Source organism: Musca domestica, unplaced genomic scaffold (assembly GCF_030504385.1).
Source record: "Musca domestica strain aabys unplaced genomic scaffold, Musca_domestica.polishedcontigs.V.1.1 110, whole genome shotgun sequence".
Classification (NCBI taxonomy): domain Eukaryota; kingdom Metazoa; phylum Arthropoda; class Insecta; order Diptera; family Muscidae; genus Musca; species Musca domestica.
In genome coordinates, this window is record NW_026712134.1 from 517,235 (window position 1) to 589,323 (window position 72,089).

A 72,089-nucleotide genomic window follows, 5' to 3' on the forward strand; every position below is an offset into this window, starting at 1 on the left:
TCCTTGAACAAATATTTTTAAAGAATCCACGTTATATGTTAGTCCTTGAAGAATTATTTTTAAAAAAATCTACTTTTATTGATAGTACCTGAAAATTAATTTGAAAAAATTCACTTTGTTTGGTAGTCCTTGAAAATTATTTTTGAAAAATACACGTTGGTTAATATTCTTGAAAAATAATTTTTAAAAAAACCCAGGTCGGTTAATATCCTTTAAACATAATTTTTAAAAAATCCTCGTAGATTAATATCCTTGAAAAAATATTTTTTAAAAAATCAATGTGCTTCTATATCCTTGAAAAAATATTTTTTAAAAAATCAATGTGCTTCTATATCCTTGAAAAATAGTTTTTAAAAATTCAACGTCCGTTAATATCCTTGAAAACTAATTTTTAAAAAATCCACGTCGGTTAATATCCTTGACTTTAATTTTTAAAAAATCCACGTTTATTGATAGTCCTTGAAAAAATATTTTTGAAAAATCCACGTTTATGGATAGTCCTTGAGAAAATATTAAAAAAAAAACACGTTTATTGATAGTCCTTGAGAAAATATTTTTAAACAATCCACGTTTATTGATAGTCCTTGAAAAAATCCACGTTTATTGATAATCCATGAACAAATATTTATAAAAAAAACACGTCGTTTGGTTGTCTTTAAAAAATATTTTTAAAAAATCCACGTTGTTTTATAGTCCTTGAAAAAATATTTTTAAAAAATCCACGTTGTTTTATAGTCCTTGAAAAAATATTTTTAAAAAATCCACGTTGTTTTATAGTCCTTGAAAAAATATTTTTAAAAAATCCACGTTGTTTTATAGTCCTTGAAAAAATATTTTTAAAAAATCCACGTTGTTTTATAGTCCTTGAAAAAATATTTTTAAAAAATCCACGTTGTTTTATAGTCCTTGAAAAAATATTTTTAAAAAATCCACGTTGTTTTATAGTCCTTGAAAAAATATTTTTAAAAAATCCACGTTGTTTTATAGTCCTTGAAAAAATATTTTTAAAAAATCCACGTTGTTTTATAGTCCTTGAAAAAATATTTTTAAAAAAAAACCACGTCGTTTGGTTGTCTTTAAAAAATATTTTTGAAAAAATCCACGTTTACTGACAGTCCTTGAAAATATTTTTTAAAAAATCCACGTTTACTGACAGTCCTTGAAAATATTTTTTAAAAAATCCACGTTGTTTGGTAGTCCTTGAAAAATTATTTTTAAAAAATCCGCCTGCTTGTATATCCTATATATAAAATATTTTTAAAAAATATACGTTTTTGGTAATCAAAGAAAAATTATTTTTAAAAAATCCGCTTGCTTGTATATCCTTGAAAAAATATTTTTAAAAAATCCACGTTTTTGGTAATCCTAGAAAAATTATTTTTAAAAAATCCACGTCGGTTAATATCCTTAATTTTTTTTTAATTTGCCTCTTTAGATATTCTTGAAAAATAATTTATAAAAAATCCACGTCAGTTAATAGCCTTGAAAAATAATTTTTAAAAAAATCCACGACATTCTATATCCTTGAAAAAATATTTAAAAAAAATCCACGTCAGTTAATAGCCTTGAAAAATGATTTTTAAAAAATCCACGACATTCTATATCCTTGAAAAAATATTTAAAAAAATCCACCTCAGTCAATATCCTTAAAAAATAATTTTTAAAACATGCACGTCGGTTGATATCATTAAAATCCTTAATCCTTAAAAAAAGCCACGTTCATGTATATCCATAAAAAAATATTTTTAAAACATCCACGTCGGTTAATATCTTTGAAAAATTAATTTCTAGAAAATCTACGTCCTTAGGTATATTTGAAAAATATTTTTTAAAAAATCCACGCCGGTTAATATCCTTGAAAATTAATTTTTAAAAAATCCATGTCGGTTAATATCCTTGAAAAATAATTTTTAAAAAATCCACGTCCTTGGATATCCTTCAAAAATAATTTTTAAAAAACCCATGTCCTTGGATATCCTTTGAAAATAATTTGTAAAAAATCCCCTATCCTTGAAAAAATATTTTTAAAAAAATCGCGTTCTCAGGTATCCTTGAAAATTACTTTTTGAAGCAAACTTCGTCCTTGAAAAATATTTTTAAAAATCCCCTAAAAAATATTTTTCGACCATCATTTTTTTGCGAACCTCTTAAAATCTTCTTGTTAAAGTAATTATGATTTTTTGTGTGTTGTTGTTATATTCGAAGTTTGTTTGCGATTTTATCGCATACCGAGCGTATTACAATCATTATCATCCGCATTATCATTATCACCATCCGCAACATTATTTTAATTTCCCTCTGAAAAAAATCTACCAGATAAATGATTTGTATAAGGACATACCTACACTTAACACACAGACGCACCCATACAGATGAACAAAAATTATCACACATTTGTATGGTGTTGCCATCTACCATATGGCAAGTGTATGCGGGCTGTTGTTGTGTGGTCAAAATAATATTAATACAAATTTTCACATCCGACATGACCGGGTTAAAGGATATCCACACACAGACACAATTATGTGTCCGAGTGTGTGTTTGAGAGAGTCTATAACACAGTTTTGAATAAATATTTGCCTAATTTAAATAAATTGGACTTTAAGTGAAAGTCTGTTAAAAGTTCTTAAGTGATTTTGGTCTTAAACGTTAATCTGAAGAGGGAAAAAAAATGAGGGGGAGAGAGAATGTCTCTCTCTCTCTCGTAATTAAAAATTTATATTTAAATTAAAATAAAAAATTAATTTCAATTCACTTACCATTATTTGCCAAATTCGCTGCTGATGAGCCGGCCGAACCGCCCGCCACCACGGCCGGCATTTGCCGGGCAATTATCGCCATCACACTGATGACAATGAAGATGTGATACATCAGCCACACATTGGCCATGGAATTGGGGGTATTTCGCAAGCCGCAATACATTTTCAGGGGAATTTTTGAGTCCATATAACCGGAAGCCAATCGATTTTGTTATATACACCTGAATAAGTTATTTTTTATTAACACTAATTGCCACACAATTAATTAACAAAATTTCGTTGCGTATTTTTTTTTTTGCCCGGAGTAAGGGTTATTAATTATTTACAGTTTTAATAATTTATTTTTTAGTAATTAATTTGAATATTAATTTCTTTCTGGTCGCATTCTGAAAAAAAAGAAAAAAGGTGAAAAAATGTTAATAAATTTATTTTTATTTAATGCAATAATACCCCACACAATAACAAGGCGAAAAAGGTCTATATGAAAGGTCTATTTTTTAGAGAATGTTTTTCCAAGGTTTCTTTGACGCGTGGATTTTTAAAAACATATTTTTTTTAAGGACCACCAAAAGCGTTGATTTTTAAAAAATATTTTTTAAAGATCACCAAAGGCGTGGATTTTTAAAAAATATTTTTTAAGGACCACCAAAGGCGTGGATTTTTAAAAATATTTTTTTTAAAGACCATCAAAGGCGTGGATTTTTAAAAAAATATTTTTTAAGGACCACCAAAGGTGTGGATTTTTAAAAAATATTTTTTTTAAGGACCACCAAAGGCGTGGATTTTTAAAAATATTTTTTTAAAGACCATCAAAGGCGTGGATTTTTAAAAAAATATTTTTTTATTGACCACCAAAGGCGTGGATTTTTTAAAAATATTTTTTTTTTTTTTTGAAGACCATCAAAGGCGTGGATTTTTAAAAAAAATATTTGTTTTATGGACCACGAAAGGCGTGGATTTTTTAAAATTTTTTTTTAAGGCCTGGATTTATAAAAAATATTTTTTTAAGGACCACCAAAGGCCAAATATAAAAAATATTTTTTTAAGGACCAACAAAGGCGTGGATCTTTAAAAAATATTTTTTTAAGGCCTGGATTTATAAAAAATATTTTTTTAAGGACCACCAAAGGCCAAATATAAAAAATATTTTTCTAAGGACCACCAAAAGGCGTGGATTTTTAAAAAAATATTTGTTTAAGGACCACCAAAGGCGTGGATTTTTAAGAAATATTTTTTCAAGGACTACCAAAGGCGTGGATTTTTTAAAGAATATTTTTTCAAGGACTACCAAAGGCGTGGATTTTTTAAAGAATATTTTTTCAAGGACCTCCCAATAAGGCGTGGGTTTTTTAAAGAATATTTTTTCAAGGACCTCCCAATAAGGCGTGGATTTTTTAAAGAATATTTTTTCAAGGACCTCCCAATAAGGCGTGGATTTTTTAAAGAAAAATTTTTCAAGGACCTCCCAATAAGGCGTGGATTTTTTAAAGAATATTTTTTCAAGGACCTCCCAATAAGGCGTGGATTTTTTAAAGAATATTTTTTCAAGGACCTCCCAATAAGGCGTGGATTTTTTAAAGAATATTTTTTCAAGGACCTCCCAATAAGGCGTGGATTTTTTAAAGAATATTTTTTCAAGGACCTCCCAATAAGGCGTGGATTTTTTAAAGAATATTTTTCAAGGACCTCCCAATAAGGCGTGGATTTTTCAATATTTTTCAAGGACCTCCCAATAAGGCGTGGATTTTTTAAAGAATATTTTTTCAAGGACCTCCCAATAAGGCGTGGATTTTTTAAAGAATATTTTTTCAAGGACCTCCCAATAAGGCGTGGATTTTTTAAAGAATATTTTTTCAAGGACCTCCCAATAAGGCGTGGATTTTTTAAAGAAGATTTTTTCAAGGCCTAAATGAGGCGTGGATTTTTTAAGGAATATTTTTTCAAGGCCTATATGAGGCGTGGAATTTTTAAAGAATATTTTTTCAAGGCCTAAATGAGGCGTGGATTTTTTAAGGAATATTTTTTCAAGTCATATATGAGGCGTGGATTTTTTAAAGAATATTTTTTCAAGGCCTATATGAGGCGTGGATTTTTTAAAGAATATTTTTTCAAGGCCTATATGAGGCGTGGATTGTTTAAAGAATATTTTTTCAAGGCCTATATGAGGCGTGGATTTTTTAAAGAATATTTTTTCAAGGCCTATATGAGGCGTGGATTTTTAAAGAATATTTTTTCAAGGCCTATATGAGGCGTGGATTTTTTAAAGAATATTTTTTCAAGGCCTATATGAGGCGTGGATTTTTTAAAGAATATTTTTTCAAGGCCTATATGAGGCGTGGATTTTTTAAAGAATATTTTTCAAGGCCTATATGAGGCGTGGATTTTTTAAAGAATATTTTTTCAAGGCCTATATGAGGCGTGGATTTTTTAAAGAATATTTTTTCAAGGCCTATATGAGGCGTGGATTTTTTAAAGAATATTTTTTCAAGGCCTATATGAGGCGTGGATTTTTAAAGAATATTTTTCAAGGCCTATATGAGGCGTGGATTTTTAAAGAATATTTTTTCAAGGCCTATATGAGGCGTGGATTTTTTAAAGAATATTTTTCAAGGCCTATATGAGGCGTGGATTTTTTAAAGAATATTTTTTCAAGGCCTATATGAGGCGTGGATTTTTTAAAGAATATTTTTTCAAGGCCTATATGAGGCGTGGATTTTTTAAAGAATATTTTTTCAAGGCCTATATGAGGCGTGGATTTTTTAAAGAATATTTTTTCAAGGCCTATATGAGGCGTGGATTTTTTAAAGAATATTTTTTCAAGGCCTATATGAGGCGTGGATTTTTTAAAGAATATTTTTCAAGGCCTATATGAGGCGTGGATTTTTTAAAGAATATTTTTTCAAGGCCTATATGAGGCGTGGATTTTTTAAAGAATATTTTTTCAAGGACCAACAAAGGCGTGGATTTTTTAAAGAATATTTTTTCAAGGACCAAACACAGGCGTGGATTTTTTTAAAGAATATTTTTTCAAGGACCAAACACAGGCGTGGATTTTTCAATATTTTTTCAAGGACCAAACACAGGTGTCGTTTTTTAAAGGATATTTTTTCAAGGACCAACCACAGGTGTCGTTTTTTAAAGGATATTTTTTCAAACTCCATATGAGGTGTGGATTTCTTTAAGAATATTTTTTCAAGCTCCATATGAGGCGTGGATTTTTTAAAGAATATTTTTTTAAGGCCTATAAGAGGCGTGGATTTTTTAAAGAATATTTTTTCAAGGTCTATATGGGGCGTGGATTTTTTAAAGAATATTTTTTCAAGGTCTATATGGGGCGTGGATTTTTTAAAGAATATTTTTTCAAGGCCTATATGAGGCGTGGATTTTTTAAAGAATATTTTTTCAAGGTCTATATGGGGCGTGGATTTTTTAAAGAATATTTATTCAAGGCCTATATGAGGCGTGGATTTTTTAAAGAATATTTTTTCAAGGCCTATATGAGGCGTGGATTTTTTAAAGAATATTTTTTCAAGGCCTATATGAGGCGTGGATTTTTTAAAGAATATTTTTTCAAGGCCTATATGAGGCGTGGATTTTTTTAAGAATATTTATTCAAGGCCTATATGAGGCGTGGATTTTTTAAAGAATATTTTTTCAAGGCCTATATGAGGCGTGGATTTTTTAAAGAATATTTTTTCAAGGCCTATATTAGGCGTGGATTTTTTAAAGAATATTTTTTCAAGGCCTATATGAGGCGTGGATTTTTTAAAGAATATTTTTTCAAGGCCTATATGAGGCGTGGATTTTTTAAAGAATATTTTTTCAAGGCCTATATTAGGCGTGGATTTTTTAAAGAATATTTTTTCAAGGCCTATATGAGGCGTGGATTTTTTAAAGAATATTTTTTCAAGGCCTATATGAGGCGTGGATTTTTAAAGAATATTTTTTCAAGGCCTATATTAGGCGTGGATTTTTTAAAGAATATTTTTTCAAGGCCTATATGAGGCGTGGATTTTTTAAAGAATATTTTTTCAAGGCCTATATGAGGCGTGGATTTTTAAAGAATATTTTTTCAAGGCCTATATGAGGAGTGGATTTTTTAAAGAATATTTTTTCAAGGCCTATATGAGGCGTGGATTTTTTAAAGAATATTTTTTCAAGGCCTATATGAGGCATGGATTTTTTAAAGAATATTTTTTCAAGGCCTATATGAGGCGTGGATTTTTTAAAGAATATTTTTTCAAGGCCTATATGAGGCGTGGATTTTTTAAAGAATATTTTTTCAAGGCCTATATGAGGCGTGGATTTTTTAAAGAATATTTTTTCAAGGCCTATATGAGGCGTGGATTTTTTAAAGAATATTTTTTCAAGGCCTATATGAGGCGTGGATTTTTTAAAGAATATTTTTCAAGGCCTATATGAGGCGTGGATTTTTTAAAGAATATTTTTTCAAGGCCTATATGAGGCGTGGATTTTTTAAAGAATATTTTTTCAAGGCCTATATGAGGCGTGGATTTTTTAAAGAATATTTTTCAAGGCCTATATGAGGCGTGGATTTTTTAAAGAATATTTTTTCAAGGCCTATATGAGGCGTGGATTTTTAAAGAATATTTTTTCAAAGCCTATATGAGGCGTGGATTTTTTAAAGAATATTTTTTCAAGGCCTATATGAGGCGTGGATTTTTTAAAGAATATTTTTTCAAGGCCTATATGAGGCGTGGATTTTTTAAAGAATATTTTTTCAAGGCCTATATGAGGCGTGGATTTTTAAAGAATATTTTTTCAAGGCCTATATGAGGCGTGGATTTTTTAAAGAATATTTTTTCAAGGCCTATATGAGGCGTGGATTTTTTAAAGAATATTTTTTCAAGGCCTATATGAGGCGTGGATTTTTTAAAGAATATTTTTTCAAGGCCTATATGAGGCGTGGATTTTTTAAAGAATATTTTTTCAAGGCCTATATGAGGCGTGGATTTTTTAAAGAATATTTTTTCAAGGCCTATATGAGGCGTGGATTTTTTAAAGAATATTTTTTCAAGGCCTATATGAGGCGTGGATTTTTAAAGAATATTTTTTCAAGGCCTATATGAGGCGTGGATTTTTTAAAGAATATTTTTTCAAGGCCTATATGAGGCGTGGATTTTTTAAAGAATATTTTTTCAAGGCCTATATGAGGCGTGGATTTTTTAAAGAATATTTTTTCAAGGCCTATATGAGGCGTGGATTTTTTAAAGAATATTTTTTCAAGGCCTATATGAGGCGTGGATTTTTTAAAGAATATTTTTTCAAGGCCTATATGAGGCGTGGATTTTTTAAAGAATATTTTTTCAAGGCCTATATGAGGCGTGGATTTTTTAAAGAATATTTTTTCAAGGCCTATATGAGGCGTGGATTTTTTAAAGAATATTTTTTCAAGGCCTATATGAGGCGTGGATTTTTTAAAGAATATTTTTTCAAGGCCTATATGAGGCGTGGATTTTTTAAAGAATATTTTTTCAAGGCCTATATGAGGCGTGGATTTTTTAAAGAATATTTTTTCAAGGCCTATATGAGGCGTGGATTTTTTAAAGAATATTTTTTCAAGGCCTATATGAGGCGTGGATTTTTTAAAGAATATTTTTCAAGGCCTATATGAGGCGTGGATTTTTTAAAGAATATTTTTTCAAGGCATATATGAGGCGTGGATTTTTTAAAGAATATTTTTTCAAGGCCTATATGAGGCGTGGATTTTTTAAAGAATATTTTTTCAAGGCCTATATGAGGCGTGGATTTTTTAAAGAATATTTTTTCAAGGCCTATATGAGGCGTGGATTTTTTAAAGAATATTTTTTCAAGGCCTATATGAGGCGTGGATTTTTTAAAGAATATTTTTTCAAGCTCTATATGAGGCGTGGATTTTTTAAAGAATATTTTTTCAAGCTCCATATGAGGCATGGATTTTTTAAAGAATATTTTTTCAAGGTCTACAAGAGGCGTGGATTTTTTAAAGAGCCCATATGAGGCGTGGATTTTTTAAAGAATATTTTTTCAAGGTCTATATGAGGCGTGGATTTTTAAAGAATATTTTTTCAAGGCCTATATGAGGCGTGGATTTTTTAAAGAATATTTTTTCAAGGCCTATATGAGGCGTGGATTTTTTAAAGAATATTTTTTCAAGGCCTATATGAGGCGTGGATTGTTTAAAGAATATTTTTTCAAGGACCAACAAAGGCGTGGATTTTTTAAAGAATATTTTTTCAAGGCCTATATGAGGCGTGGATTTTTTAAAGAATATTTTTTCAACGACTACCAAAGGCGTGGATTTTTTAAAGAATATTTTTTCAACGACTACCAAAGGCGTGGATTTTTTAAAGAATATTTTTTCAACGACTACCAAAGGCGTGGATTTTTTAAAGAATATTTTTTCAACGACTACCAAAGGCGTGGATTTTTTAAAGAATATTTTTTCAACGACTACCAAAGTCGTGGATTTTTTAAAGAATATTTTTTCAACGACTACCAAAGTCGTGGATTTTTTAAAGAATATTTTTTCAACGACCTCCCTATAAGGCGTGGGTTTTTTTAAGAATATTTTTTCAAGGACCTCCCTATAAGGCGTGGGTTTTTTAAAGAATATTTTTTCAAGGACCTCCCTATAAGGCGTGGGTTTTTTTAAGAATATTTTTTCAAGGACCTCCCTATAAGGCGTGGGTTTTTTAAAGAATATTTTTTCAAGACCTATATGAGGCGTAGATTTTATAAAGAAAATTTTCTCAAGGCCTATATGAGGCGTAGATTTTTTAAAGAATATTTTTTCAAGGCCTATATGAGGCGTAGATTTTTTAAAGAATATATTTTCAAGGCCTTTATGAGGTGTAGATTTTTTAAAGAATATTTTTTCAAGGCCTTTATGAGGCGTAGATTTTTTAAAGAATATTTTTTCAAGGCCTATATGAGGCGTGGATTTTTTAAAGAATATTTTTTCAAGGTCTATATGAGGCGTGGATTTTTTAAAGAATATTTTTTTAAGGATTTATTGGATTTTTGAAAGAATATTTTATCAAGCACCAAACACATTAGTGGATTTTTTAAAGAATATTGTCCCCTCCTTTTAAATCCTTGAAAAATTATTATAAAAAAACACGTTAATTTGTAGCACTTGCAAAATTATTTTTAAAAAATCCACGTCGGTTAATATCCTTGAAAAATATTTTTTAAAAATCCACGTCGGTTAATATCCTTGAAAAATAATTTTTAAAAAATCCACGTCGGTTAATATCCTTGAAAAATAATTTTTAAAAAATCCACGTCGGTTAATATCCTTGAAAAATAATTTTTAAAAAATCCACGTCGGTTAATATCCTTGAAAAATAATTTTTAAAAAATCCACGTCGGTTAATATCCTTGAAAAATAATTTTTAAAAAATCCACGTCGGTTAATATCCTTGAAAAATAATTTTTAAAAAATCCACGTCGGTTAATATCCTTGAAAAATAATTTTTAAAAATCCACGTCGGTTAATATCCTTGAAAAATATTTTTTTAAAAAATCCACGTCGGTTAATATCCTTGAAAAATATTTTTTAAAAAATCCACGTCGGTTAATATCCTTGAAAAATAATTTTTAAAAATCCACGTCGGTTAATATCCTTGAAAAATAATTTTTAAAAAATCCACGTCGGTTAATATCCTTGAAAAATAATTTTTAAAAAATCCACGTCGGTTAATATCCTTGAAAATAATTTTTAAAAAATCCACGTCGGTTAATATCCTTGAAAAATAATTTTTAAAAAATCCACGTCGTTTAATATCCTTGAAAAATAATTTTTAAAAAATCCACGTCCTTCCATATCCTTGAAAAATAATTTAAAAAAAATCCATGACTTTTAATATCCTTGAAAAATAATTTTTAAAAATCCACGTCGGTTAATATCCTTGAAAAATAAGTTATAAAAAATCCACAGCGGCTGATATCCTTGAAAAATAATTTTTAAAAAATCCACGTCCTTCCATATCTTTGAAAAATAATTTTTAAAAAATCCACGTCGGTTGATATCCTTGAAAAATAAATTGAAAAAACCTCGTCGATTAATATTTACGTTAGTTGATATCACGTTAGTTGATATCCTTCAAAAATAAATTTTAAAAAATCCACATCAGCTGATATCCTTGAAAAATAAATTTTAAAAAATCCACATCAGCTGATATCCTAGAAAAATAAATTTTAAAAAATCCACATCAGCTGATATCCTTGAAAAATAATTTTTAAAAAATCCACGTCGGTTGATATCCTTGAAAAATATTTTTTAAAAAATCCACGTCGGTTGATATCCTTGAAAAATAATTTTTAAAAAATCCACGACGGTTGATATCCTTGAAAAATATTTTTTAAAAAATCCACGTCGGTTGATATCCTTGAAAAATAATTTTTAAAAAATCCACGTCGGTTGATATCCTTGAAAAATAATTTTTAAAAAATCCACCTCGGCTGATATCCTTTAAAACTAATGTTTAAAAAGTCCTTGTTGGTTAATATCCTTGAAAAATAATTTTTAAAAAATCCACGTCGGTTAATATCCTTGAAAAATAAGTTTTAAAAAATCCACGTCGGTAATATCCTTGAAAAATAATTTTTAAAAAATCCACTTCGGTTAATATCCTTGAAAAATAATTTTTAAAAAATCCACGTCGGTTAATATCCTTGAAAAATAATTTTTAAAAAATCCACGTCGGTTAATATCCTTGAAAAATAATTTTTAAAAAATCCATGTCGGTTAATATCCTTGAAAAATAATTTTTATAAAATCCACCTCGGCTGATATCCTTTAAAACTAATGTTTAAAAAGTCCTTGTTGGTTAATATCCTTGAAAAATAATTTTTAGAAAATCCACGTCGGTTAATATCCTTGAAAAATATTTCTTAATAAATCCACGTCGGTTAATATCCTTGAAAAATAATTTTCAAAAAATCCACGTCGGCTAATATCCTTGAAAAATAATTTTTAAAAAATCCACGTCGGTTAATATCCCAGAATAATAATTTTAAAAAAATCCACGTCTGTTAATATCCTTGAATAATAATTTTTAAAAAATCCACGTCTGTTAATATCCTTGAAAAATAATTTTTAAAAAATCCACGTCGGTTAATATCCTTGAAAAATAAGTTTTAAAAAATCCACGTCGGTTAATATCCTTGAAAAATGATATTTAAAAAATCCACGTCAGTTAATATCCTTGAAAAATGATATTTAAAAAATCCACGTCGATTAATATCCTTGAAAAATAATTTTTATAAAATCCACCTCGGCTGATATCCTTTAAAACTAATTCTAAAAAAATCCTTGTTGGTTAATATCCTTGAAAAATAATTTTTAAAAATCCACGTCCTTCCATATCCTTGAAAAATAATTTTTAAAAAATCCACGTCGGCTAATATCCTTAAAAAATAATTTTTAAAAAATCCACGTCGGTTAATATCCTTGAAAAATAATTTTTAAAAAATCCACGTCGGTTAATATCCTTGAAAAATAATTTTTAAAAAATCCACGTCGGCTAATATCCTTGAAAAATAATTTTTAAAAAATCCACGTCGGCTAATATCCTTGAAAAATAATTTTTAAAAAATCCACGTCGGTTAATATCCTTGAAAATTAATTTTTAAAAAATCCACGTCGGTTATATCCTTGAAAAATAATTTTTAAAAAATTCACGTCCTTCCATATCCTTGAAAAATAATTTTTAAAAAATCCACGTCGGTTAATATCCTAGAAAAATATTTTTTAAAAAATCCACGTCGGTTAATATCCTTGAAAAATAATTGTTTAAAAAATCCACGTCGGTTAGTATTCTTGAAAAATAATTTTTAAAAAATCCAAGTCGGTTAATATCCTTGAAAAATAATATTTAAGAAATCCACCTCGTTTAATATTCCTGGAAAGTAATTTTTAAAAAATCCATATCCTTAGATATTTTTGAAAATTTATTTTTAAAAAACCCCATGTCCTTCGATACACTTGAAAAATATATTTAAAAATCCTAAAAAATATATTTTTTGGAGATATGTTTTTTTAGAAATTATTTTTCTGAAGACCTAAATTTTTAAAATAATATTTTTTTAAGAAGACCACAATTTTTAAAAGACTTTTTCTTCGAGGACCCTCTCCTCTCCTACTTTAAGCTCTACTTTCAAAACCTGCTGGATTTTCCCCGAATTTGTTAAAAAAAATATTTAAAAAATATCCTGTCTTCATGAAGCCATTTCCCCACCTTGTCTTCATTGGGCAGGGTATCCATTGCTTATTTAAATGTTTTTTGTTTTTAATAAAATAAAAAAAATAACAACACATGTCTCCTTACCATTAACGGATGTTGTGTTTGTACGTTTGTGTGTGTGTGTATGTCACACAGCACCATTTATGGTTTTTATTAACAAAAAGTAAATAATTTCTGGAGCGCACACAGAATTCTCCATCTACAAAATGTGATTTTAATTAATTTGATATTTTTGTTGTTGTTGTTGGTTTTACTTTCATTGACCATCATTTGATTAAAGTTAACCACATTTAATATTATTATTTTTTTATTTTTTTTTTTTTTTTTTTTTTTTTTTTTTTTTGTTATTATTTTAATTTCAATTTTTTTTTTTTTTTTTGCGAACAACAATTAAATGTATTTTTTCCGTTTGATGTGGTCCGGTTGTGGCCTGTGACACTGCATTGGAAAAATGCCGTTATGTGACAGATTTTTGTTGTTGTTGGTGGTGGTGTTGGACGACCATCATCATCATCATCGCTGAGCGTGACATTGACAAGGCACACCAGGTTTATTTACAGACCTGGTTGCGAGGGCGTTTACAGATTGACTGGCAATGGTAGCTGCAAATGACTGAGGCCCCTTTCTCTCTCCTTCTCTCCCGGTCACTCTCTTTTTTGCAATTAAAATCTTGCATTACAAAACTGTAATTTTATATTTATGCGTTTTTAAATATTTTAACAATTAATTAACACTTGTGGTGTTCCTGTTGTTGTTTTTTCTTTTTTATTCTTTGAATAGGTCTGTCGTCACTTGGATGAGGAGTAGATTTTTTCGAGGGGTTTTTTAGTGGTGGAGAGAAAAAAAAATGTATGGGTAGGATGACCTTCTCTTTTCCTTTAGAGAATCATAATTTTCCAGGGAGAGATTACTAGTTTTCCATTGGATTTTTTCCTTGAATTTTCCTTCACAGTTTCCATTCAATTTTTGGAGAACAAGAAATTTGGTATTAATCTGCAAAAAAAAAATATTAAAAAATATAATTTTATTATGGTCAACTATAAAAATTTGTAGAAAAATATATAATTTTATTATTGTTAAGGATAAAACATTTCTAAATATTTTTTTTCTTTTTATTAATTTTATTAAATTTTTTTATTTTTTTATTTGTTTTTTTTTATGGATGGTCCTTAAAAAAATTATTTTAAAAAATCCACGTTTATGGATGGTCCTTAAAAAAATTATTTTAAAAAATCCACGTTTATGGATGGTCCTTAAAAAAATAATTTTAAAAAATCCACGTTTATGGATGGTCCTTAAAAAAATAATTTTAAAAAATCCACGTTTATTGATAGTCCTTGAAAAAATATTTTTAAAAAATCCACGTTTATTGATAGTCCTTGAAAAAATATTTTTAAAAAATCCACGTTTATTGATAGTCCTTGAAAAAATATTTTTAAAAAATCCACGTTTATTGATAGTCCTTGAAAAAATATTTTTAAAAAATCCACGTTTATTGATAGTCCTTGAAAAAATATTTTTAAAAAATCCACGTTTATTGATAGTCCTTGAAAAAATATTTTTAAAAAATCCACGTTTATTGATAGTCCTTGAAAAAATATTTTTAAAAAATCCACGTTTATTGATAGTCCTTGAAAAAATATTTTTAAAAAATCCACGTTTATTGATAGTCCTTGAAAAAATATTTTTAAAAAATCCACGTTTATTGATAGTCCTTGAAAAAATATTTTTAAAAAATCCACGTTTATTGATAGTCCTTGAAAAAATATTTTTAAAAAATCCACGTTTATTGATAGTCCTTGAAAAATATTTTAAAAAATCCACGTTTATTGATAGTCCTTGAAAAAATATTTTTAAAAAATCCACGTTTATTGATAGTCCTTGAAAAAATATTTTTAAAAAATCCACGTTTATTGATAGTCCTTGAAAAAATATTTTATTTTAAAAAATCCACGTTTATTGATAGTCCTTGAAAAATATTTTTAAAAAATCCACGTTTATTGATAGTCCTTGAAAAAATATTTTTAAAAAATCCACGTTTATTGATAGTCCTTGAAAAAATATTTTTAAAAAAATCCACGTTTATTGATAGTCCTTGAAAAAATATTTTTAAAAAATCCACGTTTATTGATAGTCCTTGAAAAAATATTTTTAAAAAATCCACGTTTATTGATAGTCCTTGAAAAAATATTTTTAAAAAATCCACGTTTATTGATAGTCCTTGAAAAAATATTTTTAAAAAATCCACGTTTATTGATAGTCCTTGAAAAAATATTTTTAAAAAATCCACGTTTATTGATAGTCCTTGAAAAAATATTTTTAAAAAATCCACGTTTATTGATAGTCCTTGAAAAAATATTTTTAAAAAATCCACGTTTATTGATAGTCCTTGAAAAAATATTTTAAAAAATCCACGTTTATTGATAGTCCTTGAAAAAATATTTTTAAAAAATCCACGTTTATTGATAGTCCTTGAAAAAATATTTTTAAAAAATCCACGTTTATTGATAGTCCTTGAAAAAATATTTTTAAAAAATCCACGTTTATTGATAGTCCTTGAAAAAATATTTTTAAAAAATCCACGTTTATTGATAGTCCTTGAAAAAATATTTTTAAAAAATCCACGTTTATTGATAGTCCTTGAAAAAATATTTTTAAAAAATCCACGTTTATTGATAGTCCTTAAAAAAATATTTTTAAAAAATTAACGTTTATTGTTAGTCCTTAAAAAAATATTTTTTATAAATCCACGTTTATGGATGGTCCTTAAAAAAATTATTTTTAAAAAATCCACGTTTATGGATGGTCCTTAAAAAAATATTTTTAAAAAATTCACGTTTATGGATAGTCCTTAAAAAAATATTTTTAAAAAATCCAAGTTTATGGATGGTCCTTAAAAAAATATTTTTAAAAAATCCACGTTTATGGATGGTCCTTAAAAAAATATTTTTAAAAAATCCACGTTTATTGTAAGTCCTTAAAAAATTTTTTTAAAAAATCCACGTTTATTGTAAGTCCTTAAAAAATATTTTTAAAAAATCCATATTTATTGTAAGTCCTTAAAAAAATATTTTTAAAAAATCCACGTTTATGGATGGTCCCTAAAAAATATTTTTAAAAAATCCACGTTTATGAATGGTCCTTAAAAAAAATATTTTTAAAAAATCCACGTTTATGGATGGTCCTTAACAAAATATTTTTAAAAAATCCACGTTTATGGATGGTCCTTAAAAAACTATTTTTAAAAAATCCACGTTTATGGATGGTCGTTAAAAAAATATTTTTAAAAAATCCACGTTTATGGATGGTCGTTAAAAAAATATTTTTAAAAAATCCACGTTTATTGTTAGGCCTTCAAAAAATATATTTAAAAAATCCACGTTTATGGATGGTCCTTAAAAAAATATTTTTAAAAAATCCACGTTTATGGATGGTCCTTGAAAAAATATTTTTAAAAAATCCACGTTTATGGATGGTTCTTAAAAAAATATTTTTAAAAAATCCACGTTTATGGATGGTCCTTAAAAAAATATTTTTAAAAAATCCACGTTTATGGATGGTCCTTAAAAAAATATTTTTAAAAAATCCACGTTTATGGATGGTCCTTAAAAAAATATTTTTAAAAAATCCACGTTTATGGATGGTCCTTAAAAAAATATTTTTAAAAAATCCACGTTTATGGATGGTCCTTAAAAAAATATTTTTAAAAAATCCATGTTTATGGATGAGCCTTTAAAAAATATTTTTAAAAAATCCACGTTTATGGATGAGCCTTGAAAAAATACTTTTTAAAAAATCCAGGTTTATGGATGAGCCATGAAAAAATATTTTTAAAAAATCCACGTTTATGGATGGTCCTTAAAAAAATATTTTTAAAAAATCCACGTTTATGGAAAAAATATTTTTTTATAAATCCACGTTTATGAATGGTCCTTAAAAAAATATTTTTAAAAAATCCACGTTTATGCATGGTCCTTAAAAAAATATTTTTAAAAAAATCCACGTTTTTTGATAGTCCTTGAGAAAAATTTTTTAAAAAATCCACATTTATGGATGGTCCTTAAAAAATATTTTTAAAAAAATCCACGTTTTTTGATAGTCCTTGAGAAAATTTTTTTAAAAAATCCACATTTATGGATGGTCCTTAAAAAATATTTTTAAAAAATCCACGTTTATTGGTAGTCCTTAAAAAAATATTTTTAAAAAATCCACGTTTATGTATGGTCCTTAAAAAAATATTTTTAAAAAATCCACGTTTATGGATGGTCCTTAAAAAAATATTTTTAAAAAATCCACGTTTATGTATGGTCCTTAAAAAAATATTTTTAAAAAATCCACGTTTATTGATAGTCCTTGAGAAAACCTTTTTAAGCAGTACCCACTGTCTGATCCAGATTTTTTCCCCAATTGCCATGCAAATTGGCAAAACATAAAAAAACTATATATTTGATGTCAATAATAATATTTCCCATCAATCCGTTCAATATTCGCAACATAACGGACTTTTTGATGGTTCAACGAATAAAATTTCCAGTCAAGCGTGAATTGATGGCAGATTGATGCACTTCTGGTGAAATTAAATTTAACAGCATGCAGGTCAGGTCGTAAATGTCTGTTACGCCAATAAAAAAAAAATGTTAAAAAATAATTTTCAAAGCTAATAATTGGAAAAGGACATTCTAATTTTTTTTAACCATTTGAAAAATATTTTAAAAAAATCCACGTTTATTGGTAACCCTGTGAAAAAATATTTTTAAAAAATCCACGTTTATTGGTAAGCCTTTGAAAAATATTTAAAAAAAATCCACGTTTAAAAAAAAATTAAACCCTTAATGTTCGTGCATGCATTAAAAAAAAAATAATTTTTTAAACAAATATTTTTCAAAAGATTTTTTAAAGATCCTCAATGTCTATAAAATTTTTAAAGCAATTATTTTCTTAAAAATTGTTTAAAAAATATATATTTTTTTAAACCCTTAATGTCTGTGACATTGTTTAAAAAAAATAATTTTTAAAGCAAATATTTTTCAAAGGATTTTTTAAAGACCCTCACGGTCTATGATATGTATTTAAAAAATTAAGGCAAATATTTTTCAAAGAATTTAAAAAAAAAATATATATATATATTTTTTTTTAAACGTCAATGTATGTGACGTTGATTATAAAATTAAAGCAAACAATTTTTTATGAATTTTTTTAAAATATATATTTGACTAAAAAATTAAAGCAATTATTTTTTAAAAGAATTTAAAAAAATATATATTTTTAATGACCATCGATGTGTTTAAAAAAATAAAGCAAATATTTTTTAAAGGATTTTTAAACAAACATATTTTAAAGATGTCATAACGTCTGTGATGTCGATTTAAAAAAAAATAATTTTAAAGGCAAATATTTTTCAATTGATTTTTTTAATATTTTTTAAAGGTCCTCAATGCCTGGGACGTGGATTAAAAAAGAAGGATTTTTTAAGGAAATATTTTTCAAAGGATTTTTAACAAATATTTAAAAAGCCCGCAATGTTTGTGATGTGAATTAAAACAAAAAATATTTGTAAAAGTAAATATTTTTCAAAGGACTTAATTTTTTAACCTGAATTTCAGAAAAAAATAAAGCAAATATTTTTTTAAAAAATATTTTTCATTCAGGTATCTTATAAGTCAATAAAATGGATTTTGAAAAAACAAAAACAATTTTTTAAGAAGTTTCCGACAGTGAGATTTAAAAAATCGAAGAGCTTCTGCCAACTGTGGGTTTAAAAAATTGTTTTAATCTCTCTCTCTCTAAAGTGAATTTTTACACAAAAATATTTTTCAGCAAAGTCGCTTTTTATTTTTAAGTATCCCAAGGGCAATCACATAATTTGTCCCTAATTTTTTTTTTTTTTTTTTCAAAATCCACGTTGTTTCTTTACTTATAAATAAACCTGGTTATTATAAAAAAAAAAACAACAATTATTGTATTAAGCCTAACTATTTTGCAACACAAAATATCATTATTTTTAATACCTATACTATTTCTGTTGGGCGCCATTTTTTTATTTTATTTTATTTATTTTTTTTTTTTTTTGTTCTATAACTTTCCTAATTTTCCGTCGCACTTCGATTATCTTGATTTGCCAATACAAAATTACCAATAAATATTTTTCCCTCTCGTAGTTGTTGCTTTTTTCATTGGTTTCCAGGTGATATTTTACGTGGCCTTATATTTTAATTTCCCCTGTTAATTTGTAGATTTATGACACATTTTACGTGACAAAACTAAAAGAAAGAAGAAGAAGAGAACCTAAAACAAAAAACAAAATCACAACCTGAAACCACAAACCTTGTTAGAGCAAATTTTGTTTGGCCCATTTTTTCACGCTATGGTCCCAGGGGCATAATAGAGAGAGAGAGAGGATTGTTCTTTTTTTGGAAGTTCGTTTTGTGTGAAAAAGAAAGAATTATTTATTTAATTTTTACACTTTCATAAACTTTTTAAATACTTGGGCATGCACATGCATGCTTGCCACAACAACACAAACAAAACAAAATGTATATTTTTAAAACAATTTTTTTTGTTGTTGGCATTGCTGCTCCAAAAGAAATGGCACTAACTAAAACCGAGGATTTGTTAAAGCGGCAAGAGAGAGAGAGAGAGAGAGAGGAAGAAATAGTAAGGGGAGAAAATCTGTCCAAGGGCCATTCAAAAAATTCACACAGATAAACACTTGTGTAAGGGGATATTCAAAGGCCAGCATGTGTGTGTGAAGTCGTGTGCGTGTTCATGTGTGTTGGTAATAAAACCACAAAGTCGCATAATTCATGACTTTAACTGGGTTCTTGCATTTTTTCTCTCTCTCCCTCTCTCACACTTGTAAAACGAGACCCAGCATGCAAACCACACTACAACACACTCTCAAAAAGCCCACTCTGTCTCTGGGAAATAAAAAACCAAAACATTTCTACACAGAGGCTTACATTTACTCTTAGGCAACGAGTCACCAAGGCAGGAGGGCAGGCCGGCAGTCAGACAGCCTTCCATGAAGTGCTCTTTAAGCACCAAAAAAACCGGAGGAAGAAAAAAAAAACAGAGGAAAACACAAAGTTATGATGACAAATGTCTTTTGACACCCCGTAAAGGAAACCTTTAGATTTATACAACTCATATGCCAAGGCATTAACACGCACACATCCACACGTACCTACATCTTCACTTAGTCACTCACTTGCTGAAGAGGAGGGGAATGTCAGACAGCATCACCTCAGCAGAGTTGGAAAAGTTAATGCAGTTTTGTTTTGGAATGAAAAGTCTTTTGTGGTTCCCTAGTTTTTTTTTTTTTTTTGTCTTTTTGTCCTTTGGAGGAAATTTCCCAAGGAAAAAAATGAGGAACATTACTAGAGGCTTCTTTTATATAGGAATAAAGAAAGAAGGGGAGAAGAAAAGGTGGTTGTATTAGAGTTACAAACAAAGATGTGTATTTTTGCCACAATTAAAAAATCCAAACATTTTTTTAAGTCCTCGATTTGAAATTAAAAAAATAAAAAAAAGACAATATTTTTAAAAAATCAAATTTAAAGAGGTATTTTAAAAATCATTTTTTGAATACTTTTTTTTTTTTTGAAAAATATGTTTAAAAAGTTCACATTCCTAAAGTACAAAAATATAAAAATAGCCACCTTGTATAAATATTTAAAAAATTATTTTTTATTTAATTTTTCGTAAATTTTTTAATTATAATTTTTAATAAATAAATAGTTCTTTTTAATTTAAATTGGTTAAATAATACCAAAAAAAAATGTTTTTAAAACCCCTCATCAACGGATTTAAAAGCATTTTATGGTGTTGTTTTATAAAAATAATTTTAAAAATTACAAAAAAAAAATATATTTTTTTAAACATCTCAACAAGGTGAATATTCATATATTTCTCGTAATTTAAGAATGTGAAATTGAAAAAAAAAATACAAAAAAACATATTTAAAGAAATTACTTTTAAAATACCAATAAAGAATAATTTCTGAAAAAAAATCCTAAAAAATTATTTTTTTTTAAAAAAAAATATATATATTTTTTTAATTTCCTTATTAAATTTTTTAATAAATAAATATCTTTTTTAATTTAAATTGGTTAAATAATTCAAAAAAATGTTTTTAAAACCCCTCCTCAACGGGTATAAAAACATTTTAATGTTATTGTTTTATAAAATAAAATTAAAAATTAAAAGAAATATATATTTTTTTAAACATCTCAACAAGGTGAATATTCATATATTTCCTGTAATTTAAAAATGTGAAATTGAAAAAAAAAATACAAAAAAACATATTTAAAGAAATTACTTTTAAAATACCAATAAAGAATAATTTCTGAAAAAAAATCCTAAAAAATTATTTTTTTTTAAAAAAAAATATATATTTTTTTTTAATTTCCTTATTAAATTTTTTAATAAATAAATATCTTTTTTAATTTAAATTGGTTAAATAATCCAAAAAAAAATGTTTTTAAAACCCCTCCTCAACGGGTATAAAAACATTTTAACGTTATTGTTTTATAAAATAAAATTAAAAATTAAAAAAAATATATATTTTTTAAACATCTCAACAAGGTGAATATTCATATATATTTTGTAATTTAAGGATGTGAAATTGAAAAAAAAAAAAATACAAAAAAACATTTTTAAAGAAATTACTTTTAAAATGCCATTAAATAATAATTTCTGGAAAAAAATCCTAAAAAAATATTTAAAAAAAAAATATTTTTTTTATTTTTTTTTTTTAAATTTCCTAATTAAATTTTTTAATAAATGAATATTTTTTTAATTTATATTGGTTAAATAATTAAAAAAAGTTTTAAAACCCCTCCTCAACGGGTAAAAAAACATTTTTATGTTATTGTTTTATAAAAAAAATTAAAAATTAGAAAAAAAATATTTTTTAAACATCTCAACAAGGCAAATATTCATATATTTCCTGTAATTTAAAAATGTGAAATTGAAAAAAAAAAATACAAAAAAACATATTTAAAGAAATTACTTTTAAAATGCCATTAAATAATAATTTCTGAAAAAATCCTAAAAAGTTTTTTTTAATTCAAAATTATTCTTATAAAACATCATTATAGAAATAATGTTTAAAAAACAAATTAAAACAATATTTATTTTTTAAAAAAATCAAAAAAAAAATCAATTTTCTAAAAAATATATCCTTAAATTTTCAAACATTATTTCTTAAAAAATCCAAAATATTTCATTTATTTTTTTTTTTTTTTTTTTTTGGAAATCACACTGACTTTATATATTTAAAAAAAAATGTAATCCTTAAATATTATTATAAAAATTGCTCGCAACAAATCATTGTTTTAAGAAATTATCTTTAAAGTGTAATTAAAAAGTATTTGTTTAAAAATCCTTATTTTTAAATCTAAGATATTTGAAAGATTATTTAAAAAAAAAAATCACATTCATCAGGTAGAAAAAAATATAAATATTGATATTGAGGATATACTTTAAAAAATATCTTCAACATTATGTTTTTGATCCAAAATAAAAATATTATGTAATAATTTTGTTGTTTGCAAAATAGTTAGTCTTTATTCCATAATTGTTGTTTTTATAAAAACAGCTTAATTTATTAGTGGATGTATACCTAAATTCGCGCTGACCTAATGTTGTTTTATTTTTTAATTTCAAATTCCTAAAAAAATATTTTCTCAAATATTCAAAAGTTTTTTTTTTAATAAAAATCCACTTTAAAAAATATTTGAAAAAAATACTATCAAAAAGCGATTAAAAAATATTAAAAAAAATAATAATAATAATTCTTACAATATATATATTAAAAAATATCTGTTTTGAATTAAAAATTATTTTTAAATGACATATTGACAATAGAAATGTTAAAAAAAGTTTAGGAAATCTTTGTTGAAAAATGAGTGCCGATCTAATGTTTTTCAAAAATTCCAAAGTTTAGTTATTAAATATTTAACGTTACAAAATATTAAAAAAGTTACAAAATATTTAAAAAAAAATCAAATATTATTTAAAAAAAAATATTTGTAAAAAATAAAGGTTTCTTTTAAATTAAAACATTTTTATATATAAAAAACATCATGGTAAAAAAAATGTTTAGGAAAAGAAAGTTTAGGAAATGTTTTGCAAAAATTCCAAATTCTCTAAAAAAATTTTTCTTAAATATTCAAAAAAAGTCTTTTTAATCCGCGTTTACTAATTCAAAAATATTTAAGGTAATAAAAATATTAAAAAATATTTTGTTAAATTCCTAATTTTTTTTTTTTTTTTTTTCAAAAGTTCCTAAAGAGTAATTAAAAAAATCACGAATCTTTTAAGTTTTTAAAAATTTTAAAAATACTCTTCAAAAAATGATAATAAATGGGTTTTAAAAATACATATCAAAGCCGCAGTTAAAAAACGTTAAAAAAATATTTTTAAAATCCTAAAAAAAAAATTTTTGAAACAAAAATTATTTAAAAAAAAACGTTATTAATTGAAAAAAATGTGTTTTTGATGTTGTAAAAAATGTCTTTGTTATAAATATCCTTGCCATTATCCTTTGTCCACCTTTATTCACAATTTTGGCACAATAATCTCGTTCTTTTGGCTCTCCGATACCATTGGTGTGAATGTGTGTGTGTGTGTAAGACTGTTTCATGGTTTTTTGTTGTTTGAAAATTTTGCAAAGTGCATTACATTTATGGCAGCATGTAATATGCATGTTTGTTCATGTTTGCAATGAAGTTTTCTAAAATATGTTTTGTGGTTTGCCAGCCAGAGGCTGGTTATTATATTTTTGTTTTTTGGCAAAGCTTTGTGTTGTTTTGACTTTTTTGAAAAAAAAAAAAAATATTAAAGTCAAGGTTAGTCATCTTTTTTGTTGGGGTATTTTTATTTTTTTCGCGTATCTTTAGTATTATAGTTTTGCAATTATGAAAATGGAAAATGGAGTTTGTATTTTAAAATAAAGTAAAAATAATTTGAAAAAATCAACGTTTACCAATTCATAGAAAAATTATTTTTTTTTTTAAAAAACACGTTAATTATTTTAAAGAAAAAATATTTTTTTTAAAAATCCACATTTACTAATTTATTTCATTTATTTATGTATATGTTGCGATGAAAAAGCCATTAGGCCAATAAGTATCACAACTATCAAAAAATTATTAAAAAAAAAAACACGTTAATTATTTTAAAGAAAAAATATTTTTTTAAAAATCCACGTTTAATAATTCATAGAAAAAATAATTTGTAAAAAATCCACGTTTATTAATTCACAGCAAAAAATATTTTTTTAAAAAATCCACGTTTATTAATTCACAGCAAAAAATAATTTTTAAAAAATCCACGTTTACTAATTTATAGAAAAATTATTTTTTTAAAAAAACCTCGTTAATTATTTTAAAGAAAAAATATTTTTTTAAAAATCCACGTTTACTAATTTATAGAAAAATTATTTTTTTTTTTTTTTTTAAAAACCACGTTTAATAATTCATAGAAAAAATATTTTTTTAAAAATCCACGTTTAATAATTCATAGAAAAAACATATATATTTTTTAAAGTCCACTTTTATTAATTCATAAAAAAATCCTTTTTTTAAAAATCCACGTTTATTGAAGGACCTCAAAAAATATTTTTTAAAAAATCCACGTTTATTGAAGGACCTCAAAAGATTTTTTTTTTAAAAATCCACGTTTATTGAAGGACCTCAAAAAATATTTTTTTAAAAATCCACGTTTATTGAAGGACCTCAAAAGATTTTTTTTTAAAAATCCACGTTTATTGAAGAACCTCAAAAAATATTTTTTTTTAAAATCCACGTTTATTGAAGGACCTCAAAAAATATTTTTTAAAAAATCCACGTTTATTGAAGGACCTCAAAAAATATTTTTTAAAAAATCCACGTTTATTGAAGGACCTCAAAAGATATTTTTTTTTTAAAAATCCACGTTTATTGAAGGACCTCAAAAATATTATTTTAATAATCCACGTTTATTGAAGGACCTCAAAAAATATTTTTTAAAAAATCCACGTTTATTGAAGGACCTCAAAAGATATTTTTTTTAAAAATCCACGTTTATTGAAGGACCTCAAAAATATTATTTTAATAATCTACGTTTATTGAAGGACCTCAAAAAATATTTTTTAAAAAATCCACGTTTATTGAAGGACCTCAAAAGATGTTTTTTTTTTTAAAAAATCCACGTTTATTGAAGGACCTCAAAAGATGTTTTTTTTTTAAAAATCCACGTTTATTGAAGGACCTCAAAAAATATTGTTTAAAAAATCCACGTTTATTGAAGGACCTCAAACAATATTTTTTAAAAAATCCACGTTTATTGAAGGACCTCAAAAAATATTTTTTAAAAAATCCACGTTTATTGAAGGACCTCAAAAGATATTTTTTTTTTAAAAATCCACGTTTATTGAAGGACCTCAAAAATATTATTTTAATAATCCACGTTTATTGAAGGACCTCAAAAAATATTTTTTAAAAAATCCACGTTTATTGAAGGACCTCAAAAGATATTTTTTTTAAAAATCCACGTTTATTGAAGGACCTCAAAAATATTATTTTAATAATCTACGTTTATTGAAGGACCTCAAAAATATTATTTTAATAATCCACGTTTATTGAAGGACCTCAAAAATATTTTTTTAAAAATCCACGTTTATTAAAGGACCTCAAAAAATATTTTTTTTTTAAATCCACGTTTTTTGAAGGACCTCAAAAAATATTTTTTAAAAAATCCACGTTTATTGAAGGACATCAAAAATATTATTTTAATAATCTACGTTTACTGAAGGACCTCAAAAATATTATTTTAATAATCCACGTTTATTGAAGGACCTCAAAAATATTATTTTAATAATCCACGTTTATTGAAGGACCTCAAAAATATTTTTTTAAAAATCCACGTTTATTAAAGGACCTCAAAAAATATTTTTTTTTAAAAATCCACGTTTATTGAAGGAAATCAAAAAATATTTTTTTTTTAAATCCACGTTTATTGAAGGACCTCAAAAAATATTTTTTTAAAAATCCACGTTTATTGAAGGACCTCAAAAAATATTTTTTAAAAAATCCACGTTTATTGAAGGACCTCAAAAATATTATTTTAATAATCTACGTTTATTGAAGGACCTCAAAAATATTATTTTAATAATCCACGTTTATTGAAGGACCTCAAAAAAATAATTTTTTAGAAATCCACGTTTATTTAGGGATCTCAAAAAAATAATTTTTAAAAAATCCACGTTTATTGAAGGACCTCAAAGAATAATTTTTAAAAAATCCACGTTTTATGAAGGACCTCAAAAAATAATTTTTAAAAAATCCACGTTTATTGAAGGACCTCAAAAAATATTTTTTTAAAAATCCACGTTTATTGAAGGACCTCAAAAAATATTTTTTAAAAAATCCACGTTTATTGAAGGACCTCAAAAGATATTTTTTTTTTAAAAATCCACGTTTATTGAAGGACCTCAAAAGATATTTTTTTTTTAAAAATCCACGTTTATTGAAGGACCTCAAAAAATATTTTTTTAAAAATCCACGTTTATTGAAGGACCTCAAAAAATATTTTTTAAAAAATCCACGTTTATTGAAGGACCTCAAAAATATTATTTTAATAATCTACGTTTATTGAAGGACCTCAAAAATATTATTTTAATAATCCACGTTTATTGAAGGACCTCAAAAATATTTTTTTAAAAATCCACGTTTATTAAAGGACCTCAAAAAATATTTTTTTTTAAAAATCCACGTTTATTGAAGGAAATCAAAAAATATATTTTTTTTAAAATCCACGTTTATTGAAGGACCTCAAAAAATATTTTTTTAAAAATCCACGTTTATTGAAGGACCTCAAAAAATATTTTTTAAAAAATCCACGTTTATTGAAGGACCTCAAAAATATTATTTTAATAATCTACGTTTATTGAAGGACCTCAAAAATATTATTTTAATAATCCACGTTTATTGAAGGACCTCAAAAAATAATTTTTAAAAAATCCACGTTTATTGAAGGACCTCAACAAAATAGTTTTAAAAAAATCCACGTTTATTGAAGGACCTCAAAAAATAATTTTTAAAAAATCCACGTCTATTGAGGGACCTCAAAAAATAATTTTTAAAAAATCCACGTTTATTGAAGGACCTCAAAAAATAATTTTTAAAAAATCCACGTCTATTGAGGGACCTCAAAAAATAATTTTTAAAAAATCCACGTTTATTGAAGGACCTCAACAAAATAGTTTTAAAAAAATCCACGTTTATTGAAGGACCTCAAAAAATAATTTTTAAAAAATTTACGTTTATTGAATGAGCTCAAAAAATAATTTTTAAAAAATCCACGTCTATTGAGGGACCTCAAACAATAATTTTTAAAAAATCCACATTTATTGAAGGACCTCAACAAAATAGTTTTAAAAAAATCCACGTGTATCGAAGGACCTTAAAAAATAACTTTTAAAATATTTAAATTTAATATTTAAAAAAAATCCACGTTTATTGAAGGACATCTGAATGCGTTTGATTTTGGACATCTGAATACATGATGGCAATTTTATTATTATGGTTTCGATATTTTCTTATTGATTTTTTATTTTTTCAGTATCCAGTAAATAGCATAATTTCCTTTCATCTTTTGATTGAAAACAAACAATCAAAAGTTTTCAAAAAGGAAACATGGGTCTCAATTAATAAGCCTATTAGTTAGGCGGATTGTAGTCATTTCACATCAAGTTTGTATGGGGCGTAAATTATTTACAATTCGAATTAAATATAAATGCTTATTGTTACAAACAAAGCGGCAGATTAGGTATTGGCAAAGAAATTGAATAAATGGAAATATTACCAGATGGCCAAAAGCAAACAAAAGACCAACGACAGCAATGAATAGATTTTTAAGAAGATTTAGTGATTTTTGGAAAAAATATTAACAAAAACAGGCTTTGTTATTGAATTAAATAAATTAAAAAAATAACATGTTTTCCTAAAAAAAACCATCCAAAATATTTTTAAAATAATCCAGGTTTGAAAAGGCTTTGAAAGGCCTTTGTAAAAATATTTTAATAAATCCACGTTTCCTTAGCCTTTAAAAAATATATTTTTATAAAAATTCACCATTCGAAAAATATTTTTTTTCAAAAACGTGGAATTAAAAAATCAAAGAATCGCAAGATATGGATTTTTTAAATATATTTTTTCAAAGAACTACAAGAGGCGGATTTTAAATAATATTTTTTTTAAATAATTACAAGCCCTGGAATTTTCCAAAAATATTTTTTCAACGAATTACTAGACGCCGATTTAAAAAATAAAAAATTTTTAAAAGAATCACAAGACGTGGATTTAGCAAAAAATGTAAAATGTTTTTCTTTCAAAAATTACAAGACGTGGATTTAAAAAAAATATATTTTTATAATATATATTTTTAATATTTTTTTTTTCCAAAAAACCTCATGACATGGGTATCTTTCAAGAAATCACAATACATGGATCTTTTAAAAATATAGAACCTCACGACGTGGTCTACTTTCACGAAATTACAAGACGTGGATTTTAAAAAAAAATATATATTTTTTCCCAAAAAACTTCATGATGTGGATTTCTTTCAAGAAATTACAAAAAAAAAATATTTTCTTCGATGAATTGCAAGACGTGGCATTTTTCAAATATTTTCTTCAAAGAATTACAAGACGTGGATTTTCTAAAAAACAATTTCTTTAAAAATTACATAACTTGGATTTCTTATAAAATATATTTTTTTAATAGAACTGCATGGCTTGGATTTTTTAAAAAATATTTTTCAAATAGAATTTTATTTCAAACTCTTGAAAGTCATTTGTTGATCGATATTGGATCATTTTCTCTTTCGAGTTCAGAAAGGAGAAAGAGAAAAAAACTCACGTTTTTATAAACTTAAAAAATATTTAAAAAAAGTCACGTTTCAAATATAGTCGAACTTTTTTAACAAAAAAAAATCCCTTTTTCTGGACCTCTGGCAAATGATTAAAAAAATCACGCATTTTGCCATTTGAACACGTTAAAAAGCAGTAAGTTAGGCTGTACCGAACATGGCCCATTTCCAATACCAAATTTTTTTTTTTAAAAATCCACGTTTGGCAATTATTGGAAAAAAACATTTTCTAAAAAATCCACGTTCTGCAATTCTTGAAAAAAAAATCTTTAAAAAAAGTCCACGTCTCTTATCATTATTTTTTTTATCCACGTCTCTTATTCTTTAATTTTTTTAAGTCCACGTCTCTTATTCTGGAAAAAAATAGTTTTTAAAAACTTACGTCTTGCAATTCTTGGTAAAAAATATTTTTTTTTAAATCCACGTTTCTTATTCTTGATGAAAATATATATATTTTTTTTAATCCACGTCTCTTATTCTCGAAAAAATATTTTTTTTGAAAAAGATCCACGTTTTGTAATTCTTCAAAAAAATATTATTTAAAAAAATCCACGTTTTGCAATTCTTATAAAAAAATATTTTTTAAAAAATCCACGTCTTGCAATTCTTATAAAAAATATTTTTTAAAAAATCCACGTCTCGCAATTCTGAAAAAAATATTTTTTTTTAAAACCCACGTCTCGCAAATTCTGGAACAAAAATATATATATTTTTTAAAAAAATCCACGTCACTTATTCTTGAAACAAAAATATTTTTAAAAAATCCACGTCTCTTATTCTTGAAATGAAAATATTTTTTTAAAAAATCCACGTCTTATTTAAAAAAAAATATATTTTTTTAAAAAATCCACATCTCTTATTCTTTAAAAAAAATATTTTTTAAAATATCAACGTCTTTTATTCTCTAAAAAATATATTTTTTAAAAACCCACATCTTACAATTCTTGGAAAAAAATATTTTTTAAAAAATCCACGTCTCTCATTCCTAAAAAAATATATTTTTTTAAAAAATCTACGTATCTTATTTAAAAAAATATTTTTAAAAAATCTACGTATCTTATTTAAAAAAATATTTTTAAAAAATCTACGTATCTTATTTAAAAAAATATTTTTAAAAAATCTACGTCTTGATTTTGATAAAAACTTTTTTTAAAAACTCCACGTCAAGTAATTTTTGGAAAAAATATTTTTTAAAAACTCCACGTCAAGTAATTTTTGGAAAAAATATTTTTTAAAAAATCCACGTCTTGCTATTTTTGGAAAAAATATTTTTTAAAAAATCCACGTCTTGCTATTTTTGGAAAAAATATTTTTTAAAAAATCCACGTCTTGCAATTCTTATAAAAAATATTTTTTAAAAAATCCACGTCTTGCAATTCTTATAAAAAATATTTTTTAAAAAATCCACGTCTTGCAATTCTTATAAAAAATATTTTTTAAAAAATCCACGTCTTGCAATTCTTATAAAAAATATTTTTTAAAAAATCCACGTCTTGCAATTCTTATAAAAAATATTTTTTTAAAAATCCACGTCTTGCAATTCTTATAAAAAATATTTTTTAAAAAATCCACGTCTTGCAATTCTTATAAAAAATATTTTTTTAAAAAATCCACGTCTTGCAATTCTTATAAAAAATATTTTTTAAAAAATCCACGTCTTGCAATTCTTATAAAAATATTTTTTAAAAATCCACGTCTTGCAATTCTTATAAAAAATATTTTTTAAAAAATCCACGTCTTGCAATTCTTATAAAAAATATTTTTTAAAAAATCCACGTCTTGCAATTCTTATAAAAAATATTTTTTAAAAAATCCACGTCTTGCAATTCTTATAAAAATATTTTTTAAAAAATCCACGTCTTGCAATTCTTATAAAAAATATTTTTTAAAAAATCCACGTCTTGCAATTCTTATAAAAAATATTTTTTAAAAAATCCACGTCTTACAATTCTTTTAAAAAATATTTTTTAAAAAATCCACGTCTTGCAATTCTTATAAAAAATATTTTTTAAAAAATCCACGTCTTGCAATTCTTATAAAAAATATTTTTTAAAAAATCCACGTCTTGCAATTCTTATAAAAAATATTTTTTAAAAAATCCACGTCTTGCAATTCTTATAAAAAATATTTTTTAAAAAATCCACGTCTTGCAATTCTTATAAAAAATATTTTTTAAAAAATCCACGTCTTGCAATTCTTATAAAAAATATTTTTTAAAAAATCCACGTCTTGCAATTCTTATAAAAATATTTTTTAAAAAATCCACGTCTTGCAATTCTTATAAAAAATATTTTTTAAAAAATCCACGTCTTGCAATTCTTATAAAAAATATTTTTTAAAAAATCCACGTCGCTTATTCTTGAAAAATAAAATATTTTTAAAAAATCCGCGTCGCTTATTTTTGCAAAATAAATAATTTTTTAAAAAATCCACGTCTCTTATTCTTGAAAAAAATCCACGTTTTGTAATTCTTGAATAAATATTTTTTTTTAAATCCATTTTTGTTGTAAATTCAGCCTTTAGAATTACTTTTTATTGTTGTTGTTTTTTTTTTTAATATTTATTTTTTATTTTCTCTAAGTTTTGTGGACTTTAAAGTCTTCATATCTCAAAGAAAACCCATTTTAATGCCTTGCGTATAAGTGTTGTCATAAATCATACGCACCCATGCAATCTTCCTTTTTCGGTGGAATAAAGTCATAATTTTATTAATCCAATTGAAAACTTAAAACAATGGCAATTTTTTCTTTATGTTTCAACATTTTATGAGATTCTTAAATCTTAGGATAATTATTTTCCGTTTAATTGAAAAAAAAATGAAAACTTTTCAATGGAAATACAAAGAAAAGTGGAAAAACTTTGCCAGGAACAATAGCAGAAAATCCCACTAATTGAAACAATCTTTCAAAAGCAAAATAAAATAATAAAACTATTTTTAGATACAATTTAATATTTATGTATATAAATATATAAACACGCTTGCTTGTATATATAGACACTGCATAATGGTGTCCTCTAAGCCATGTAGATTATTTCTCTTTCCATTTTTAGTTTGAGTTTTTTTATTTATTCTTTTTTTTTTTTTTTTTGTTTAACCTTTAAATAAATATATCCATGTTGCAGTCATGCCGCCAAAGCCAGAGCTGGAAATATAGGTTTGTTGATCTGTTCTGCTACTTTCCTTGTATTTATTTTCACTTTCTGCTCTGTAGTGGTGGTGTTGCTGTTGTTCGGTGCCCGAAGCCACTTCCATGGATTTGCATTTTAAATAGTCTGGGGAGAGCAGCGTCGCATGTACGTGAATGAGTTGCTGCTCTCCTTTGCGTTTCGCTCCTTAATTTAAGTATTATTATCTGCATTTAATTTTGCATCTCATTTTTGTTCTGATGTTGTTTTTTTTTCTACAAAGTGTCACCATTTTTCCCCAGCTCCTCTGGCAGGATTTTGTGAAGCTATTTTAAGTGGAAAAAATATATGGGGTTTTTTTCTCATTCATATCTGTGAGTGATAACATAAAAGGATTATTTTTTTACTGCTGCCAGGATTATGGACTTTGTCTGACCCATAATTCAGGTGTTACAACAAAAGTATATGACTAATTAAAAAAATTATAAAAGCGTGGAGAGGTGAGAGGGGGGAGAAAATGAACGGCTTCCCGGTGTAATGAGCCATAAATCTCTTACTCCAATGCCAGCATTTTAATCAATTTTTAAAATCCTTTACCGGGCTGTCAGAGCTATTGTAGAGCAGGGATAAGGTGTTAAAATTTATTGCAGTTGAAATAAAGAGTTAAGTTAAGGAGCAAGAAATTGCAAACATCAAAAGAATAGGTATGTGATATTTATGGGGACATTGGAGCGTATGAATAATAACGACACTCATACGCAATAGCGTTGGGGATGTTTTTATGGGTCCACAAAATATTAATATATTTTAAGAATAATCTTTTAGAGAACGTGGATTTTTTGAAAAAAAAAAAAAATTTTCAAAGAATTGCAAAACGTGGATTAAAAAAATAATATTCTTAAATAAATCACAAGACGTGGACTTTTTAAAAAATATTTTTCTAAAAAATTACAAGACGTGGATTTTTTAAAAAATATTTTCTCAAAGAATTATAAGACGTGGATTTTTTAAAAAAATATTTTTTTCAAAGAATTATAAGACGTGGATTTTTAAAAAATATTTTTTCCAAAAATTACGAGACTTGGATTTTTTTTTAAATATATGTTTTTTCAAAAATTATATAAGACGTGGATTTTTTTAAAAAATATGTTTCAAGGAATTACAAGACGTGGATGTTTTTTAAAAATATTTTTTCAAAGAATTATAAGACGTGGATTTTTTAAAAAAATATTTTTTTCAAAGAATTATAAGACGTGGATTTTTTAAAAAATATTTTTTCAAAGAATTATAAGACGTGGATTTTTAAAAAAATATTTTTCTAAAAAATTACAAGACGTGGATTTTTTAAAAAAATATTTTTCTAAAAAATTACAAGACGTGGATTTTTTAAAAAATATTTTTCTAAAAAATTACAAGACGTGGATTTTTTAAAAAATATTTTTCTAAAAAATTACGAGACGTGGATTTAAAAAAAATTTTTCTAAAAAAATTCATGACGTGGATTTTTTAAAATATATTTTTCCAAAAAAAATTCATGACGTGGATTTTTTAAAAAATTACAAGACTTGGATTTTTTAAAAAAATACTTTTCTAAAAATTACAAGACTTGGATTTTTGAATGTATATTTTTAAGCATTACAAGACCTGGATATTTTTCATTTTTTTTTCAATTTTTTTTTTTTTTATAAAAACAACTTTAACGAATTTCCAGACTAACATTTCTTTAATAAAAATTGTTTAAAAATGACAAGAACTGCCTTTATAAAAATACTTTTTAAAAATTTACAAGAACTGAATTTTAAAAAAATTTTTGTTTTTTCAAAAAAATACAAATTGTGGAATAGTTAAAAAATGCTTTTTAAGGCACTTCAAGACGTCAAAAAAATCAAAAGATTACAAAACGTGCTTAATTTTTTTTCTCAAGAATTACAAAAGCATTACAATTTAAAAAAATATTCTTTCCCAGAATTAGAAGACTTGGATTTATTAAAAATATTTATTCAAAAACGTGGATATTTTAAAAAATATTTTTTTCAATAAATATTAAAAAATATTTTTTCATAAAAATCTCTAGACGTGGATATTTTAAAAATATTTTTTCATAAAAATATCTAGACGTGAATTTTTTAAAAATATTTTTTCATAAAAATATTTTGACGTGGATTTTTTAAAAATATTTTTTCATAAAAATATCTAGACGTGGATTTTTTTAAAAAATATTTTTTATAAAATTTTCTAGACGTGGATTTTTTAAAAAAATATTTTTTCATAAAATTTTCAAGACGTGGATTTTTTAAAAAAATATTTTTTTCATAAAATTTTCTAGACGTGGATTTAAAAAAAAATATTTTTTTCATAAAATTTTCTAGACGTGGATTTTTTAAAAAAATATTTTTTTCATAAAATTTTCTAGACGTGGATTTAAAAAAAAATATTTTTTTCATAAAATTTTCTAGACGTGGATTTTTTAAAAAAATATTTTTTTCATAAAATTTTCTAGACGTGGATTTAAAAAAAAAATATTTTTTTCATAAAATTTTCTAGACGTGGATTTAAAAAAAAATATTTTTTTCATAAAATTTTCTAGACGTGGATTTAAAAAAAAATATTTTTTCAAAGAATTATAAGACGTGGATTTTTTAAAAAAAAATTTTTTTCACAAAAATTTCTGGACTTGGATTTTTTAAAAAAATATTTTTTCTAAGAATTATAAGACGTGGATTTTTTAAAAAATATTTTTCTAAAAAATTACAAGGCGTGGATTTTTTAAAAAATATTTTTCTAAAAAATTACAAGGCGTGGATTTTTTAAAAAATATTTTTCTAAAAAATTACAAGGCGTGGATTTTTTAAAAAATATTTTTCTAAAAAATTACAAGGCGTGGATTTTTAAAAAATATTTTTCTAAAAAATTACAAGGCGTGGATTTTTTAAAAAATATTTTTCTAAAAAATTACAAGGCGTGGATTTTTAAAAAATATTTTTTCAAAAAATTATAGGACGAGGATTTTAAAAAAATATTTTTTCAAAGAATTATAAGAGGTGGATTTAAAAAAAAAAATTCAAAGAATTATAAGACGTGGATTTTTTAAAAAATATTTTTTCAAAGAATTATAAGACGTGGATTTTTTAAAAAATATTTTTTCAAAGAATTATAAGAGGTGGATTTAAAAAAAAAAAATTCAAAGAATTATAAGACGTGGATTTTTTAAAAAATATTTTTTCAAAGAATTATAAGACGTGGATTTTTTAAAAAATATTTTTTCAAAGAATTATAAGACGTGGATTTTAAAAAAAAATATTTTTTCAAAGAATTATAAGACGTGGATTTTTTAAAAAATATTTTTTCAAAGAATTATAAGACGTGGATTTTTTAAAAAATAATTTTTCAAAGAATTATAAGACGTTGATTTTTTAAAAAATATTTTTTCAAAGAATTATAAGACGTGGATTCTTTAAAAAAACAGTTTTTCAAATAATTATAAGACGAGTATATTTTAAAAAATATTTTTTCAAAAAATTACAAGATGTGGATTTAAAAAACAAAAATGTTGTTTAGTCGAACTACGAGACGTAGCTTCTTTTTAAAAAATTAAAAAATACACCATACTTTAATTTCCAAAAAATATTTTTTCAAAGAATTAATATTCGAAGTTTTTATCAAAAATATTTTTTAAAACAATAATAAGCCGTAGATTAAAAAAATAGTAATATTTTACCAAGGATTAATAGACGTGAATTTTTTAAAAAATATTTTTCCCCAGAATTAGATGTTGTAGAATTATTAAAAAATATTTAAAAAAAAAATAAATTAATGATAATTAAAAAAATATATTTCGTTTCAAAGAATTACAAGATGTGGATTTTTTAATATTTTTTAAAGAATTGCAAAGACGTAAATTGTTTTAAAAATATTCTTTTCAAAAATATATTTTTTAAAAGAAATCACTTGACGTTTCCTTGTTTATGAATGGACTTTTAAAAATATTTTTTTAATCAACGTTTATTTATAGCCTTTTAATTTTTTTTTTAAAAATCCACGTTTATTAATTGCTTTTAAAAATAATTAAAAAATCAACATTTATTTATAGCTTTAAAAAAAATTAAAAAATCCACGCTTAATTGTAGCCTTTTAAAATGTTTTTAAAAAATTCACGTTTATTCATAGTATCTTTAAAATATTTCTTGTAGCCCCTTGAAAAATATTTTAAAAAAATCCACGTCCACTTTTAGGATTAAAAAAAATGTTAAAAATCCACGTTTTTTAAGAATTTTGAAAATATTTTTAAAAATCCACCTCCAATTATAGCCTTTAAAAAATGTTTCTTAAAAATTAACGTTCATTTATGGCCTCTTAAAAAATATTTAAGAAAACCACGTTTATTTTTATCCATTAAAAAATATTTCTTAAAAATTGACGTTTATTTATAGCCTTTAAAAAATATTTCCTAAAAACCCACGTTCATTTATGGCCTTTCAAAAATATTACTTAAGAATCCACGTTCATTAATGGTCCTTTAAAATTATTTTTTAAAAATCCACGTTCACTTTTAGCCTTAAAAAAAATATTTAAAAAAATATATTATTTAAAAAATCACTTTATGTAGTGCTTTGGAGCGTATGAGCTATGCCGTTACTTATACGCAACCCATGAATATTTTTGTATCTCCTATTTCTCTTTATATTAAAGAAATGATTACAATTTGAATCTGAAAATCCAAGATAACGATAGGGTGTTGAAAAAATATTTTCAAAATATATACGTTGCTGAAAATAGATTTTTAAAAAATATTATCATTGCTAATTAGTGTGGAAAAATATTTAAAAAATCCACATTTATTTATAGGCTCTTAAAAATAGTTCTTGAAAATCAACGTTTATTTATAGCCTTTTAAAAAATATTTAAAATATCCACGTTTATTTACAGCTTCTTAAAAAAATTTTCTAAAAATCCACGTTTATTTACAGCATATTAAAAAATAATTTAAAAAAAACACGTTTATTTACAGCCTCTTAAAATATATTTTTAAATATCCACGTTTATTTATAGCATCTTAAAAATAATTAATAAAAATCCTCTATTATTTATAGTCTCTTAAAAAATATTTCTTATAAATCAGCGTCCATGTATAGACCCTTGAAAAATATTTAAAAAAAAATCCACGTTAATTTTAAGAATTTTAAAAATATTTTTTAAAAATTAACGTTTATTTATAGCCTTTTTAAAAAATATTTCTTTAAAATCAACGGTTATAGCCATTTAAAAAATATTTCTTAAAAGTCCACGTTTATTTATAGCCTCTTAAAAATAATTTTAAAAATCCACGTTGGTTCATAGTCTCTTAAAAAAATATTTCTTATAAATCAACGTCCATGTATAGACCCTTGAAAAATATTTTAAAAAAATCCACGTTTATTTTTAGAACTAAAAAATATTTCTTAAAAATCCACGTTTATTTTTAGAACTAAAAAATCTTTCTTAAAAATCCACGTTAATTTTAAGAATTTTAAAAATATTTCTAAAAATCCACGTTTATTGTAAGAATTTTAAAAATAGCCCTTAATTTTTTTTTTAAATCGATGTTTATTTATTTATTTATAATCGATATATTTTTCTTACAAATTTAAAACATTTCAAAAAAATCTACGTTCATTTATGGGCCTTGAAAAAATATTTTTAAGAAAACCACGTCTTGTGTTTTGTTGAAAAAATATTTTTCAAAAAAATCTATGCCGTTGAAAATACTTTTTTTTTAAAAAAATGCACATCTGGCATTTCTTTGAAAAATATATTTATTTAAAATCCCGATTTATTTATAGCCTTTTACTAAATATTTAAGAAAATTTTTTAAAAATAATTTTATGTGGTGCCTTGGAGCGTATGAGCTATGTCGTTACTTATACGCAACCCATGACTATTTTTATACCCTCCACCAAAAAAGGTATGGAGGGTATATTAACTTTGTCATTCCGCTTGTAACTCATCGAAATAATCATTTTAGACCCAACAAAGTATATATATTCTTGATCAGCGTAAAATTCTAAGACGATTTAGCCCTGTCCGTCCGTCTGTCCGTCTGTCCGTCTGTTGTAATCACGCTACAGTCTAAACGAATTAAGATAGGAAGCTAAAATTTTGCACAGATCTCTCTTTTGTCTGCAGGCAGGTCAAGTTCGAAGATGGGCTATATCGGTCCACGATATCGTATAGCCCCCATATAACGGTACCCCCCGATATTCGGTATTTTGATGATTTTACCCACATTTTTCAACCGAATTGTCCGAAAATCCACACAAGGAGTTCCTTGTGGGTACTTTATACCTCGGCAGAGAATTATCTATATAGGTCCACAATATCGTATAGCCCCCATATTACGGTACCCCCCGATATTCGGTATTTTGATGATTTTACCCACATTTTTGAACAGAATTGTCTGAAAATCCACACAAGGAGTTCCTTGTGGGTACTTTATACCTCGGCAGAGAATTATCTATATAGGTCCACGATATCGTATAGCACCCATGTAACGGTACCCCACGATATTCGGTATTTTGATGATTTTACCCACATTTTTGAACGGAATTGTCTGAAAATCCACACAAAGAGTTCCTTGTGGGTACTTTATACCTCGGCAGAGAATTATCTATATAGGTCCACAATATCGTATAGCACCCATATAACGGTACCCCCCGATATTCGGTATTTTGATGATTTTACACACATTTTTCAACGGAATTGTCTGAAAATCCACACAAGGAGTTCCTTGTGGGTACTTTATACCTCGGCAGAGAATTACCTATATAGGTCCACAATATCGTATAGCCCCCATATAACGGTACCCCGCGATATTCGGTATTTTGATGATTTTAGCCACATTTTCCAATCGTATTGTCTGAAAATCCACACAAGGAGTTCCTTGTGGGTACTTTATACCTCGGCAGAGAATTATTTATATAGGTCCACAATATCGTATAGGCCCCATATAACGGTACCCACCGATATTTGGTTTTTGATGATTTTACCCACATTTTTCAACGGAATTGTCTGAAAATCCACAAAAGGAGTCCCTTGTGTGCATTTTACATCCTCAAAATGAAGTGTCTATATAGGTCCACGATATCGTATATCGCCCATATAACTGTAACCTCCGATATTCGGTATTTTGATGATGTTAGCCACGCTTTTCAATGGAATTGTCTTAAAATCAACACAAGTAGTTCCTTGTGAGTACTTCACCCCCTGAGAGAGAATAGTCTATACAGGTCCACGATATCGTATATCCCCCATATAACGGTACCTCCCGATATTCGGTATTTTATGATTTGATCCACATTTTTCATCGGAATTTTCTGAAAATCCACACAAGGAGTTCCTTGTGGGTACTTTATACCCCGACAGAGAATTATTTATATAGATCCACGATATTGTATAGCCCTCATATAACGGTACCCCCGATGTTCGGTATTTTGATGTTTTTAGCCATATTTTTCAACGGAATGGTCACAAGGGGTTCTTTGTACACAAGGGGTTTTTTGTGAGCACTTTACCCATCGACAGAGAATTCTCTATATAGGTTAACGATAACGTATAGCTCCCATATAACGGTACCCCGCGATATTCGGTATTTTGATGATTTTAGCCACATTTTCCAATCGTATTGTCTGAAAATCCACACACGGAGTTCCTTGTGAGTACTTTACACGCAGATATAGATTTGTCTTTATAGGTCCACAATATCGTATATCCCCCATATATCGGCACCTTCCTATATTAGATATTTTAAAGATTTTAAAAGAATTTTTATTGGTTTTTATTTTTTTGAAAATTTTCGAATTCGTTCCAAATGGTGGAGGGTATTCAAAGTTCGGCCCGGCCGAACTTACTGCTTTTTTACTTGTTGTATCTCCTATTTCTCTTTAAATTAAATTCATAATTCCTTTGCGAAAACTTCCATTTCCACTTGTCAAAGAAATTATTACAATTTGAATCTGAAAATCCAAGCTAACGATAGGCTACTGAAAAAACATTTTCAAAATATTTAAGTTGCTGAAAATTGATTTTTAAAAATATTAGCAGTGCTAATTCGTGTGAAAAAAATATTTAAAAAAATCCACATTTATTTATAGCCTCTTAAAAATATTTCTTGAAAATCAACGTTATAAAAAAATCCACGTTAAGTTACTCTTAAAATATATTTTTAAAAATCCACGTTTATTTGTAGCATCCTAAAATATATTTTTAAATGTCCACGTTTATTTATAGCAATTTAAAAAATAATTTAAAAAAAAAAACCTCTTTTATTTATAGTCCCTAAAAAAAAATATTTCATATAAATCAGCGTCCATATATAGACACTTGAAAAATATTTAAAAAAATCCACGTTTATTTTTAAAATTAAAAAAATATTAAAAAATCCACGTTTACTTTTAAGATTTAAAAAATATTTCTTGAAAATCCATGTTAATTTCAAGAATTTTAAAAATATTTCTTAAAAATCCTCGCTTAATTAAAGCCTTTAAAAAATATTTCTTAAAAATGAACGTTTATTTATGTCCTCTTAAAAAAATATTTAAGAAAACTACGTTTATTTTTATCCTTTAGAAAATATTTCTTAAAAATTAACGTTTATTTATGGCCTCTGTTTACGCCAAATGTGCATCCCTAAACTTTCCCCTTTCTTTTTGATTAACTAATATCTTTCTAAAAATGCCATGGTTATTCCAGTGTAATAACGGCAAGATACTTGTACTAAAGTAATCAGTTTATAGCGAGTATATCGGCCATGTTGAAGGGACAATTTCCTTTTTTATCTGGCTTGTTTTTTTTGCTAACCTTGGAAGATACCACACCTGTCCAGTGAGTAGTCAATCCTAAGGCATCCAAAATAATAAAGATACTCTCCAACACTGAATATCCTAACACTTTATTATTTTATTTTTCTGGTGCTCTGTTGGGTTCATTTTCTTCATCCATTTGTGCAAGCAACGAGAACAAATATACGTACATATATTTGCTTCTTGTTTTGGCTCTCCATTACACGGTCTCTGCAATTAATCAGTGAACTCCCACGCTCCAATTCAGCAATATATGCGTGAACATTTTGGTCCTAACGAGCCGGATCAGAGACAGGGCCGTAAGGAGAGATTTCAGCTTCACAAAAAATTGATGCTCACTGGTATGTTTGGTTCCTTCGCTAGTTGGATTTTCAAGTGAGATCAGTTTGGTTTTTGTCACACAACACGGTGTTACAAAATTATTATTAAAAAGATAACCTAAAGTTGCCGGTAAACTTGGAGAAAACCCCTAAAGTTGCTGGTAAACTTGGATCAAATACCCTAAAGTTGCTGGTAAACTTGGATCAAATACCCTAAAGTTGCCGGTAAACTTGGACAAACCCCTAAATTTGCTGGTAAAAGTGGAAAAAACCGCAAAAAATTGAAGTTTGTTCCAGAGAAGTGCCGACGGCAAAGCATAGCAAGTAAAAATTACAATCTTGTAATCCGCAGTAAGTTCCCCAAATACTGATTAAAGTGTAAAGTGGCAGACCAGGTGAATCTAAATATGGTCATTTTATCCAAAATTTCAAAAAAAAATAATCATATTAAAAAATAAATATAAAAAAATTCACAGTTTACACAAGCCTTTGCTTGATGTAAAATACTTTTGTTTGACAGTGTTTAACACGCTCCTCAAAAAACGTGGTTTTGTTATTTGGTATGTTCAAACCAATATATCGAACAAATGCACATGTTATTAACATAGGTGATCCAACATCAATGTTAATAACATTCCACTGACTGCCGCTCAAGTCATTCCTCATATTGGCATTTATGCGCATGTCCGTTGAGAGTACTGCTTCGCTCATCCACCTGATTAATCTGAGTTTCAGCACATGCCTTTCTCTTAAGTGCGCTGAGCAACGAATCACAACACAAGTCTCTTTGTCCCACATATACGCATGCCGTTCAGAGTTGGACAACACTCATCAAACCAGTTTCTCCTAACTCTTAAAGCACATTTCTCTTACGCCCACTGAGAATTTAAGCGCTCTTGTACATTGAGTGCTAGTGGCATAGTCAGCAACAGTTCATTTTGCCTAGTATGTTGTGTGCTGCGTTCGTTCTCTTTGAGTGGACTTCACTGGTTGGCTGATTGCCTTGCGTGTTTTGTGCTGGTCTCTTCATGTGGATTTCTCTGTTTACTTATCTCATGTAAATGGTTTGCGCGTACGTGTATGTGCGTAATAACAACAGAGAATAAACAATGATAAGTGAGTCACACGTGTCTGGCGCTCTCCATCAAAATCAAAACAAATAAGAAACAAGCAGTTGGTTCAATGTTTTGTTTCCATTTTGTACCCTCCGCCAGACAATCCGTCGGGTTTGTTTACATTTTTTGCGATATTCCATAGATAGTTCGTCAACAGATAGACTGACACAGTGGGTTGAAGCAGTCTTTAGTCTTTTTATTTTCATATCAGAATTAATACTTTTATTTATTTTATTTTTTTGATTTTCTTAAATTGGAATTCAAATTTTTAAATATCTTTTAAGGTCCTAATACTTCTTTTTTTATTTTTTCTCAATATTTTTGTAATTTTAAATTTATGTTTTTTCTATAATGTTTCACTTTTTTCCTCAAAACAATTTTATTTTAATATTTTTTTAGATTTTTTTCACATTAAACTCACAATTTTATAATTTTTATAATTCTTCTCAGTTTTTTATTTCTATTCTTGAAATTTATTTTCTCAATATTTTCCTCTAATTTTTATTTACTTTTCGATTTTGTCCGAACAACATTTTATATTTCGAAATATTTTTATTTTCTATTTGTTTCAATATTTTTTGATTTTCCAAATATCATAATATTTTTTAATAGTTTTTCTAGATTTTTTCAACTGTTTTCTATTATTCTCTCATTTTTTTCCATTTTTTCTAAAATTTTTTATAGGCATTTTTAATTTTAATTCAATTTAATTCTTTAAACGAATTGAACAAAGTTTTAAATTTGAAGTTAAAAAAATTATATATATTTCTGTTAATTAATATTAATGTTTTATTAAATATTTCTTTCTTGGATTTTCATAGTAGTGGATTTTTGACATTAAAAATTTTCTTTATTTCTTTTTTGATATCTTTTCATAGATTTTTGATTCAACTTAGGTCATAGGAAAAGAAAACATCTTCCATAAAATTTATATTTTTTTTGTTTTCCATATACGTAGATTGTTCAAACTATTTCCTAAATTGAATATTTGTATAAAATTTAGTTTTTTTTTGTTAATTTCCAAATCTAAATCTGTCGAGTGCCTTGAGGATAAATTATTATTTGCTTCTATTGCTAAATCTCAGACCTGATTTTTCCAATATTCCCAATTCCTTGTGATTTACACAAAAAAAGAGAAAGAGAAAAAAAAATGTCATTAGACAGATTTATTCGCCTAGCTGATAGCTTGGTGGAGTTTGAGGCGTCACTCAATAGCAATGAGTTCCCCGTATCCACACGTTGCCTTTTAGATGCGCACATCGGGGAAACAAAATCTACTTGGGAAAGACTTAGAGTAATATATGAACAATGTTTGGATGACTTGTCCAACAAAGAAGAGAGTGAGGAAGAGGCGGATGACGAAGCGTCAGAAATCGAGACAGTGAAACAAAAATATAGGAATTCGTATTCCACCTACTGTCGCATCATATCAAAGTTAACTGAAGCTTTAGAAAACATGTCGAACATAGTTCACAGTCCCTCTCCTAGCCTTCAACCATCTCCAAACAACCCTTTTCATTTGCCTCCAATAGAGCTTCCCACCTTCCATGGTGATTATAGGTCATGGCCTACGTTCCGCGATATGTTTTCCGCAGTTTGTATCCTCAATTCAAAGTTGTGCCCGGTAGAAAAGCTTTTCCATTTGTCGCAGAAAACTAAGGGAGAAGCTCATGAGATTGTAGCCAAAAGTCCGCTCACCAATGATGGCTTCCAGAATGCCTGGAGTAACCTGTGTGCGCGCTATGAGAACAAAAGGGTTCTTGTTAATGAGCAGCTCAAAATTCTTTTTAGCCTTCCCTCGATTCCAACCGAAAATGCGGCATCTCTTAAAAGGATTCAAAGGGATATAAATGGTTGCATATCCACTTTGAATCTTTATAGCATTGATGTCAACAGCTGGAATCCAATCTTTATATTCTTGTGCTCCAATTGCCTTCCGGATTCAACACTCACATTATGGGAGCAAACGTTGACCGACAAGGCTATCATTCCACAATGGTCAGAGTTGGATAGGTTTTTAACAAACCGTCATAGAACCCTAGAATCGGTTTTGGAAGTGAAGAGTTCTCATGACCCCAAACAGAACGTTCCAAAACACAAATCTTCGATATCAAAAAGCGTAAGCTCAAAAGTCAATACATTTCAGACAAATATATCCCACACTACATGCAAACTTTGTTCGAATGAATTCCATGTCATTCGGAAATGTCCCAAGTTCCTCAATATGGATCATAGTCAGAGGTTAACTGAAGTAAAAAACAGTAATTTATGCCTCAATTGTTTTTCCAGTGCTCATTTGCTTAAAAATTGCAAGAGCAAAAATTCATGTTTCAAATGTAAGAAACGGCACAACACTTTGCTTCATAAAGACAACAACAACTCCAATTCAGTAGTACCTACAACTCCTAAAAGTTCCCAACGTTCCAACCCCAGTCCTTCTGCAGCTCCCTTTGTTCCTCTAACTCCGTCTCCAGTACAGTCCACTTCTCAATCCAGTGGTGTTATCCAAAATTGTTTTGCCACAAATTCGAAGGGGGTTTTGCTTGGAACGGCATTGGTCAAAATCATCCATTTGGATGTCGTTTATACAGCAAGGGTATTAATCGATTCCGGTTCAGAGGGAACATTTGTATCCGAAAGATGGTTTAATCTTCTTAAGCTACCATCTACTCGTACCTCTGCAAAAATATCCGGTCTTAACAATATCCTTGCGGCAGATGTACATAAGGAATGTCGTTTTACGATGGGTTCATTTTCTAATGCAACATTTACAATTGACATTTCTGCTCTAGTTGTTCCACATTTATCCAACAATCTTCCATCTTCTACAATACATTCAGATGATCTTTTAAAGTTGCCAGAATTAGTTTTGGCCGATCCGAAATTCTACGAAAGTTCGAAGATTGATATTCTTTTAGGTGCCGATGTCTTGCCATCGATTATGTTATCCGGTTGTAGACATGGAATATGTGGATCATTGATGGCACAAGAAACAGTCTTTGGATGGATTTTAACCGGACCAATTGGAGGTCAAAAGAAATCTAGATCTTGTCCCACTATCCTATCATACTTCTGTGAAATATCAATTGACCAGCAGATTTCACGTTTTTGGGAGGTGGAGAAAGTTCCACAGAAGAAGCTAGTGTCCGAATCTGAAAAATTCTGCGAGGATTTATATGAGAAAACGACAACTCGCGATCATGAGGGCAGATATGTAGTTTTTCTTCCATTTAAAGAGGGCTATTCACATACTTCGAATATAGGTAATTCCCGGAATAGTGCAATGGCGCAGTTTCTCAGGAATGAAAAACGATTGCTCCGTGATCCACAACTTAAGAAAGAATATGATGAGAATATCGCAGAATATTTGTCCTTACAACATATGATTCCTATAAGTCCTCCTGATCCATTACATGATACGTCAGGCTTCTATTTGCCACATCATGCGGTAGTTAAACCGGACAGTACCACAACCAAAGTCCGGGTAGTATTTAATGCATCATACCCCTCCACTAATGGTTTAAGTTTAAATGACATTCTCCATACAGGTCCTGTATTACAGAATGACCTGACCATCCTTATTCTTAATTGGCGCTTATATCGTTACGTATTTAATGGTGACATTCAAAGGATGTACCGCCAAATACGTGTCCATTCCGACCACACATCCTTTCAAAGAATATTGTTTCGAAAAACTCCAAATGATCCAGTACAAGACTACGAGCTGCAAACTGTGACATTTGGAGTGAATTGTGCTCCTTATTTAGCTATAAGGACTATGATGCAGCTAGCTAATGATATCCAATCCGATTTTCCATCGGCTTACAATATTCTCAAGTCGTCTATGTACGTAGATGATGCACTTGTAGGTGCACATGACATCTCGTCAGCTATTCAGACTAGAGATGAGTTGATCCTAGCATTACGTTCTGCGAAATTCTCAATGAGGAAGTGGACCTCAAACTCAAAGGAGATTCTACGAGATCTGCCTCCAGAAGACCTGCTCCACTCAGATTTTTTAGATTTCGATGACTGCAGTTTGGCGAAAACATTAGGGATTCGTTGGAATGCCCTTTCCGATGAATTCTACTTTTCCACAACATCCTTCTCTGCAGATAGTTTGTACACAAAGAGAGCCGTACTTTCACAAATTTCCAAGCTTTTCGATCCTGCTGGTTGGTTGGCTCCTGTAATTGTGTTGGCAAAGATCCTGATGCAGAAAATTTGGATGGATAAAACAGAATGGGATCATGAAATATCTGTTGAGTCACTACGTCTATGGAAAACATTCCAAAGTCATTACCCATTCATAAACCAAATTCGTATCCCGAGATGGATCCAGTATGCCCCCGAGCTTGAGGTACAATTTCATGGATTCTGTGATGCATCGGAAAGAGCCTATGCAGCGGCCATATATATTCGAGTCATATATCCCAACAAAATTTGCACTAATTTGATATCTTCCAAGACCAAGGTTTCCCCCATTAAGACTCTTTCCATCCCTAGACTAGAACTATGTGGTGCTGTCCTACTATCAGAAATGATCGATAACATCCTACCGCAATTTGACCTCCAAGACTATTCTGTATTTGGGTGGACAGATTCCTCAATAGTTTTATCTTGGTTGGCGAAACCACCCTGTTTTTGGAATACGTTCGTGGCAAACAGGGTATCTAAAATCGTTCAAGTGCTGGACCCATCTCGGTGGTTTCATGTTGAATCCGCTCACAACCCAGCTGATTTAGCAAGCAGGGGGATGTACCCCCAAGAATTGGTAAACAGTACACTATGGTGGAAGGGACCATGTTGGTTATCCGATCCAATGGAAACGTGGCCCAGACCAACTACCAGCATCGACTACGGACTCGCATTAGAGAAAAAACAAAAACAAGTGTACTTTTCCTATTTTGAAACGTACCAGGACGTATTGGAAACTTTCTCCTGTTACTCCAGAGCCATGAGAGTTATGGCATACACATACCGATTTATTCGGGCAACTCATCCTGGACAAAAACCTTCGTATAGAAAAGAAAATTCCCATATAATATCACCATCCGAAATTTCGTACGTCCGAAATCGACTAATATGTATTAGTCAAAAGGCAGTTTATCCAAATGAGTATTCCGCACTTTCTTCCGGAAAATCCATTTCTTCGAAAAGTACTTTATTGAGTTTGAACCCATTCCTGGATGCAGAGGGCCTTATGCGGGCAAGTGGCAGATTGGAAGGTGCTCCAAACCTCTCCTATAACGAAAGACATCCAATTATAGTACCTTATAATTGTGCGTATTCCAAGCTGTTTGTTTCCTTTGTCCACAACATAAGTCTCCATGGTGGAAACCAACTAGTACTTCGATTGGTTCGCAGTCAATATTGGATACCGAAGGTTCAAAATTTAATAAAAACAACTATCCATAAATGCAAACCGTGTATTTTATACAAACGCAAATGTCAAAAACAATTAATGGCTGCACTGCCCCCAGAAAGGTGTACGTATTCCAGACCCTTTACTCACACCGGATTAGATTTTGCAGGCCCATTTGACGTAAAAACTAACACGGGGAGAGGCTGTCGAATCACAAAAGGATATGTTTGTGTCCTGGTCTGCTTTGCAACAAAAGCAATTCACCTCGAAGCAACATCTGACCTATCTACTCCTGCATTTCTAGCTGCTTTCAGTCGGTTTGTATCCAGACGAGGATGTCCTCTCCACTTACACTCTGACAACGGAACAACATTCGTCGGTGCGTCTCGCATAATAGCAAAGGAATTTATTCAGACCTCATACAAAGCTCTCCTTTCCAACTATTCCCACCAAAACATTACCTGGCACTTCATACCTCCAGGCGCCCCACATATGGGAGGCTTATGGGAGGCGGGGGTAAAAAGCTTTAAGCAACATTTCAAGAAGGTTGCAGGATCTACCAGATACACATTCGAGGAGTTTCAGACTTTGTTATCGCGGATCGAAGCCTGTCTTAATTCTAGACCTATATCCTCTATGTCGCAAAGTCCATCTGACTTAACAGCATTAACTCCTGGCCATTTCTTAATTGGAACTCCAATCTTATTACCGCTAGATCCGGAAATCCAGGAAGAACCGATATCTATACGAAATCGGTGGCAAAGGCTCAAGGCGATCCATCAGCATTTCTGTGCCAGGTGGAAGAATGAATATTTAAAGGAACTCCAGAAACGACATAAATGGAAATCTCCAGAGATTAATGTCACTGAGAATACTCTTGTGGTAGTCCGCGAAGAAAACCTGCCTCCTAATTGTTGGAGACTGGGAAGAGTTACGAAAGTATACCATGGGTCCGACAACCGAGTAAGAGTTGCTGATGTCCGCACGCAAAGAGGCGTGATAACCAGACCCATTACGAAATTAGTCATTATATCAGACAATATCCCATAACTAATTATCCTTTTATCCTAAAATTTCCTAAATTAAATTATTTCTCTATCCTATCCTATCCAAAAATCCCTTTTCCATATCTAATATTTGTCTCTTTTTCAGAAAAATGAAGTTTCACAATAGAAGAACATCAGTTTCCACCAAATGCAAGTTTGCGTGTAGAGTTTGCCGGCAAAGGCATGCTCTTAAGTCATGCTCTCGTTTTCACGACTTAAACACCCTGGACCGTATGCGCGTTGTGAAGAAGTATGGTTATTGCATGAACTGCTTAGCCCATACTCACTCACAGGGGACTTGCTTCACCAAAACGGGCTGTAGGTACTGTGGCAAGGCACATCATTCACTACTCCACATCCATTCTAGACTTCGGAAAGCTTCATCTCGGGAAGCCGAGAGGAGGGTGACAGACGATAGGCATATCAGACAGGCAACTAACTCAACATCAAGTCAAGCTGTACAGTCTTTGTCCGGTTCTTCAACGTCTGGTCGAGATTCACGCATTGCTCCCATTACGCCAACCACCGCATCCCTTACCTCCCTACTAAACCACAACATGGTCACTCTACTGCCAACCATTTTAGTAAGAGTCGAAAATAAGGGAAAAAACCATCAGGCTAGATGCCTTCTCGATTCTGCGGCCAGAATGAGCTACGTATCCCAAAGGCTATTGGATAAGTTAGGCGTGGTATGTCTGGAACTTGACAAGGAAACAATTTGCCCCCTAACTCTATGGGCTACAGCGGAATTGTCAAGGAGTATAGATGTTACACTAAGAGTAAACCACCGGATCGGCACCCTGACGCCAAAGAAATCGCTCCCTGACTCCATAAAAGAACATTTCGCTAACTTTATATTGGCAGATAAGTTTTTCAACGTATCTGCGCCCATTGACATCGTTCTAGGCGTCGATGTATACGCAAGAATTGTACTCGATGGAATGTATGCCAAACCCGGACTTCCAACTGCCCAAAGTACTTTATTTGGAATTGTACTGTACGGAACATTCAACCATTAGACTAGAATTTAGACTAAAAGTCATTTTTTTTAATTATTATATCTCAAAAAAAAATGAATATTATTCAAATTGGATTTTTATAAATAATGAACTTACAAATGTGAATTTTTAAAATAAGTTCTATTTAACCTGTTCGAAATTAATTATTCCCATTCTATATATGTCTCTTCAACATGCGCCATAATAAGTTTTTTTTAAATATTTATTCCATTACAGTACACACTGTAAGGGGGGGAGGAATGTTTACGCCAAATGTGCATCCCTAAACTTTCCCCTTTCTTTTTGATTAACTAATATCTTTCTAAAAATGCCATGGTTATTCCAGTGTAATAACGGCAAGATACTTGTACTAAAGTAATCAGTTTATAGCGAGTATATCGGCCATGTTGAAGGGACAATTTCCTTTTTTATCTGGCTTGTTTTTTTTGCTAACCTTGGAAGATACCACACCTGTCCAGTGAGTAGTCAATCCTAAGGCATCCAAAATAATAAAGATACTCTCCAACACTGAATATCCTAACACTTTATTATTTTATTTTTCTGGTGCTCTGTTGGGTTCATTTTCTTCATCCATTTGTGCAAGCAACGAGAACAAATATACGTACATATATTTGCTTCTTGTTTTGGCTCTCCATTACACGGTCTCTGCAATTAATCAGTGAACTCCCACGCTCCAATTCAGCAATATATGCGTGAACAGCCTCTTAAAAAATATTTAAGAAAACCAAGTTTATTTTCATCCTTTAAAAAATATTTCTTAAAAATTAACGTTTATTTACAGCCTTTTAAAAAATATTTCTTAAAAACCCACGTTCATTTATGGTTTTTCAAAAATATTACTTAAGAATCCACGTTCATTAATGGTTCTTTAAAGCCTTAAAAAAATATTATTCAAAAAAATTTATGTGGTGCTTAGGAGCGTATGAGCTATGTCGTTACTTATACGCAACCCATTACTATTTTTGTATCTCTTATTTCTCTTTAAATTAAAGAAATTATGACAATTTAAATCTGAAAATCCAAATTAACGATGCGGAGTTGAAAAAATATTTTCAAAATATTTAAGTTGCTGAAAATTTTTTTTTTTTTAACATTAACATTGCTAATTAGTGTGGAAAAAATATTTAAAATAATCCACATTTATTTATAGCCTCTTAAAAATATTTCTTGAAAATCAACGTTTATATATAGCCTTTTAAAAAATATTTTTAAAAAATCCACGTCTATTTAAAGCCTTTTAAAAATATTTCTTAAAAATCCACGTTTATATATAGCCTCTTAAAAAAAAATCTAAAACTCCACGTTTATTTACAGACTATTAAAAAATATTTCATAGAAATCCACGTTTATTTACAGCCTCTTAAAATATATTTTTAAATATCCACTTTTATTTGTATCATCTAAAAAAATAATTCAAAAAATTATCTTTTATTTATAGTCCCTTAAAAAATATTTCTTATAAATCAACGTCCATGTATAGCCCCTTGAAAAATATTAAAAAAAATCCACGTTTGTTTTTATAATTAAAAAAATATTTCTTGAAAATCCACGTTTATTTTTATAATTAAAAAAATATTTCTCGAAAATCCACGTTAATTTTAAGAATTTTAAAAATATTTATTAAAAATCCTCGCTTAATTAAAGCCTTTAAAAAATATTTCTTAAAAATGAACGTTTATTTATGTCCTCTTAAAAAAATATTTAAGAAAACTACGTTTATTTTTATCCTTTAGAAAATATTTCTTAAAAATTAACGTTTATTTATGGCCTCTTAAAAAATATTTAAGAAAACCAAGTTTATTTTCATCCTTTAAAAAATATTTCTTAAAAATTAACGTTTATTTACAGCCTTTTAAAAAATATTTCTTAAAAACCCACGTTCATTTATGGTTTTTCAAAAATATTACTTAAGAATCCACGTTCATTAATGGTTCTTTAAAATTATTTTTTAAAAATCCACGTTCACTTATAGCCTTAAAAAAATATTATTCAAAAAAATTTATGTGGTGCTTAGGAGCGTATGAGCTATGTCGTTACTTATACGCAACCCATTACTATTTTTGTATCTCCTATTTCTCTTTAAATTAAAGAAATGATTACAATTTGAATCTGAAAATCCAAATTGACGATAGGGTGTTGAAAAAATATTTTCAAAATATTTACGTTGCTGAAAATTGATTTTTAAAAAAATATTAACATTGCTAATTAGTGTGGAAAACATATTTAAAAAAATCTACGTCTATTTAAAGCTTTTTAAAAACATTTCTTAAAAATCCACGTTTATTTACAGCCTCTTAAAAAAATTCCTAAACATCCACGTCTATTTACAGCCTCTTAAAAAAATTCCTAAAAATCCATGTTTATTTACAGCATATTAAAAAATAATTTTAAAAAATCCACGTTTATTTACAGCCTCTTAATATATATTTTTAAATATCCACGTTTATTTATAGTATCTTATAAAATAATTTATAAAAATCCTCTTTTATTTATAGTATCTTAAAAAATATTTCTTATAAATCAACGTCCATGTATAGACCCTTGAAAAATATTAAAAAAAAAAAAAATCCACGTTTATTTTACGAATTTTAAAAAATTTATTAAAAACCACTTTTATTTTTAGGATTAAAAAATATTTCTTAAAAATCCATGCTTAATTAAAGTCTTTAAAAAAATATTTCTTAAAAATGAACGTGTATTTATAGCCTCTTAAAAATTATTTAAGAAAACAACGTTTATCTATAGCCTTTTAAAAAAAAATATTTCTTAAAATTTAACGTTTATTTATAACCTTTTTAAAAAAATATTTCTTTAAAATCAACGGTTATTTATAGCCTTTTAAAAATAATTTTAAAAATCCATGTTTATTCATAGTCTCTTAAAAAATATTTTTCATAAATCTACATCCATATGTAGACCCTTGAGAAGTATTAAAAAAATACATGCTTATTTTGAGAATTAAAAAAAATATTTCTTAAAAATCCACGTTTATTTTAAAAATTTTCTTAAAAATACTCGCTCATTTATAGCCCTTAAAAAATACTTTTAAAATTTTAAAGCCTCTTAAAAATATTTTTTTAAAAATTTAAAACATTTCCCAAAATCTACGTTCATTGATGGGCCTTGAAAAATATTTTTAAGAAAACCACATTTATTGATAGTCCTTGAAAAAATATATTTAGAAAATCCACGTTTATTGATAGTCCTTGAAAAAATATTTTTAAAAAATCCACGTTCATTGATGGGCCTTGAAAAAATATTTTTAAGAAAACCACGTCTTGTATTTCGTTGAAAAACTATTTTTTTAAAAAATCCATGCCGTTTAATTTATTGAAAATACGTTTTTTTAAAAAATGCACGTCTGGCAATTCTTTGAAAAAATATTTATTTAAAAATCCCGGTTTATTTATAGCCTTTTACGAAATATTTAAGAAAATTATTTAAAAATCACTTTATGTGGTGCCTTGGAGCGTATGAGGTATGTCGTTACTTATACGCAACCCATGACTATTTTTGTATCTCCTATTTCTCTTTAAATTAAATTCATAATTCCTTTGCGAAAACTTCCATTTCCACTTGTCAAAAGAAATGATTACAATTATTAAATCTGACATTTTTAATGCTCAACATAGCTGTGGTATCCGTTTCTTCTTCTTTTCATCCTCTCATCTTCCATTCCATTTCCATTTGTCATCTGCCCATACAAAGTCAGTGTTCATTGTTTTTTGTTTCGTTGTCTTTATTTTAGCCAAGGTCTTAGCGGTTACTTTAGTTTATGACTTATGACTTCATTGTCTGTGAAATCCATGCTCGTCCACGGTTCATAGAGTCAAGCCTTTTGCATTTTATGCTGTGTGTGTACATCTGCATGTGTGCGTGTCAGTCGTGTAACTTCACATTGAGCGTGTAACATATTCGCTGTGTGTGTAAATAACATAAACCAGCAAAGCTTTAACAATAATTAAATTAATCTCTTGTCTTTCTTTTTTTTTTGTGTTTTTGGTTCTGGTTTTATGTTTCAGTTCACAACTAACCTTGAGCCCTTTTTGCAGTTCGGAGAGAGGGGGGAAATCGCAATGTTTTCCCTTCGTTTTTCTCTCGCAATATTTTTTTCTCGTTACCATTTTTTTCCGTTGTTGTTGCTGCTGGCTTTCGCATACAATGAACTAACCTAACATTTGACGTGGTCTATTGTCAAAAGTCTTCGAAGCGTATATCATGTTCTGCATTATCTACATATATAGTATCTCCCGAAGAGTATCTCTGTGTGTGTGTGTTTGTCGGTATACCCTAGAGTTCCAACTCAAGTGGCAAGTGGCGGAAAAGAGGACAAGTGGGCCATGTTGGGAAGTTAAAATTCATCATGGTCCGCAAACCCCGACAACAAAATTGTTGCAAATCCGAATAAAGCAACAGGGCCACAATGAACTCTGTTTCCAATAAAGCCCCCGTCCCATGCAAAACATGTGCGCTGTGTATGTGTGTGCTAGCAGTCAGGATATTAAGGTAATTCCGGACCAAACCTAGGTAACTGTAGAAAACTTCATGGGAAAGAAATTTCATCTCTCTCTCTACTCCCGGAATCTTTTGTTTGTTGTTCTCTTCTTTGGTTGCGTGCCATATGTGGAAATTATGTTTTGATTGACTGTCGAGGTTAATTCGAAAGGATGAGGATAATATTTTCTGTCTGGGATATCACTTGGAAAGCGCAATTTATTATGGAAGGTAAATGTTAATTGATTGTTTTTTTTTTTTTTTTTTTTTTTTTGGGGTAATTAAAATAGACCAAAAGAAGATGGAAGTTTTAGAACTATTTGAAAAGAAAAAAATGATTGGTTCTTGGAAGAAATAACAGGGAAATTAAATTATTTGGATACGAGGTGGCGTATAACTAATGGTATGCATCATACGTCCAATTGGTCATGGTAAAAGTCAAAGGGAATTGAATATTTTCGAGGAAGAAATATATTTTGGAAACAAAATTTTAAAATATTTTAAAATTATAAACAAAAATCTCTTAAAATTTTGAAAAAAGGTTTTTTTTTTAAAAAATCCCAAATCTTGTAATTTTTTGAAAAAAAAATATTTTCAAAAAAATCCAAAACTTGTATTTTTTTAAAAATATTTTTTTTAAAAAAATCCAAATCTTTTTAATTTTTGAAAAAAAATGAATATTTTCTAAAAGATTCAAATTTTGTATTTTTTGAAAAATATTTTTTTAAAAACCTTTGAAAAAATGTTTTTTTTTTTTTTAATTCACATCCAGTAATTCTTTGAAAAAACATTTTTTAAAAAATTAACGTCTTGTATATCTTTGAAAAAAATATTTTTTTTTTATAAAATTCATATCTAGTAAATATTGGAAAAAATTTAAAAAAGTCCACATCTTGTAATTCTCAGAAAAAATATATTTTTTAAATTCACGTTTTTTAATTCATTACAAAAAATATATTTCTAAAAAGATCCACTTCTTGAAATACTTTGAAAAAAAATTCACAATTTAAAAAAATCACATATTGTAATTTTTTGAAAAACTGAATTTCCTTAAAAAAAATATTTTTTAAAATTTTACTTTGAAATCTACGTCTTTTAGTTTTTCAAAAAAAAATATTTCTTAAAAATCCATGAAAAAATTTAATATATGTTTTTAGTTCCTTGAAAAAAAAAATTAAAAATAAATGAAATGTCTTTTAATTTTTTAAAAAATATATTTTTTTAAAATCCATGAAATGTTTTTAATTTTTTTTTTAAATTTTTTTAAATCCATGAAATGTCTATTAATTTTTTTTAAATATTTGTTTAAAAATCCACGTCTAGTAATTCTTCGAAAAAATATATTTAAAAATCCAAGAAATGTCTTTTAATTTTTTTAAATATTTTTTTTAAAAATCCATGAAATGTCTTTTAATTTTTATTATTTTTTACATCCACGTCAAGTAATTGTTTGAAAAAATATTTTTTTTAAAAAAAATTCTCTAGTAACTCTTCGAAACAAAATATTTTTTAAAAATCCGCGCCATGTAACTCTTGAAAAAAATATTAAAATTTTTTTTTTAAATCCACGTAATATTATTCTTGAAAAAATATATTTTTTTAAAAATCCGCGTGATATTATTCTTGAAAAAATATATTCTTTTAAGAAATCCACGTTATGTTATTCTTGAAAAAATATATTTCAGAAAATCCACGTCTCGTAATTCTTCGAAAAAGATATATTTTAGAAAATACACTTCTCGTAATTCTTTAAAAAAATATTTTTTAAAAAAATCCACGTTACGTAATTCTTTGAAAAAATATTTTTTAAAAAAATCCACGTTACGTAATTCTTTGAAAAAATATTTTTTAAAAAAATCCACGCTACGTAATTCTTTGAAAAAATATTTTTTAAAAAATCCACGTTACGTAATTCTTTGAAAAAATATTTTTTAAAAAAATTTACGTCTAGTAATTCTTTGAAAAAATATTCTTTAAAAAATATTTTAAAGGAATAATTTAATATTTGACACACACAATTACAGCTCTACACCCTGAAATTTTTACACGTTCCAGCTTTCAACAAATAAATATACTTTTAGAGAATTTTGAAATCGTTTTTTTACAAATACTTTATTTTGGAGATTCGGTGAAATTATTTAATATTAATTTAATTATAGCCCTCCACCACCATTTTTTCATTTTTTAGCTTTCAATTAATGAACATATTTTTGAAGAATTTTAAAATTGTTTTTTAACAAGTATTTTTTTAAGGAATTTTGAAATCGTAAATTTTATAAAAATATTTTTTTTTCAAGAATTTTAAAATTTTGAATTTTGAAAAAATATAAAAACATTTAATTGCATATATTAAAGAATAATTTAATTATAGCTCTACTCCCCGACATTGTTTAACGTTTCAAACTTTGAATTATTAAAAAAATTATTTTTGAAGAATTTTAAAATTGTAGATTTTATAATTTTTTTTTTCTTGAAGAATGTTAAAATTTTGGATTTTCAAATAAATGTTGTTAAAAAATGTATATATATATATATATTTCAATGAATTACAAGCCGTTGTTTTATTTAGAAATACATTTTTCAAGGAATTAAAAGACGTGGTTACTAAAAAAATATATTTTCAAGGCATCGAAGGCGGGAATTTTTTTTAAAAAAATATTTTTTCAGAGAATTATAAGTTTTGGATTTTTTAAAAAATATGTTTTTCAAAGAATTACAATACGTGTATTTTAAACAAAATATTTTTTCAGAGAATAATATTTATTACCTGCGACCTAAAGTTTTATTCAAGACCCGCCAAACCTCGGAATTTAAGAAAACTATTTTTTTCTCACTTCGCCATCAATTGCCCTTCTTCATCAACACCAAAACCACATTACTTTCGACAGAAATTGGCAAACGGCCAGCCGCCGGCAACGGAAAGGACCAAACCATACAACAACAACAATTACAACAAAAAGTAGAAACTTTATTTGTAGAACAACTAATCAATCAGACATTAATTAAACCCATTAAAACAGACACTTGTGCACAAAAGCGTAACAATGTGAAAGCGGGAACAGGAGAGAGAGAGAGAGACAAAGAGAGCAAAAACGAGAGGGAGAGAGAGGGGAGAGACTGGAAAATTGCTGGAGAAAGTGATTCAAAGAGCATCCTGACCACATAGAACAAATCGAAACGGAAAACGTATTCGGTATGGCAAACTACATGGCCAGCGGCGGACCATTGGGAGATCGGTGGAAAATAACGGAATCGTGGTAAAAACAACAATAATAATTTTCGATTTCCACTTGAGACTTGGAAAATTGTTTGCTGTTGCAATGATGGCGCGCTTGCTAATAATGAACAGATAGCTAGCTGGGAATAGCCCAACAGATAGCCAAGGAGAATACTCATTATGGCACCGTTCAGTGTCCTGTCGACGACGACGATGATGATGATGAGAACGACACGAGCCATGGCATGAAAACAAAAGCCAAGCCATTGAAATACGAAATCACTTCAAATAATAATTTTAAGAGTAGAGCTGAAGCAAAAAACTCCGCTCAAGTGGAAAAGTGAAAAGATGGTTGGGCGGGGGAGAGGAGGGTATGGAAGGGGGTGGGAAAGTGAAATATTGCTGGTGATTTTTATGTGGTTTTCCTCGCCTCCTCCTCATAAGTCACTGGAACCACAATAATATACTGCCCCATGGCAATTGACACAGGTTTCCATTTCAACGGCCAGAGTGCCTGGAAGAATCTCAATTGATTTGGTAACACGCACACACAGACACCCACCCACCCACACACCTTGAATTGAAAAATAAATGAATTTTTAAAAAATTGAAACATTTTCAATTCCATCTACAACACAACTTCAATATCGATACTGTCCAAAATGCTACGCTTGGCTGGTAAAAGTGGGAAATTGGGAGTTGAGGTTGTCCTAATGAACATTTAATAATTGAAAATCCACAAAAATATAAGTATATGTGTGTGTTTGTGGAGAAGTTGTAAATTATTAACAATATTGAATTGATTGTAATTGAAAGTTGGAACAGGAAAAAAAATCCAGGCTGCAGGGATGTAATTAAATTATTCTTAAATAATGGCAATTTAGTGCTTTTATTTAATTTTTTTTTTTTCAAAATCCAAAATTTTAAAATTCTTGAAAAAAATATTTTTATAAAATCTACTATTTCAAAATTCCCGAAATAAATAATTTGTAAAAAAAACAATTTCAAAATTCTTAAACAATTTTTTTTATTAATTGAATGTTGGAAAAGGAAAAAAATTCCGGGGTGTAGGGCTATAATTAAATAATTCTTTAGCAAATGCAATATGGTCTTTTTTTTTCAAAATCCAAAATTTTAATATCTTTAAAAAATATTTTTTTGACAAAAAAAAATATTTTTATAAATTTCACGGTTTCAAAATTTCCAAAAAAATATTTGTAAAATTGTTAATTCTTCAAAAATATTTTTAATAATTGAAATTTGGAACATGAAACAATTTCAGGGATGGAGGGCTGTAACTAAATTATTTTTTAATAATTCCAATCTTTGTTTTTCTTTATTTATTTTTTTCTTCATTCCAAAATCCAAAATTTTAAAATTCTTAAAAAAATACATTCTTGAAATAAAAATATTTTTATAAAATTCAATATTTAAAAATTCCAGAAATAAAATATTCGATAAAAAATGGACGATTTCAAAATTCTTCAATAATAAAAAATTTCAGGGGTGGAGGGCTGTAATTAAATTATTCTTTAATAATTGCAATTTAGTGTTTTTTGTTTTCAAAATCTGAAATTTTAAAATTCTTGAAAAAAATTTAAAAGAAATATATTTTTATAAAATCCAAAATTTCCGAATTGAAATTTTGGTAAAAAATAAATTCTTCAAAATTATTTTTATTAATTGAAATTTGAAACATGAAAAAATTCAGGGGTGGAGGGCTGTAATTAAATTATTTTTTAATAATTCCAATTTTTGTTTTTCTTTTTTTATTGTTTTTCTTAATTTATTTTTTTTTTTTTTTCTTTCTTTTCAAAATTCAAAATTTTAAAATTCTTGAAAAAAATATTTTCTTGAAAAAAAATTATTTTTATAAAATTCAAGATTTAAAAATTCCAGACATAAAATATTCGACAAAAAATGAACGATTTCAAAATTCTTCAAAAATATTTTTATGAAATGAAAGCAGGAACAGGAAAAAATGTCCGATGTGTAGGGCTGTAATTAAATTATTCTTTAAAAATTGCAATTTAGTGTTTTTTTTTAAATCTGAAATTTTAAAATTCTTGAAAAAAAAAATAAAAAGAAATATATTTATATAAAATCTAAAATTTCCGTATTGGAATTTTTGTAAAAAATAAATTCTTCAAAAATATTTTTATTTATTGAAATTTTTGAAAATTTCAGGGGTGGAGTGCTTAAATTAAAATTATTAAATTATTTTTTAATAATTCCAATTTGTTTTCTTTTCAAAATCCAAAATTTTAAAAATCTTGAAAAAAAATATTTAAAAAAAAAAAAACATTTTTATAAAATTCAAGATAAAAATGAACGATTTCAAAATTCTTCAAAAATATTTCTAATAATTGAAATTTGGAACATGAACAAATTTCAGGGATGGAGGGCTGTAATTAAATTATTTTTTAATAATTCCAAGTTTTTCTTTTTTTATTGTTTTTCTTTATTTATATTTTTTTTTTCTTTTCAAAATCCAAAATTTTAAAATTCTTGAAAAAAATATTTTCTTGAAAAAAAAAAATATTTTTATAAAATTCAAAATTAAAAAATTCCCGACATGAAATATTCGATAAAAAATGAACAATTTCAAAATTCTTCAAAAATATTTTTATTAATTGAAAGTTAGAACAGGAAAAAATGTCCGAGGTGTAGGACTGTAATTAAATCATTCTTTAATAATTGCAATTTAGTGTTTTTTTTTTTTTTTTCAAAATCTGAAATTTTAAAATTCTTAAAAAAATTAAAAAGAAATATATTTTTATAAAATCCAAAATTTCCCAATTGAAATTTTTGTAAAAAATAAATTCTTTAAAAATATTTTAATTAATTTAAATTTTTGAAAATTTCAGGGGTGGAGTGCTGTCATTAAATTATTTTTTAATAATTCCAATTTTTGTTTTTCTTTTTTTATTGTTTTTTTTTTATTAATTTTTTTCAAAATCAAAAATTTTAAAATTCTTGAAAGAAAAATATTTTTATAAAATTCAAGATTTAAAAATGAACGAAAAATTCTTCAAAATTTCTTCAAATTTGAAACATGAAAAATTTCTGGGGTGGAGGGCTGTAGTTAAATTATTTTTTAATAATTCCAATTTTTGTTATACCCTACACCACAAGGTGGTAAGGGTATTATGTCTTTGTGCATTTGTTTGTAACAGGCAAAAGGAAACGAGATAGATCTATAGTTCCTTTTGATGATCTGCATGGAATAACATATTCTGAGTCGATTTATGCATGGCCGTCCGCCTGTCCACCCATCTGTCCATGTATTTTTGTAAACAATGTACAGGTCGCATTTATTATCCGATCCAGATGAAATTTTGCACAAATCTTTTATTGGACCCAAGGACGAACCCTATGGAAATTGGAGGTAATTGGTCAAAATTTATATATAGCTCCCATATATCTCTTCGTCCGATTTGCCTTTTCTTGTGCACCAAACGCATAATAGCAGTCCAAGTAGTATGGAATTTTGCACATGTGACCAGATTAGGCTTGAAAATAAGTATGCCAAATTTGATCGAAATCGGTTCAGATTTGGATATAGCTCCCACATATAACTTCGTCCGATTTACCTTATATTGTGCAACAAACGTGGAATATTCGACCAAATGGGATGGAATTCGGCACTTATGACCGAATTGAGTCTAGAAGCTAGTATGTCGAATTTGGTGAAAATCGGTTCAGATATAGCTATAGCTCCCATATATATTTTTCACCCGATCTGTGGAATTTGTCCTCCGCAACCGTAATATGCACTCTGTAACAACGATATTTGGGGACACATATCAAATACAGCTCAGAAATATCTTTGCCAAATTTTATCGAAATCGGTTCAGATATGGATATAGCTGCGATATATATCTTTATCCGATTTCAAGTTAATTATGCCCTAAATGGGTAATACAAGCCCGAATTGAAAAGGCATAAAAGCCTTGGCAATTTTGGAAGGAACAGATTCGGAGGAGGGTATTCCTATCATATATTGAAAAAATATTTTTTAAAATTTTAAAACAAAACCCAATAATAAATATTTGTAAAAAAAAAAACGATTTCAAAATCAACAGCTCGTATAAATTGGGGCGTATGACAACATTTATAGATCATACGACCTGGAGTCTAGAATAGGAAATATTTTTAATTTTGAATACTTTTACTTCAAAAAATATTTTTTTATTTATTAAATGCTTCAAAAAAAAAAAATAATAAATAAATGAATAAAAAATACACGTTTATTAAATACTTGAATTTAAAAAACTATTACTACATGGAATATATATAAATATTCCACAAATATTTTTTTTAAAAAATTCACATTTGACAAATAAAATATTTATATAAAAATTCTAAAAATATTTTTTTTAAAAAAATAAAACCAAAATTTTTTAAAACAAATTTTCAGAGATACTCGAATTTTTAATTGTATTATAAGACCCAAAAAAAATCATGTAGAAAGGACTCTGGAGAATCATAGAATAAGGATTTTAAAGGATTAAGGATTTGCAGCACTCAAGAAGTCCCAGAAACTTAAGTATTTATAATATTTTTTTAGAGGATCTAAAAGGTCTCGATAGTGAATTTTAAAAAGAACCGAGAATACCTTAAAACTTAGATTGTTGGTCCTTAAAGTGGCAAGAAACTCCCCATCCATGGATTTTAAAATTAAACAAGAAAATCTGAATATATTTAAATTAATTTTTATAAGGACTGAAGAATACCTAAAAAAGGACTCACAGAGTACTGGAAGCTTGAACCTTTAAATAACTCAGGAAGTGTTAAAATCTTGATTTTTAAATGACTTTATAGAGGACCCACAGAAAAAAACAAGAAAGAAAGCCTTCACAAGTGGATTTTTTAATGAATTTTTAAAGGACCCACGACGACCTGAAAATATAGATTTTAAAAACATTTTTGAAGTCCCAATAAATTCTGGAAACGTGAATTTTCAAACAAACTTCAATTTTTAGTGGACCCAAGAAAACCAACAAAAGAAGATTCTTAAATTAATTTAAGAAGAGGCTAAAAGCTTGGATTTTGAATTGAATTTTCAAAGAATTTTGGATTTTTTAATGAACTTCCAAAGGACTCAAGAACACCTTTAAACGGAGATTTTTAAATGAATTTTTGAAACCTCTAAAAAGGACTCAAGTAGATTTGAAAAAAAATGTATTTTTGATAGAATTTCTCAACGACTCAAGAAAGCTTTCCCACAGGGATTTTAAAATAATTGTTGAAAATAATTTTGAACAACGAGAATTCCAAAGGAGACTAAAATATTTGAAATTGTGGAGGCTTGGATTTTTAATTAAATTTTTAAAGGACCCAGAAATATGGTTTTCCAAAAGAACTGCAAACAGGCGTACGTAGGGATGAAAATGTGGTTTTTTAAAAGAATTTCGAACGAGCACAAGAAAACCTAAAACGTGGATATTTTAAATGGAATTTTTAAAAAGAACCCGACGAAAGTTGAATTTTTTTTTTTTTTTTTTTTTTTTTTTTGATAAATTTCTAAAGGACTCAAAAAAAATTTCCAAGGGGAATTTTCAAATAATTTTTGAAAATCTCAAAAAAACCCAAGTAGGTTTCAAAAACAAAAAAAGCATTTTTGAAATGAATTTCTGAAACACTCAAAAAAACCTTCCAATGGTGATTTTTTCAGTCGATATGGCCGACAGATGTAGCCAAAGGAATGGTCCACAACATGATTTTTTAAATATTTTTTTTTATCTTTTTTTGGAATCCCAAACATTTCCTCTTAATTTTTTTCTTAAATTTTTCAAATTAATTTTTGGCAAGCTGCAGAATATTCTTCAAATGGTCAAAAGAAAATATTTGGAAAAAATTTGTTCTATGTCTCAAAAATGTCGAAAAACTTAGACTTTTTTGATGAGTTTAGAATCTCGGACTTGTAAATGAATTTTTCCGGCCCATAGGAATGTCTATAACGTGGATTTGAAATAATTTTTTTGTGTTTCAAAAATATTTAAAGATTAAGGACTCTTAAATTATAGGCAAGCTCCAGAATATACTTAAAACTTTTGGTTGAGTTTTAGGAGATCTAAAAACTTGGAATTTTTAGTGGCGGCCCAAAAGTATATATTTTGATAATAATTGTTCAAAGTCTGAAAAATGTTGAAAATCCTGGATTTTTTGGAACCAACTCAAAGCTTAATTTTCAAATTAGTTTTTTGGAGCACCAAGAGCGGTCCGAAAGCTTTGATTTTTAAATAATTTAAATAATGATCCATGCCGAATTTGGTGGCCAAAGGAATGGTCTACAACGTGAATTTTTAAATATTTTCTTCAGATCCCAAATATTTCCAAAAATTTGGTTTTTTAAATACATTTTTTGTGATCCCAAATATTTCTTACTTATAACGAGGATTTTTAAATAATTTCATGGAGATTCCAAATATCTCCAAAAATATGGATATATCTCCAGGAAGCCCCTTAAAATTTCTTAAAACGGGGATTTATAAAAATAATTTCTGGAGCTGCAGGATTTTCTTTAATCAACTAAGTTAACCTAAAACATGGATTTTGAAAATAATTGTTAAGAGTCACATAGGCGGGTAAAAGTTTATATTTAAAAAAAAATGTTCAAAATCTCAAAAATGTCGAAATCTTTCTGCTGAGTTTTGCCGGTCTTACAAAGTGTTGATCTAAATAAATTCCTTAAATTCCCCAAAAAAAAGTGGATATTAAAATTTTTACAAAGTGGATTTTTAGAGGCCCCATGATTGTTTTGAAAAGCATTAAGGGGCTCAAAACAGGTGGCTTTTTTATTGAATTTACAGATCATCGACCCGAGCCTCAAATCGAAAATTATTCAATGAAATTTCTGCTATGCAGAAGACCTGCTCTGTAATAGCTCCCTTCTGATTATGGTGCAAAAAATGTTGAAGATGACAAGCTGTGAAGAGGTCTCCTTTGAGGTCTTCTGAATCAGAACACCTTTTATCGGTCCTTAAATTGGAAATCTCTAAAAATAATTTCTCAAAAATAGTGCTAAAATTAATTTAATTTTGATACAATTTTGAGAGGATTTGATTTAAATTGGCTAGACCATCTCGAAATTTCGATGTTTATTTATTTATTTTATTTTTAATTTTATTTTAATTTAATTTTCATTTTCATTTTATTTTAATTTTTATTTATTTTTTATTTTCTTTATTTTATTTTATTTTATTTAATTTTTATTTTTTTATTTTATTTAATTTTTTTTTTTATATATTTTAATTTAATTTTTTTTATTTTTTTATTTTATTTATTTTTTTTTTGGTTGATCCCATTTTTGTTACTTTTATTGTGGAGAATTTCTCGCCAAATCTACATTTCAAGAATAAAATTTAATTTTATTTTTATAAAATTTAATTAAAATTAAAAAATAATTGAATATTTTCGACACCTTTTTTACTAAATGTGAAATAATTTTTATTGGGCTCATTTTTTGCTTTATAGACTAGGCAGAATTTGAAATAAATATAAAATTGTTCAAACCGCACCTTTTGTTGTTGTTGTTGAGAAGAAATATACTCCAGCAATGTTGAGAAATTTTGATGCAGTGGTCGCAATGTTGAGCAGTTATTATTTTTTTATTAAAACTATTTTTTTTTTTTGGCTTATCTTTTATTTGATTTTTTTAATTTTATTTTTCAATTTAATTTAATTTTTTTTTCAATTGTTTTCTTTACTTTTTTTCCAAATTTCCAGTTTATTTTTTATTTTAACAATTTTGTATTATTAGTTTTTTTTTTTTGTTTTATTTTTAGTTTTTATTTTTTTTTAATTTGAAATTGAAATATTTATTTTCAATTTGTTTTTTTAATTTTAAAATTTTATTATTTTTATTATTATCTCTTGGGTTTTTTAAATAATTATTTTAATAAATATATTAATTTATAATTTTTAATGTTTTCGTAACATATATATTTTTATTTTATATTTATATTATGTTTTTTTTTATTTATCGAAACATAATTTTTTTTTAATTTATTTCATTTTTTTTTTTTTCATTTTGTATTTTTATTTCATTTTTTTAATTTGTTTATCTTCTCATTTTTTTTTTTTTTTAATTTTTACCCGTCACATAGATTTTTTTTTTTTTTTTTGTTTGTTTACATTTTTTCCACACAAAAATATTTACGCCTGATTTATTTGAATTGTAACGGTTTTTACGAATTACACCGGCTCATAATGGATTTTAGATTATTAATTTTCTATATTTTTATTTATTTCTTTTAATATCTTATTTTATAATTTTATTTGAATATTTCCGAATTTCATTTCTTCGCTAACATATCCGTTTCCTGTTTTTATTTCACATTATATGAGAATAATCTATTTTTCTTCACACCGCATAACTTTAGGCGTTCGCGTAACGTTTTCATAACAACCACGTTCGACAACGTTCGTTTTATTACTAAAAGTTTTTTTCGTTGCCAGCAAAGGAAGTCTTTGTCTTCAGTCGTTCAACAACAACAACATCATCGTTGTCGTAGTCGTCCTCCTCATCGTAATAGTCATTAGCAATCGTATTATCATTGCAACAATTATCATTATCAGAGATTTTCACAGTTATGGTAGTCATCATCAAAGAGCCAAAGCAGCCAGTCAGCCAGCCAACCAACCAACCAGCCACACACTCACGCACACACACACACACCCATAATATACTCCATCAACATTGGAGCCGACGAAGGATGCCTTCGTCATTTCGTTTGCCATTCTACTACATACTTCGTTGCATGGACTCTCAATGGTAAACAACAGGCCGACACACACGGACACACTCACAGCGGAAGAGCACACTCGAGCATCAAATGTTAAATGGCCAACAACAAACAGCAACCATGGACCAAAAATCAACAGAGCAAATAGCATGTTATTGCGGTTAAGAGGCAATGTGATTTCTCATCTGTGTGCGTGTGTGTGGTTAACAGAGTCTGAGTAAGACAGAGAATAAGAGGGAGAGTCATACAATAAGAGAAATACAGTGTAAGTGTGATGTTAGGTTTAAAATGCATTTATGTTAAAATGCCGCCTTGTTATGTTGTGGTTTGCACGTGTTTTTTAACATGTCGCTCTTGATGGGAGGTCACAAAAGAGAGACACACTTAATTAAAGCGAAATCTCTTAAAGGCAATGCAATAAGGCAATTTTGAAATGAATTTAAAGGGGATTGTAAATGAATGTTTATGGGACCCAAAAACATTAAGAAAATGTATTTTTAAATGGAATTTTCGGATGAACCAAGAAGGCCTATAAACGCGATTTGTTAAATGAATTTCTAAAGGACCTAAGAAGGGGAAAAACACTGATTTTCAAAGGGATTTTTAGAGGACCCAAGACGACCAGCAAATGACTAATGAAACTTTTAGAGGAATGAAGAAGGTTTTTAATGCAATTCTAAAAACCCAAAAAGACCTAATGCTTGGCATTTGAAATAATTTGTAGATTATCTAATACAGCGAGAGAAGACGAAGTTTTTAATTCGCTCTTAGAGGACCCTATAACCATAAATTTTTAAATGATTTTTAGAGCAGCTTAGAGGACCTCCAAAAGTCTTTATTTAAATTTATTTTAGAGTGTGGAAAAATGATTTTTTAGAGCCACCAAAAATTTTCAAAAATTACCTTTTTTTTATTTATTTATTATTTTTATTTATTATATTATTATTATTATTTTTTTTAACACAGATGCGTCTACAAACTTGGATTTTTAAATGAATTTTCAAAGGACCTGATATTGAACTTTTAAATAATTTTTAGAGGACTCAAAAAGGCCTAAAAACTTGGATTTTCCAAGGATTATTTTTAAATAATTTTTTTGGGTGTCTCAAAATGACCTACAAACGTAGATATTTAAATGAATTTTCAAAGGATACCAACATACCTACAAACGTGGATTTTTAAATTAATTTTCAAAGGACCCCAAAATATCTACAAACGTGGATTTTTAAATGAATATTCAAAGGACCCCAAAATATCTACAAACCTAGATTTTTAAATTAAATTCTCTAAGGACCCCAAAATACCTGCAAACATAGGTTTTTAAATTAATCTTCAAAGGACCCCAAAACACCTAAAAATGTGGATTTTTAAATGAATTTTCAAAGGACCCCAAAACACCTACAAATGTGAATTTTTAAATGAATTTTCAAAGGACCCATAAAGGCTTATAAAAGTGGAGTTTTAAATGAATTTTCAAATAAATAAATTTTTATGGGAAGGTCTACAAACAAGGATTTAAAAAAAAAATTCAGGGCAACCAAAATATACTACAAACGTGGATTTCAAATAAATTCCCAAAGAACCCATGGAGACCTAGAAACGTGGCCTACAAATGTTTAAAAAATCTGCCCTCAGAAAATAATTTTTAAAAACCCTAAGTTTATCAAGGACCTCAAAATTTTTAAAAAACAACGTATATTAAGGACCTCAAACTATATTTTTTAAAAAATCCACGTTTATTAAGGGCCTCAAAAAATAATTTTTATACAACCACGTTTATTAAGGATTCAAAAAATAATTAAATAAAAATCCAGGTTTATTAGGATCTCAAAAAAAAAATTAAAAAAATCCGCGTTTATTAAATACTTCAAAAAATATTTTTTAAAAAATCCTCGTTAATTAATTTATAGAAAAAATAATTTTTAAAAAATCCTTGTTTATTAATTTATAGAAAAATAATTTTTAAAAAATCCACCTTATTAATTTATACAAAAAAATAAAAAATAATTTTTAAGAAATCCACATTTATTCATTTATACAAAATATAATAATTTTTTAAAATTCATCATTTATTAATTCATTGAAAAAATATTTTTTTAAAAATTCCACGTTTATTATTTAGCACGAAAAAATATTTTTTAAAAATCTACATTTATGATTGGCTTCAAAAAATAATTTTTAAAAAATACACGTTTATTCATTTATACAAAAAAAATAATTTTTAAAAAGTCCACGTTTATTAATTTATAAAAAAAAATAATTTTTAAAAAATCAACGTTTGTTAATTTTTACAAAAAAAATAACTTTTAAAAATTCCAAGTCTATTAATTTGTACAAAAATGATTTTTTAAAAATATCTATTATTTATGAAATATCTCCAAATATATTTTTTAAGTCCACGTTTGTTTTAAATATCTCCAAAAATATTTTTTTAAATCCACGTTTTTTTTTAAATATCTCCAAAAATATTTTTTTAAATCCATTTTACATTTTACCATTTTACCATTGGCTTCAAAAAATATATTTTTTAAATCCACGTTTACCATTGGCTTCAAAAAATATATTTTTTAAATCCACGTTTACCATTGGCTTCAAAAAATATATTTTTTAAATCCACGTTTACCATTGGCTTCAAAAAATATATTTTTTAAATCCACGTTTACCATTGGCTTCAAAAAATATATTTTTTAAATCCACGTTTACCATTGGCTTCAAAAAATATATTTTTTAAATCCACGTTTATCATTGGCTTCAAAAAATATATTTTTTTAACAAATGCACGTTTATTAAATACTTCAAAAAAATATTGTTTTAAAAAATCCACGTTTATTAATTCACAGGAAAAAATTATTTTTAAAAATCAACGTTTTTTAATTCATTGAAAAAAAATGTAAAAAATCCACGGTTAAAAATTAATTGAAAAAAATTTTAAAAAATCCACGGTTAAAAATTAATTGAAAAAAAAATTTTAAAAATCCACGTTTATTAATTCACAGCAAAAAATAATTTTAAAAAAATCCACATTGATAATTTCATTAAAAAAATAATTTTATAAAAACCCACATTGATTAATTCATTAAAAAAATAATTTTAAAAAAATCCACATTGATAATTTCATTAAAAAAAATAATTTTATAAAAACCCACATTGACTAATTCATTAAAAAAATAATTTTTAAAAAATCCACGTTTATTATTTCACACCAAAAATAATTTTTAAAAAATCCACTTTTATTAGTTCATTGAAAAAAATAATTTTTAAAAAATCCACGTTTATTATTTCACACCAAAAATAATTTTTAAAAAATCCACTTTTATTAGTTCATTGAAAAAAATAATTTTTAAAAAATCCACGTTTATTATTTCACACCAAAAATAATTTTTAAAAAATCCACTTTTATTAGTTCATTGAAAAAAAATTTTAAAAATCCACGATTATTAAATCATTGAAAAAAAAATTTTTAAAAAATTTACGTTTATTAATTCACAGCAAAAAATAATTTTTTAAAATCCAAGTTTATTAATTCATTGAAAAAATAATTTTTTAAAATCCACGTTTATTAATTCATTGAAAAAATAATTTTTAAAAAATCCAAGTTTATTAATTCATTGAAAAAATAATTTTTAAAAAATCCACGTTTATTAAATCATTGGAAAAATAATTTTTAAAAAATCCACGTTTATTAAATCATTGAAAAAATAATTTTTAAAAAGTCCACGTTTATAAATTGATTGAAAAAATATTTTTTAAAAAATCAACGTTTATTAATTGATTGAAAAAATAATTTTTAAAAAATTCACGTTTATTAATTGATTGAAAAAATAATTGTTAAAAAGTCCACGTTTATTAATTGATTGAAAATATAATTTTTAAAAAATTCACGTTTATTAATTGATTGAAAAATAATTGTTAAAAAGTCCACGTTTATTAATTGATTGAAAAAAGATATTTTTAAAAAATCCACGTTTATTAATTGATTGAAAAACTAATTGTTAAAAAAATTAACGTTTATTAATTGATTGAAAAAATAATTTTTAAAAAATCCACGTTTATTAATTGATTGAAAAAAGATATTTTTAAAAAGTTCACATTTATGAATTACTTTATCATGCATTAAAAATACTTTTTAAAAATAACGGAAATTTTAAATATACATTTTATCCATAAGATGAACTTAACGAATAAAAATTCCCCAGTATTTTTAGTTTTTAACTTACTCTCTGTGTGAGAATAAACGAATGACTCTCTCAGTTCACTCAAATCAAAGCTTTGTGGCAACTTAACCATCTGAGTACATTGCTCTCTATTCGTTGTATGTATATGATGTATATGTATATGTGTGGGAGAAATGTCGTACATTCAGATTTGCAATGGTATTGTGTAAATTAGCTTTTAAATAGCGCAAAAAAGGATAAAGCTTTTGGCTTTCTAACCCAGAAAATGTGTTTTTTTCGGTTTGATTTGTGGCTGTTTCTTACAGTTTGTTTTTATTCAAAAGATATATTTTACCAAATATATATGTGTGTGACTAGAAATAAATGTAAATCTTACAACCAATCATCGACAGGCTTGGTAAGTATGGGTAAACTACAAAAGAGCAACTGAGGGATGGGAGCGAAAATACTCGACAAAAGCTTTTTTTCTTGGGTGGTCTAAAAGAAAATGTTGCTTGGTAGGCAAATTTTTTTAGGGTATTGGTGGAAGATGGGTGGTTTCAGGGATAGAAATATTTGGATAAAAGTGGATTTTTTTAAAATTATTTTTCCAATGAATTAATAAACGTGGATTTTTTAAAAATTATTTTTCCAATGAATTAATAAACGTGGATTTTTAAAAATTATTTTTCCAATAAATTAATAAACGTGGATTTTTTAAAAATTATTTTTCCAATGAATTAAAAAACGTGGATTTTTTAAAAATTATTTTTCTAATGAATTAATAAACGTGGATTTTTTAAAAATTATTTTTTCCTGTGAAATAATAAACGTGGATTTTTTAAAAATTATTTTTCCAAATAAATTAAATAGGCAATTATTTTTAGGGTATTAGTGGAAGATGGGTGGTTTCAGGGATAGAAATATTTGGATAAAAGTGGATTTTTTAAAAATTATTTTTCCAATGAATTAATAAACGTGGATTTTTTAAAAATTATTTTTCCAATGAATTAATAAACGTGGATTTTTTAAAAATTATTTTTCCAATAATTAAAAATAATTTTTTCAATCAATTAATAAACGTGGATTTTTTAAAAATTATTTTTTAAACCCAAAAATAAACGTGGATTTTTTAAAAATTATTTTTGAACCCAAAAGTAAACGTGGATTTTTTAAAAATTATTTTTTGAACCCAGAAATAAGCGTGGATTTTTAAAAATTATTTTTTAAACCCTAAAATAAACGTGGATTTTTTAAAAATTATTTCTTGAACCCAAAAATAAACGTGGATTTTTTAAAAATTATTTCTTGAACCCAAAAATAAACGTGGATTTTTTAAAAATTATTTCTTGAACCCAAAAATAAACGTGGATTTTTTAAAAATTATTTTCTCCTGTGAATTAATAAACGTGGATTTTTTAAAAAATATTTTTTTAACGAATAATTAAACGTGAATTTTTTAAAAATTATTTTCTCCTGTGAATTAATAAACGTGGATTTTTTAAAAAATATTTTTTTAACGAATAATTAAACGTGAATTTTTTAAAAATTATTTTTTCAATGAATTAATAAACGTGGATTTTTTAAAAATTGTTTTTTCAATGAATTAATAAACGTGGATTTATTTTAAATTATTTTTTTAATGAATTAATAAACGTGGATTTTTTAAAAAATATTTTTTGAAGCCAATAATAAACGTGAATTTTTTAAAAATTATTTTTTTGAAAC

General features: G+C 26.8%; 3 protein-coding genes across 3 annotated transcripts in view; 2 read left to right on the top strand and 1 right to left on the bottom strand.

Moving 5' to 3' along the window:
* LOC131807122 (uncharacterized) overlaps positions 1 to 3,138 on the bottom strand; it is a 397,457-nt gene extending 394,319 nt beyond the window's left edge. Inside the window, exon 1 of the mRNA XM_059132127.1 lies at positions 2,760 to 3,138. Coding sequence (XP_058988110.1) covers positions 2,760 to 2,946 — 187 coding nt within the window. The 5' untranslated portion in view covers positions 2,947 to 3,138. The remainder of the gene's footprint in view (positions 1 to 2,759) is intronic.
* A 37,716-nt stretch (positions 3,139 to 40,854) lies between these two features.
* Positions 40,855 to 50,266, top strand: LOC131807126 (uncharacterized). The gene is made up of 2 exons (XM_059132131.1): positions 40,855 to 41,552; positions 48,834 to 50,266. Exon 2 carries the CDS (start codon positions 48,838 to 48,840, stop codon positions 49,744 to 49,746), a length of 909 nt encoding a protein of 302 aa, XP_058988114.1. The 5' UTR covers positions 40,855 to 41,552; positions 48,834 to 48,837; the 3' UTR covers positions 49,747 to 50,266.
* LOC131807123 (uncharacterized) lies at positions 43,467 to 48,075 on the top strand. The gene is made up of 2 exons (XM_059132128.1): positions 43,467 to 45,800; positions 47,986 to 48,075. Exons 1-2 carry the CDS (start codon positions 43,467 to 43,469, stop codon positions 48,073 to 48,075), a joined length of 2,424 nt encoding a protein of 807 aa, XP_058988111.1.
* Positions 50,267 to 72,089: the final 21,823 nt, after the last annotated feature.

Coding starts and splice junctions, on each gene's coding strand:
- LOC131807123 (XM_059132128.1), top strand. CDS start 43,467: ATGTCATTAGACAGATTTATTCGCCTAGCTGATAGCTTGGTGGAGTTT. Junction 45,801..47,985: donor GTACCACAACCAAAGTCCGG/GTAGTATTTAAT, acceptor CTGCATTTCTAG/CTGCTTTCAGTCGGTTTGTA.
- LOC131807126 (XM_059132131.1), top strand. CDS start 48,838: ATGAAGTTTCACAATAGAAGAACATCAGTTTCCACCAAATGCAAGTTT.